The sequence below is a fragment of the Xenopus laevis genome, chromosome 1L (assembly GCF_017654675.1).
Source record: "Xenopus laevis strain J_2021 chromosome 1L, Xenopus_laevis_v10.1, whole genome shotgun sequence".
Taxonomy (NCBI): Eukaryota; Metazoa; Chordata; class Amphibia; order Anura; family Pipidae; genus Xenopus; species Xenopus laevis.
In genome coordinates, this window is record NC_054371.1 from 4,157,698 (window position 1) to 4,229,786 (window position 72,089).

At 38.6% G+C, this 72,089-nt stretch overlaps 2 protein-coding genes across 2 annotated transcripts; one reads left to right on the forward strand and one right to left on the reverse strand.

The window, feature by feature from the left end:
• Window positions 1-20,382: 20,382 nt before the first annotated feature.
• Window positions 20,383-28,511, forward strand: LOC108704775 (vomeronasal type-2 receptor 26; the record flags this gene model as incomplete). Its single annotated transcript, XM_018241447.2, has 2 exons — window positions 20,383-20,635; window positions 27,817-28,511. Coding segments are annotated over exons 1-2 (948 nt in total), but the record flags the coding sequence as incomplete, so codon positions are not given.
• A 32,723-nt stretch (window positions 28,512-61,234) lies between these two features.
• On the reverse strand, window positions 61,235-61,870 carry LOC121401499 (vomeronasal type-2 receptor 26-like; the record flags this gene model as incomplete). Its single annotated transcript, XM_041586384.1, has 1 exon — window positions 61,235-61,870. A coding segment is annotated over exon 1 (636 nt), but the record flags the coding sequence as incomplete, so codon positions are not given.
• Between the last annotated feature and the right edge of the window lie 10,219 nt (window positions 61,871-72,089).

Here is a 72,089-nt window from a genome sequence, read left to right on the forward strand (position 1 = left end):
CATATAACTTGGTGGCTGATGAAATAATGTTACACCAAACAAATATTGTTTTATAAATTTTATTGCAATGGAAAACAATCCAGTTCATAATCCTCAGTTATTTTCTCTTACTGTTATGTACCTTGTTACATTTTGATCGTAACTATAATCACAACTATCAGTGTGGAGTTCATGTGATTTATGACAAGTCGGACTCCCCTGCATTGCGCTTTCTTCGTTTCAGCCTCAGGTGAGCGCATGAGTAAACGCACTCAATTATTTTCAATGGGGCTGTGCTCACATAGACGCACGTAAGCGCCGAACGCAGGTGGAATGCAACATACTGCGTCCTACCTGCGTTTGTCACTTACATGAGTCTTAGTAAGTACAGCCCCATTGAAAATAATTGACTGCGTATACTCCTGCGCTCCCTTGCGGCTGCACGGAAGAAAGCGCAATGCAGGGGAGTGGAGAAAAGAACGGCCATGTGTAAGAGCCCTAAAGATTTAAATGTGGGCAGTGGTGTAACTAGATATTACTGGCACCCACAGCAAATTATTTTTCAGGCCCCCAAAATGTCTAGAGATCTGTTTTACCAATATTCATTGAAGTTGTAAATGAACTAGGGCATTGTGGGGCCACTATACCTCTTGGGGATCTTTTAAGTGAAAGTGAGCTGGGCATTGCACCTGATTAAATATACAATCCCAGCATGTGGTTAGTGAGTAGGCAAACCTATATCCACATGGAAATGGAATATCGACGCTAAGGATTCACTTTTCTTAGCCCATAGGGAGAATATGGCAGTTTTACAGCTGGAGATTATCCCCAATTTAATAAGATGTTATTACCAGAGGTGCATTAATAGCTCAATACAAAACTATATTTGCAAAAATAAAACATGTACCGGTATGGTATCCATTATCCGGAAACCCGTTATACAGAAAGCTCAGAATAACGGAAAGGCCCATTTTATCCTTTTTCTCTGTATTGATACACATTTAGCTTGTACAGGTATGGGACCTATTATTCAGAATGCTTGGGACCTGAGGCTTTTCAAAAATCTCTGTAATTTTAAAAATGTAAAATTTGTATCTTTCAGACACACATACAAACATGCCTATTGTATTGTACGCGGTTGTCAATGTACAGGACAAAAAGATAAATTCCCAAATGTCACACTTCATACCTTTCCAAACCTTTCCAAATTAATGGAATATACAATTGGTTAAGACAAAAGGCACAGTATGGAGATTATTTGGATGCAGAGGCGGCCAAAATCTTTCAAGCATCGAAAACTGGACAATATAGAATGTGTTCCCTGCACTTCAGTGATGATTCTTTTATCATGCACGGATACGATTTTTGAACATCACTAACTCCAATTGAAGCAGCACCTTTCCAAAGCCAAAAAAGAAGGGTAGACGATGAAGTCCCTTCAAGCTCTCACACATTAGTCTGTGTTGTAAGAAATCTGATAACAATTGGAACCCAAACAGATAACAACATTTTGGTTGATGCAAATACTACTACAGGTGATACACTTTTTGGAATTGGGTTCTGATAACCCAATGGAAACTTTTGACATAGGATTACAAACAGGAGATGATTCAGTGCCTGCGGAACCTTGGCGAATAAAAGCAGACCATTCATATCCTGTTTCATTTTCTACACCTATAAAAGTAACACAACCTGTTGTTACTACTAGATCGATATCAGGTGAACAGAATCTCATTGATTGTACTGTTTGTGAAGATCCTAATTTATGTGTAGATCTTGATAGCTCCATCAGTACTATACAAGTCTTTGACACAAGTATTGAAGAAGAAAAGGAAACTTCAATTTATGAACCAGAGGAAAGTGTCACCTTTACAGAGGACGAAGCAACATTTTGAAGAATCTCTTGACCAGCTGTTTTATCTACTCAAATGTCAACATAGTGGTGATTTACAATGCCATGCTCCAATATATGGAAGTATGGTTGAGGTACAGTTAACCAGTCTTTCTGGACATCAATCTTTCGTTTGGAATTCACAACCTATGGCAGGTCAGATATCAATTGGGAATGTATCACTGGCATGTGCTATTTTACTCAGCGGTTCTTCGTTTACCAAAGTAAAAGAAATGTTTCAGCTTATGTCCATTCCATTTTTTTCACATACAACATACTATACCTATCAAAAATGATACGTTTTTCCTGCTATAGAGTTGTCGTGGATCAACGAACAGGAATCTTTGAAAGAAGACATGATAGATAACGCTGTTGTCTTGGCCGGTGGCGGACAATTTGACAGTCCGGGACATTGTGCAAAATACAATGACAAGAAAATTGCCGATTTCACTATAGAGCAAGTTGGACCAGGTAAAAATGCTGGAGAAATGGAAAAAATTGAAATTTGAAAAAAGTCTTGACAAACTGCAAAACAAAGGAGTAAACATAACAATTTTGGCAACAGATCATTATCCTAGCATTAGAAAATTTTGTGCTGACTAAAACAGACACCATTAATCACCGCTGCAAGCAAAAAAAAAAATGTAAAGATATAGATCAATGGATCGGACCAATAGCAAATCACTTGTGGTGGTGTTCACAAACATGTGATCAGAATGTGGAGAATTTGTTAGATAAACAGAAGTCATTGTTGTATCACATTGCAAATAAACACACATTCAAAAATTACAAAAAATGCACAAAAGATAAACTGCAGCACAAAAGAAAGAAAAAAAATGGATAACTCCCTCTCATCCGGCTTACAGCACTTTAGTTGTTATTCTGACCAACAAATTGCTCATCAAAGACATTTCCAAAACTGAGAAATTCTGCCACACGGGAGACCAAGAGAACTTCCACAGTAAGGTATTAAAGTACCGGCCAAAAAGAATTGCATTTAAAATGGACTCAATGCATGCGCGGACCATGTTCGCAGTGCTCTCACATAACAAAAATGTGAGTCGACAACAGGCTACTATTTGTTGTTCCAAAAAATCATAATTACCGGTTGGGGAAAAGAGATTTACAATAGTTTTTCCTAAACAAAAAAAGGAATGGGTTGCAAAACCTATAATTGATGAAGTCTCTGATTCACATCTAAGCGGCATACTTACCGATGCTGTAAAAATATTGAAAGGCGATATTGTTCATCGTTGGGATTACCAAAAAACATTGCTTCTAAAATAAGACCTGAGAAATCTGTTGCAATAGCCTAGCGTTACTCAAGATTTGGAAGATAAGACTATGCTTCTATAAAAACATTTTTTTCTAAAACATTTTTTGCTAAAACACTGAATATGTTCTTTTGAGTGGTTTTCTTGTAATTAAAAATATTAGATACAAAAGGTGAATTTTTTTACTCACCAAAAAATATATTCATTACTTATTTTTAAATTACTGGTTGGGGATCACTGCCCTAGACCATCACAGTGGTGGGGTTGGAATTCTTCTCTCCTCAAATGAAGGTTTCAAACTCTAACCACACCAACTTCTCATTCCTTCAATTCTTTTGAAGTCCACAGCATATACTTACAGTATTTTGGTCTATCTCGATTGATGTCTGTCCTGCCATGCTTTAAACCTCATTGACTCTGCCTATCCTCTATATGACTATCACTTACTTTCATTACAGATAGAAATCTTAACACATTTGACCTACAACACCTATCAACAGTAGCAGCACATTAGATCTCTCATATTAACAAACTCTCCTGTCAAAATATGGCAGCTGCTGTCTTCAGTGATTTGGTCTTCAGTGAAGTCTTTCATCAGCTTTGGACACATTTGATCCTTCCACCACCGACAGTTGTCCAACTAAACTCCAACCATGTCACATTAACTTAACTCAGTTCCTCAGAAGATATTGAAGATTAGCCGAACAGTCTAGAGATGAGCAAAAAAAATTGTTTTATCAAGTTTCATCACAAATATGGTGACCATAGACTCAAAATTTGTTGTGTGTCAAAAAAATATTAGTGTTGCTTAAAAAAATAGGCAAAACTATGGAGGAGGAGTCTATGAGAGGAAAGTATAGGCAGCAATGCAATGGGCACTTGAATATCCCTCATTCATTTTGATGAATGTCAGACTATCCATGCTGCCAGTGGATAGCCGTGTCTGCTTTTCAGTGTCCACCCCACATGTGGCACTGAAGACACACTCTGAAAGGACACTGGCAGGGGGGCAAGCCAGCACCTCCAGAGCGTACTGTGTCAGTTCTGGCCACTGATCAAGCCTCAACAACCAAAAAATGCATGAGGTCATCATCAGTGTGCATGGCATCCTGCATACTGACTGACTCCATGTAGTCAGCCACCATAAGCTCCAGCTGCTTTTGGTTACTTTGGGTGCTGCCTGGGCTTGCTGCTGCCTGATGGGGCTAGAAAAAGCTCTTCCACACATCCATGAGATCTCCACCTTTGCTGCTGCTGCTGCTGCTGCTAGGTCCCTGTCTCTGCTAGATGTGTTGAGTAGTGGAGGCCTGAGAAGTTTCAGCCTGGGGGAAGGCCTCCACCAGTTTTGAGCACAGAGCCCTCTTCAACTGACCCACCCTCCTCTCTCTATCTGGCTAGGTAAAAGGAACTCCCCCACCTTGCCCTTGTACCGTGGGTCAAGTAAAGTGACCATCCAATAATCATCCTGGTCTTTGATAGTACAGATCTGGGGATCACTCCAGAGGCATGTCTGCATATGTGCACACATGTAGAAGATGTGCCCCTAACCAACTTCTTCTGCACTGCCCTCAAGATGCTGCAGGTCATCTTCCTCCTCCACCTGCTCTGTGACCTCCCAGCAACGCACAATAGATGGAGTGGTTGGGTGGAGTGTGCCCTGCTCCCCATGTTGTGCAGGCACCCAGTCTTCCTGTCCCTCATCCTCCTCATTGGGCAAAACTTCCTCCTGCCTCCCATCCCCTTCTGCCTGCCTATGGGTTCTACTCTTCTCCTCCTCCTCCTCAGGCAGGTCGCCCTCCTCTAGCAGGATGCACCCTTAATACCCCCGGCACTGTTCTCCGGCAGGTAATTTTTGACCTCCCAGCAATTACTATATTGCCCAGACTGGGCATGGCACGTGGGCTGGGCTGTTGTGGGGTTGGATGCCCACAGCCATCACCATGGCCTCTTTCTCTCCCTAGCCCACCATTGCTCCCACCACCACCCAAACCTCCCACCCCTCCCTTCCTCCCTCTCCCACGGTCCGTTATACTGGGCACACCTAAACTAAAGAAAAATAAATAAGGGGGGCTTGGGATATTTGGAGGAAGGAAAGTAGAAAAAAAATAAAACCCTAAACTATAACCCCCTCAGCAGAAGTGTGAACCCACAAGGAATACACACACAAAGATAGTTAGCCCTAACAAGGGCTATTGGGTGGTGAGCAGGCAAGCAGAAGAGGGAAACCAGTAAACTGAAATCCACAACTTCCACTTACATTGACTCAGATAGAAAAAAAGCTCTCTACACAAACTCCACTAGCTAATAAAACACAAATTCTCTCTATCTCCTGCTCTCTCTAACCTCTACCAAAAACACACAACATGAGTAATGGCCATCTCTACACCTTCTTATATAGACAGTGGGAGGGCTTACATCTTATTGGCTGCTATGGCTGAGGTCCGGTTTGTAGTGCATCGTTTTTCTGGTGTAGTTGTGTACTTAGCAGACATCTTAATCTTCTCCAAAGATTTGGAAAGTCACCGAACCTGGGTGAAAGAAGTACTCTCTCATCTGAGGAAATACTCCCTTTTTCCAAAATTCCCTTTTTGGGTTATATTATTTCTCAAGGGGGATTCGAAATGGATCCATATAAAGCCATGGAAATCCAGGACTGGACTCTTCTCACAAGTACCAAGGCCATACAAAGATTTGTCTGCTGCACTAACTATTACTGACAATTCAACTAGGGGTTCTCTTCCTGTATCGCTCCTATCCTGACCCTCATCCGTAAGGGAGGAAAACCTAATGCTTGGTCCCCTCAGGCTGTGGAGGCCTTCCAGTCCCTGAAGGAATCATTTTCCTCTTCTCCTGTCCTCCAACATCCTGATCTTCTGCAACCCTTCTTCATTGAAGTATATGCTTCAGGGCTGGTGATATTCTCTCTCAGAGAAAAATCGTAAATTGGAAACTACACCCATGTGCATATTTTTCTAAGAAATTCTCTCCTGCCAAACAAAAATAGAATGTTTAGATTCATGAGCTTCTGGCAGTAAAACTTGCACTCCAGGAGTGGTCACATTTTTTAGAAGGCGCACCCCATCTCATTACCATTAATACGTATCACAAAAACATGAAATCCAGATTCTCAAAAGACTGAATCCTCATCAACTGCGATGAGCACTCTTCTTCTTACGATTCAATTTCATTATAACATTTTGCCCTGGCTCCAGAAATGGGAAGGCAGATGCCCTATCCAGAAGCATTATTCCTTAGAGTCACCTCAGTGAAGATCGAGAACCAATTGTTCCTCCCGCTGAAATCATTGCTTCTTTGTTTCCTCAATTGGCCAGCCAGATCGGTCCAGTCCTCTGCTCCTGCTAATACCCCCAGTGGAATGGTAAATGTGCCATCTGAGCTTCACCTTCCCATCCTCCAGAAAAGTTACTGTTCCAAGTAGGCTGGGCATCCCAGTACCAAGAAAACCTTAGAGCTTGTTAGTCGGCTCGTCTGGTGGTCAACTATTCGGAAGGATGTTAAAGACTTGGTGGTGTTATTTATGCCTCTTCTAAACCTAGTCATTCTCTTCCATGTGGTCTATTGCAATCTCTACCAATTCCTTCCTGTCCTTGGACTCACTAGCTATGGATGTTACTATTGAACTGCCACCTTTCAAGGGAAACACAGTTATATGGGTAGTTATTGCCCGCTTCAGTAAGATGGCACACTTTATCCCTCTTCAAAAACTTCCCTCTGCAGTAGAGCTCTCTCAGTTGTTTATTCAATATGTCTTCTGACTTCATGGCTTTCTGGTGGAGATTGTATCAGACAGAGGTTCTCAGTTTGAGTTCAAGTTCTGGCGGTCCTTGTGTAAAGATCTGGGTATTGCTCTCCAATTCTCCTCTGCCTATCACCCTCAAACCAATGGGGCAGCTAAGAGAGTAAACCAAGCACTGGAGAAGTTTCTGAGAAGTTATGCATCTCTCTGTCAGGACTATTGGTACAATCTACTCCCCTGTGTGGAATGTGCTCATAACACTTGTCATGCTTCCTCTGGTAGGTCACCCTTCCTGACAGTATATGAACAACATCTGCAAGCCTTCCCTCAAGACTTCCTCTTGCCGGCTGTCCCAACAGCCGATGATCATATGGCCTCCATTTGGCCTGCTACCAAAGCAAATTTGGAAAAGAGTGCTTTGTCACACAAGGATTATGCTGATTGTAGACAGAAATCTTCTGACATATATAAAGTAGGGACAAAGTGTGGCTTTCAACAAGAAACATCCATCTTAAAGTTCCCTCCCCCAAGGTGGGTCCAAAATGTGTTGGCCCTTTTTCCATTGTGGAGATTGTTAATCCTGTGGTTGTCAGACTCCATCTTCCCCCTGAGATACAAATCCCTATAGTCTTCCATGTGCCTCTGGTGAAACCAGCGACCGCTAATCAATTCTCATTTGAACAATCTCCTTCTTCTTCTGTCACCATGGATGGTCAACAGGAATACAAAGTGGAAAAAACTTTGGACTTGGAGATTGTCCAGAGGTTCCTTACAATTCCTGATCCATTGGAAAAGTTTTGGTCCAGAAGAGTTTTCCTGGGTAAAACATTCTGATGTCTACGCTCTTTGGTTGGTGCGAGACATAGTGGTACAGTGCCCCCCCCCTGTGGGAGGGGATACTGTCAGGAACACCCAATGGTGCTACCGTCCTATTTGGTGCATGTTCAAGATGGCGGAGCCCATAGCTACCACTTGGATAGCGGTGCCAGTGCTCTGATGCTGGTGTGCAGATGTATGATATCATGACACCACATTTGCCGCCAAAACAGAAAAGGATGCCAATGGCATTCTTGGGTGTTCATAATTCTATTAAATTGATTACTGGACTTTTTACCCTTGCTTGAACCTTTGACTATTGAAATACTGCCTGAATCCTGATTACACTTGTTCCTGCTCCCTTTGGTTACCGTGAACTTAACCCTAGAGCTTCATCCTTGGTCCGGACTTCTCCGGACTTGGAGACGCAATGCTCCTAACAGAAAGACCCTAAATTATTATTAGCACTATATTAAAACCCAACAGCTAAAATTTTTGTCAAAAGGAACTTTATCACTACTAGTTGCAATAAAAAAAATTGATAGGGTTTTTACCATTGATATTTAAATGGAGACTTTAGTGGAAAAAAGGGGATGCAAGTTTTTCTGACAGTTACTAGCAAAAACCTCTTGAGGTCTGAATGGCTAAAACACATCAAATAGGATCAGTGCAGCTCCCATTGACTTCCATAGGACCTTGATTGCATTTACTTGCCAAAGCTTAGTATATAGAGTTTTTCATTGTTTTTAAGCTTATCCTTGATTTTAAGAGTTTTACAGAAATAAAATAAAGTCACAAATTTTTAAAGAAAATTTTTGGAGACATTCGTAAAAAAAAAAAAAATAGAAATATTTGAAAGTTAGTAAACAGACCCCTAAGATTATACATAATTAAGAAGATAATTTTGCAGATGATTTGATTTTTTTGGTCATGCAAGTATTTTACATGAATGGGGCTTGATGCACAACTGGTTCTAAAATTATGCTTAATGCCTTTTTTATATGTGGGAGTTGAAGACTCTTGACTGAGTGGTTGCTTAGATTGTTCCCTTATTCCCTGAGTGGGCACTTTATAGGGGACAATGGATAGATCAATAGCATCATATCACACTGCTAAATAAGGTAGCAATAATAATGAATAGAAATGGGTTCTGAGCGGCAAATGGATGGAAGTAAAAGTCAAATCACTGATACATAAGTAAGACTTGCATGGACTTTATAGAGCAGATCCACATTATCTGTATCTTTCATTTTTTTGACAAAAAATATAATGCAATATATAAGATTTATTTTCCTATATCATGTATTATGTTAACATTATAAATTACTTAGCACTAGATGTGTTTATAAGTTAAGAATAAATTCATGTAATAAAAGACTATTTCAGACATTGATGTTTATGATAGCTAGAGAGTCAGGAAATAAAATTCAAGGAAAATAATTGTAATTATATTTTATAATAAGACAATTACAGAGTTTATTTGTAGGTAACAAAAAAGAAAATGGGGGGGGGGTAGGAATTGGTTCCTTGCAGGTTCCACATAGAGCAGACTAGAAATATCACCAGGCAGAGAATATAAAAAAAGCAACTGATACACAGATACATTTCCTGATACATCAGAAGAGCAAGAGGTGTCTCTGTACTTGAGAACAAATTTTCTGATTGTGTCTCTGTACAAAAGAAATGATAAGCGTTTCGCGGTCTCTAACTGGAGACCTTTCTTTGGATCAGCTGAGAGTAATACTCAGCCTGGCAGCCATATGGATATCAACCTGCAGTACTGAGTTCAGTGGGTCAGACTTACAGTGCAGTATTCACCTCACCAAGCCTAAGTATGAATACAAATACTTTCAGGATGGAGACATCATCATCGGAGGAATGTTTTCTGTACACACTGGGTTGTATTATATACCAGATATCACTAGAAAATATATTCCTCTCTGTATAAGGTAAGAGGTCAACTGTTTTCCACAAAATATATTCTATATATATATATATATATATATATATATATATATATATATATTTATATATATATACTGTATATGTTTATTAAATTAATATATTGCATTGTTTTATTTAGAGTAGTGTTAGTACATATCTCTGTCATTGAAAACTCCTTGAAAAGCACTGCAGGGCAAAATCAAGTACCCCTCAATCAATTACATGGATTTAGACTTTCCTTTTCCTTTAAAGATTTGGCATGGTCACCAAACAAGTTGATCTTTGCCCAATATGGACACCAATAGTCAAGGCTAAATACAGCTAGTCTGCTCATTGGCCCAGGTACCTACCAGGCAAGAACTGCTTTAACATGCCAATATCGTCCTCAACTCATTTTTTATACTAACATGAAGGCCTATTTATTTAGGGTCTAATTTTTAATGGTATTAGAGCTTTTTGAAACTACAAATAAACTCTATCCCCTATAAGTAATAAAAGGTACAACGTTTGCCTAGAAGCACTAGCCCATAGCAACCAATAAGATGTTTGTCTATTCACAGAATTCTACTAAATTTTACCTGTTGATTGGTTGCTATGGGTTACTGCTCCTGAGCATAAATATAGAAGAGCAGAGACAGGCACTCCCAGGTTAACTGCAAAAGTTTTAATCCCATAACATGTTTCGGGCAAAGCCCTTTTCACTACATAACTCCAAATTTCTCTAAATAACGAATGCCATGAAAGTTATTGAAATATCCATATGAATGAAAAAAAAAATTATGAACGATGAACTAAAAAATCTGAATGCCTCCAAAACCTCTACAAAGTTGAGCGTTTAGAAATAATTACTAGTGAAAAAACCTCTAAAAATTTGAATGGATATAAAAAGGTCCAATAGGATCCAATTGAGTTCTATGGGACCTCAACTGCATTAACGTAGCAAAGTTTTGTATTATTCTTCAAGCTTTTCACACTTAGGGGCAGATTTATTGAGATTTGAATAGTAAATTTGAATTCAAACTTTCAAATTATTTTTGCTGTCAAAATAATTCCATTTTAATCCCCAGTTCGAATGTAAATTTGAATTTATCACACCTTGACCATGGAACAGTTTTAATTAGAATATTCACCATCTTATTCATTTACAAGTCATTGGCAGAGGTCCGATGACCCATTTGAAGATGTTAATAGGCTTCCTGACATTGAATTTTTTTTGGAGGAAAATTCAATTTGAATTTCCTTCGTATTGGAACTGAACATGAATCAAATTTTAGACTATCATTTTTTTTCATAAATAACCTCCTAATCGAATTGTCAATTCATTAGGATTTAGTAAAAATAAATTCACATTCCTTCAAATTTCAACCATTGATAAATCTGCCCAGTAATAAATTTAGAGAAAAATACAATGTGTGGAGATAATATTAGTAAATCAGCACCTTAGATTTTTGTTAATTTTACGGAATAGAATAATGAAACAGAAAACTTCATTTTGTTTTGCCAGAAAAAATGTTGCCTGTACATGCTACCTGCCCAAATAATAGAAATGAATGATTTAGGCTTCCCATATACCTCTTCTTGAATTATTCAATAACCTTAATTTTACATTTTTAATACCTGTACCTTTTTCTATATGTATATTAATAGTATATTGAAATTGTATTAAAAATCAGCTTATCTATACATGCCTGAAGATCCGATAAAGGGCTTTTTTATATTTTTAATGAATCTTGGCAAAGATCTGCACTTGTTTTGTTCTGGTTGCAAAGACTTCCCACTGGCACCCCTTCATTTCAAGTAAAATTAACCACTAGTGATGGGCGAATTTATTCGCCAGGCGCGAATTTGCGGCGAATTTCCGCGATTCGCGCCGAGCGAATAAATTCGCGAAATGGCCGTGAAAATTCGCGGTAAAAATTTGCCGAATTTGCGCGATTCGCGCCGAGCGAATAAATTTGCGAAACGCCCGCGAAAATTCGCGGTAAAAATTCGCCGGCGTCAAATTTTTTTCGAAAAACGGGCGCCGGCGTCGAAAAAAACGGGCGCCGGCGTCAAAAACGAGACGCCGGCGCCGCTTCGAAATTCGCGAATTTTTCGGCGAAGCGAAACGGCGCAAATTCGCCCATCACTATTAATCACCTATAGAAAGTATAAGTGTAAAACTCAGGAGCTCTGTTACAAAAGCTGCATGTTTATTTAATTTAAACCCATGAGTGTTACTGGCATCATTTACAGATTTTTAAGAACATTTATGTAAGAAGGAAATATAATTCTTTCACTTCTAAATAAACCAGATATGCACATTGATCCACACTTAGCCAGTCTCCGTGTCCTGTGTACTTAACATATGGGTCACCAATTTTCTACTTTTTTCTTCCATAGAGCATTTGAATTTGTTTTTGGAGGTACTCGGTTACAGAATATTTGTAGAATCCCCCTTTAATTTAAATCATTTTTTATTTATTTTATATATTTATAAAATAGTTTAATAAGCAATGCAAATTAATCAACAAATGAGTTCCATGAGGAATTCTAAATGTACAAACTGATTTTTATTATTAAGCTTGTGGGTGTCTTCAATAGATTAAATGACATTACTAGTCACTAGTTTCTAGGTCAGTGTTGGGTATTTCAGTTAATCAGTAGATCATTTGTCACAATTTGGAAATTCTTTCTACATAATTCCACATTAACAAACACAATATTTTTCCAGTCCCAGTTCTAATTACTACCAGGACATCATTTCCTTGTTGTTGGCCATTGATGATATCAACAAGAACCCTGATCTGCTGCCCAACATCACTGTGGGATATCAAGTATATGATTCATGTATGGAGCCAAGTCTTGCTATAGGTAATATACTGCAGATATTATCAGGTCCAGGGGAAATGGTTCCTAATTACTCCTGTGGAGACTATGGAAAAGTTGCTGCTTTTATTGCAGATCGGTCACTTGTTACAACCTTGCCTATAGCACAATTTCTGAGCTCATATGGATACTCACAGGTAAGTTAATATTTATAATTACATGTACTCCAGTATTTTCCCTATAAGGCTTATGTCTTAGGGGGTTATAATTTTAGAGTGTTGTGAGCTTTTTTAGACCTCCCAAATGAACTCACAATTCGAATGGTTCAAGAAAAAACTTGAATATAAAAAACTCAAATCAGTGTAGCTGGTGTAACAAACTTTAATACTCAAATTGATTGAATTTTTGGTGAAAAAAACCCTCAAATCATTCTAATTGATCGAGTTTTTGAGTGAAACCCAAAGAAAAATACTTGAACATCATGACTTCACTTCACTTCAAAGTTCAGTATGGATTATATAAAGTATGGGTTGAATTTAATGACATTTGTTAAGGCCTTTTAACTACAACAAAATGAGTGTTGCTTTCAGAAAGACTAGTTATTATTGTTTTAAGTTGTTTAAGGGCTGCCTGACATGTAAGGAAACTAGTGTAACCCACACAGATTCGGGGTTGCTACCCACCAAGGCACCATACTGGCCCATCATTATCCACAATAGATTAAGGGCATTAGGTTTTTTTTTTTCCTTTGTTTTACAATTATGTACTTATTTTATTTCTGTAACATTTAAAAGCCATGTTCCTATGTTTCAGATCAGTTATGGGGCCACAGACCCAGTGCTGAATGACAGAACACTATATCCATACCATTTTAGTACAGGACTAAATGATGATGTTCAGCACATTGCTATAGCAGAACTGGTGGAACGTCTGGGTTGGACCTGGGTGATCATTCTGGCACCTGGTGATGACCATGGAGAGAGTGAGAGTAAGAACCTCAGGAATGAGATCAATAAACATGGAGTATGTGTTGACTTCATTGGGACTCTAACAGAAGATACAAACACAAATAGAAGAACATTAGAAAAGATACAAAAATCTACTGCAGAGGTTGTTGTCTTGTGTGGGGGGCTTTTTCATACTCTATCTTTAATTTCCCTTGTAGAGACAATGATAAAAGACAAGACCTTGGTCATTCCACAAACGTGGCTTCATTTGTATTCCAACATGTTATTTAATGGCAGTCTCCTTTTCTATAATAAAAACATCCTGTGTTATAAGAGAAGTAAACACAAACCATCTGAATTGGCTCTTAAAGAAGACATTTTATATAAAGACCTTACATTTTATATGCACAAATGTTTGACACTTGATAAAGAGAAGGATCATTTATTTCAACAGGTGTATGGAATCGTTTTTTATAATTGTTCCAGCTTAGAAATATCAGCTTTGCCACTAACTCCTAATTACCAAGTGTACAGAGCAGCAACTGGATTGGCACATGCAGAACATCTCATGCTCTCCTCATCTGGAAAATCCCATCATAAAGATATCCACAAATACATTCACAGAAAACAGGTAACAAATATGATTCATCAAAAGCAGAAACATATTTCTATTACATTTTCTAGAAATAGTGGTAACAAGGTAAATCTATAGCAGTGATTATTTCGCATGTGTGATTTTTTTTTTTGGTAGATTTACTATATCTAGGATTCAATTTTAGATTTGCTAAGACACCAGAATTTTTCCTCTTCCACTTCCACCAATTGAAATATACATATTAAGACATCTTCCATTTTGAAAATGAGAACTATGGTACCAGTTTCATTTGATTTGATTTGAATTTGGGTTTCATATTAGCCAACTTTTTTACAGGACATTGGTACTCATGCCTGGGGCTCATGGGGTGTTTTGACCACCACTGTGTTTTAGCCAATAACAACCTTTTCCAGAGAAAACAACCCCAACCTTGTCAGTCTCACCTCATAATTTAACTCTTCCCTCCCTCTAACCAGTTTAGCTGCACTTAGTCTCTGCACTCTCTCCAGCTCATTTATATCCCTCTTAAGGACTCTTAAGTCCAAAACTGCCCCCATACTCCAGATGAGGCCTCACCAGGGACCTATAAAGAGACACAATTATGTTTCATCCCTTGAGTTAATGCCCTTTTTTATACAAGAACTTTATTTGCTTTAGTAGCCACAGAATGACACTGCCCAGAATTAGACAATGTGTTATCTACAAAAACCCCTATGGGCAGATTCATTAACCAGCGACAATTTGTCAGTGTTCACTTCGTACTCATCGCAACATTTCTCTAGGTGTAAATGCACTCAGACAATTCCAATTTCGTCCTGGGCTCCAAATGTTGGCGACTTTTCGCTAGCAGTATTTCGGTAATGCAAGCATTTCAAAGCATAGATGCGCTATCTCTCATTATTGCCTAAAAACTGCAAAATTTGCTAGTGCTCTTGCACTCAGGTTAATTTGCATATGGCAGGAAATTAAGAGCTGTATGGACATCTTTATTGTCAATGTTGGTTCATATACTTAACATTTCCACTGTTAAACCACACGTCCAGGGAACCTTAATAAAACAATACAGTTGTTATAATGCCCTAGACATGAGCCCATTGTAAAATGAATGCTCCATATGTCGGAAAATGTATGTGAAAACTGGTTACAAAAGAAATATTTTGAGGACTTTTGCAGCCTATCACTCTGAAAAAAGGAAAAGTCAACAGTGTTTTTTGAACTTTGAAGCATTTTCAGCTCACAGAATATGTAAGTAACAGAAGATTGTGGAAGATCTAGCTGCTCTATTGCATTTTGACTGGTCTGAGCTGGCGAAAGGCAACTCTGGAGAAAGAACCATCACTAGTTCTGATTTCTAAAAACACACTATTTCAGATGTTCAAAACAAAATGGCATTGAAAGAGTGTCCATGGCTTTGAATAGCAGGAATGAGTTAAACACTACAAAGAATGTTGGTTAATGATTGACCAAGTTATAAAACCCCACACCAGAACCAGTTAAAGTTTTGCTAACATGGAATATCCAGGGCATAATCCTAATTGTCAGTTTCCCCTGTGCCTTTTTTGTTGGCTGTATTTTACAGCATCAATTTCAGTGGGAAGAGGAGCAGGGACAGGAGAAGCAGCAGGAACCAACTGTTCCACCTGTGCCTCCATTGACCCCTTCTAGGATCAGACAAACTTGTTGATTGTGGAGAGCTGTAACCTCCCTTCATGATCTGTCTAATGATGAGGTTGTAAGGGTGTACCGCCTTAGCTGTGACTCCATCCTCCAGGTCTATGGTCTGGTTAGTAAGGACTTGGAGGATGTGAAAAGAGAAAATTATTACATAATTACCGTGATTTTCTGTTCCTGGCCACTAACCATGTTAGCTACACCTGGGTAAGCTCCTCCCCATGCTCCATACAGAAGGATCCACCCCAATAGACTTTAAATAGCCCCACAGCCCAGTACCTGGTGTCAAGGAGCAAGCTGTCCTATTACATAGTAACATAGTAAGTAAGGTTGAAAAAAAGACACATGTCCATCAAGTTCAACCTTTTTTTTTTTTAACTACCTATCTGCCAGTTGATCCAGAGGAAGGCAAAAAACCCATCTGAAGACTCACAAATTTGCCTCAGAGGGGGAAAAATTCCTTCCTGACTCCAAAATGGCAATCGGACTAGTCCCTGGATCAACTTGGACTATGAGCTATTTCCCATAACTCTGTATTCCCTCACTTGCTAAAAAGCTATCCAACCCCTTCTTAAAGCTATCTAATGTATCAGCCTGTACAACTGATTCAGGGAGAGAATTCCACATCTTCACAGCTCTCACTGTAACAAACCCCTTCCCAATATTTAGGTGGAACCTCTTTTCTTCTAATCGGAATGGGTGACCTTGTGTCAGCTGGAAAGACCTACTGGTAAATAAAGCATTAGAGAGATTATTATATGATCCCCTTATATATTTATATATAGTCATCATATCACCCCTTAAGCGCCTCTTCTCCAGCGTGAACATCCCCAATTTGGCCAGTCTTTCCTCATAGCTAAGATTTTCAATACCTTTTACCAGCTTAGTTGCCCTTCTCTGTACCCTCTCTAATTCAATAGTGTCCTGTTTGAGTGATGGAGACCAAAACTGTACAGCATATTCTAGATGGGGCCTTACAAGTGCTCTATACAGTGGAAGAATGACCCCCCTCCTCCTGTGACTCTATGCCCCTTTTAATACAACTCAAGAGCTTATTTGCCCTTGATGCTGCTGACTGGCATTGCTTGCTACAGACAAGTTTATTATCTACAAGGACTCCAAGCTCCGTCTCCATTATGGATTTGCCTAGTGCAGTCCCATTAAGGGTATAAGTGGATATTTTTACATCCCAGGTGCATGACTTTACATTTATCAACATTGAATCTCATTTGCCACTTAGCTGCCATATTGCCAGTTTGTCAAGATCATGTTGCAAGTGCCACATCCTGGATGGAATTAATTAACCACTAAGGGATGGGGTGAGCAAACTTGCTGACATGATTAGTGGTCAGGAAAGGAAAATCACGGTAAGTATTTAGTCATTTTGCCTTTTACCCTTGCCACACCATGTCAGCTACACCTGGGAAGAACAACAGTGATTGCATTGATTTATTTCTGGATAGAAAAAGATTGCAGAACATTTCTTCCAAATTGGTATCTTTATCACCTTGTAGTGGGATATGAATGTATGTGGAGACCAAGAAGCTGCCCTACAGAACACCTCCATTGTGTGCCCATCTTTACTGCCCATGAAGTCGAGATGCCTCTTCTAGAGTGAGCCCTTATTTTTTGAGATTCTGGTTTGTTCCTAAGGGAGTAGGTCTTCTTGATGATGATTGTTATCCATTTGGATAAAGTACTTTTGGATGCTGCTAATCCCTTCCTTTTCCCTCCTGGGATCATGAATAATCTATCCGATCTTTTGTCCTTGAGACATATTCCTTTAGACACCTAACCCCATCCAGATTGTTAAGCCTGGAGTCGTCATTGTCAAGTCAGAAAGATTCAATTCATAAAATTCTCATGAAATGTGGAAATAACTTTTGGTTTGAAGTCTGGTAAGAATCTGATGACCTCTCTATCCTTGCATTTCCTGGGCACAGGCTCTTTCCAACAGGTCTCCTCATGCCTTCTCACATTTAGAATACCAAACCAAGTGCTGATGCTGATCTACTGCACTTACAAAGGCTCATTTTCTTTCCCTCAACCAAGAAGAGTAAAACAAGATATTTACTCAAGTTTTTACTCAACTGGCCAAAATGCCTGGGTGCCATTGACTGCATATTCCGCTCATACGAACAGAAAGCACTCCCATTCCATCAACGTCCAGAAGGTATGCGATTCCCACCTGCAGATTATGCAGCTGCTTTCTCAACACTTCACTGAAAGGGAAATACCAGAGGGCTGGCTGGTGGGTAATTACATTATCCATTTCTTAACATCAACTTAACATCAACTTTAAATCTTCTTTAAATTAGAATTTCTTAATAATAACCCTATTCACATTCTTCCCCAGCCTAGTTTCCCTTGTTTTTATTTGAAAACATTACTGACGATTTTCTATATGAGTATGATTTGTCAAACCTCTCATTGCCAAACTGACTGTGGCCTAATTGACTACTCATACCTGATCTTGTTAATAAGGCCTGACTTGGTTGAATGGGAGGGGTTGCTGCCTAGGAATCTCTCACTGCATGTATATCACTGACTTGCTCATTAACGTGAGGAGCTGCTCCCCCTTTTGTCTAGGAGACACAGGATATGGGGTCCTGCTGATAACGCCTGTTCATTTTCCCTAGACATCTGCCAAGCATAGGTACAACACCTCCCATTGGAAGATGCACAATGTCATCAAGTGCCTCTTTGGGGTGCTCAAGTCACTCTTCCAATGCTTTTCAATCACTGGGAGAGCTGTACTTTATACCCCTTTTAGATTTCAGAGATAATCATCAGCATACTGCCATGCTGCATAATGTGGCAATTGGATTACCAGCAGACATTGATGATGATCTGGAACCTGAGGTTGAGGGGTGCATTGGCAAGCGGTGGAATAACAAAGTACAGGGGAGTGAGTGCCTGATTGGCTCATCGTTTCACACTTTAGTTGTAAATTGAACATATCAATGGCTTGATCCTTAACCTCATTACTGGGTTGAACTTCCGCTTGAAAGTCAATGAAACAGAAGCCAAGAAATGTTTCTAAGACAAAGATATTTGTTCAGCTACTTTGTGTTTTGGGATTAAATCCTGGCACTGTATGAAAATAACACTAACTTGTCCAAGTGCACTAAGAACTCTCATAGCTGCTCGGCCTTCATATGTAGTAATGTCAGAGGACTTACTGTATAGGAATTTTGTAGGAAAGATGTTTGTGACACACAATCAGAAAGGCCGTTACTGTGTTTAAATGATTTTATTTCTGCCAGCCATCTTTTAACCCTTTGCAAGCCTTATGTAACCCGCCCCGCCGGTTGCTCGTCCCTGCTTACCTCTAGACATGCTGACTGGTGGGTTTAGGCTGTGGCGCGTTCCTCCAAGCGCAGAGGTGCTCAATGATTACGTGCTGTGAGAGGGTGTCTTTGGCGCATGCTTGCCCAGTGAATTCTTGCTCAGTGCATCCTCATTTGACGGATGCGCGTCATTAAACAGGCGCCTGCATCCAAATTGGATGCTGATTGTTAAAGTATCCCCACCATTGGTCCTCCTTGCTGTCTATCATTTTCCCTCTGCTCCCACTAGTCCTTCTAACTTTAAATAGTTGCTTCCTGCTCTCTCTTTTGCCAAAGCTGGCTTCTGTTTACGCAGTTCCTACTCAAGCTTATACGTATTGTAATCCTGGTTTTCGACTCCTACCTGCCTTTGACTCCGATTCTGATCTATCCTTCTCATGTTCGCTAATTCCGGTTTTGACTCCTTCCTATCGACGTTGATCCTTGCCTCCTGTCCCGAACCTTGCCTGGCCTGACTTTGCTTTAAGCTTCTTCTCTGTCTGTACTATTGGTACCGCTGACGTGTTCAAATTCCATGACTGATTCTGCAGCAAAAAGTCTAGGACCCCAAAAGGGCATCGGTGAATACCAGTGTCATCAGGGGTGACCTTGCTCACTGAAAGGTACTAACCAGTGGTCTCCTTGGGTTCCTTATTAACTGATGTTACACCATATCAGTGCTAATCCTTAAAACTGACTCAATTTTCTCATGCTTTTGACTGACAGTGCTGTTCTAAGAGGGAGGGACAAGACATATGACCTGGGTGGGATTTCTGGGTAGGTGTCTATGCTCACTTCTTTACTTGTTTATGAGGTGTTAGAAACATTTATTTTTATGTGAGTCTTTATGTTTTAGGAGGTATCCCTTATTGGCATGGCCCAGAGTGGAAGAGGACTACACACGGCTGAGACTGGGGTTTATTGATGATACACAGAAAGATGTGATTCTTGCCCATCGTGTGTGAAATCCCATTGGCTCATTTCCCTCCAATCAATGGCAACTTACTGACTGAAGCAAGCACTTTTAACAATATCTCTTGTGCTTCTTGACTTTTACAATTTTTTTAAATACCACCTTTACCCAAAATAAAGAAAACTTAAAGCATTTTGAATTGTAATGATTTTTTACTAAACATATGTACAAATATGAATCAATACTTTAAACATCCAACAAGATGTATTGATTACAAAGGTATAATTTTAATAAAAGATTTAAATAACATTTCCACACGAAATAGAAACAGTTACCATAGGCCTAGGGCACATCATAGACCCAGTATGACCATAAAATACAGCACTTTAGAAAGGGTTAAGTGGTTCCCCCCAAACACTTCTACTCTGCCCCTTCCACACCCCCACACCCCCTTGCCCATGGATGTTGGGAAGCAAGTGGGGGTGGTGGTGGTTGAGGTTCAGGAGATGGTCCAGGAACTGACCCTTCAGCAGACCCAGCAGAGGCAGCTGCATGCAGAATATGCCCCAGGAGTGCCAGCAGAGCATTTGTGCATGAGTTCTCACTTGCCAGCCACTGTGCTTCAGCAGCCATATGCTCCTGGTGCTGGTCCTCTCTATTCAGCCTACTTTGCTCAAAAGAATTCCTCAACACAACTACTTTGCACCTCAGGTCAGTTAGATGGCCATCAGTACATGCCATCCAGTGCCTTTGGTGGAGACTGTCATTGCGTTGAGAGGACAAAGTTGTTTAGAACAAAATTAAAACAAGAGCTTTATTCATTTATTTATTGCTAAGCCAGTACAGATGTTGGGACTGATTGGTCCTCTCCTGTGAAAAAGGGGTTGGGCTTGGAGTGAGCTCTCTGTGACCAGGAAGTGTGTGCAAGTTGGTGCAGCTTAGAAAACAGAGGAGAAACATGAAAAGATAATGAGTGGGGCATTTTACTTTAATGGATTGAGTTGACCCAATAGAGGCAGGTCATTTACAAATGCATCACCATGTGCAAAGTGCATATTTTGGATAAAAATTGTCTTGTTTTTTACCTATAATGCATAATTTTTTATCCTCACAATTCTAGTGTTTCTGCTGCCTTATGCTGAATGTTTGCCTGCCGTAATTGTGCCTTCTGCTTCATAATGAATGCAATTTCTTCTGGGTTTTCTTTTTGCATAGTTGTGCATTTTAACATAAACTTTTATGGAAATCCTTGAATTAATTCCACGCGTAGGGTTGTGACCAGTGTTCCCTGGTATCAATATGCTCACATGCATGTCATCAGAGAAGACTTATTGGCACATTAACACTAAGCAAAACTACACAGAAGTGCAAGAAGCACATTTTAGACAAAAGTACCTTTAATGAATGGCATCAATCTGCACAGCATGTGCATCCATTTTAGCATGATCCCACTTGTGACTGTCTTTATAAATGGCCCCTCAGGTTTCCTTGATATTCAGATTGCTGGTGAATAGGGATGGGCAAATTTGACCTGTTTAGTTTCGCCAAAAATTTGGTGCTGGCAAAATGTCGCTGACGCCCATTAAAGTCTAAGGGCGTCGAACCCAAAGATTAAAGTATTTTAATTTGTGTTGACACAATCTCAGACTCGAATGCACAGAGCTTTATTTATGAGCATTGTAGTAGTGTTCTATCCAGGAAAGCCCTGGAGCTATAAGTGCAAGGGCTGTATAACAAAGAGTCCAAATGTGCAACAGTGGTGGTGGATATAACGACTGATCTCAAGTCTTCACTGAAGATCAGCAGAGCATTGTAGCAATCTCTTATGGAATTCTGGTTTTAAATATTGACTTGGGGTGAGGCTGACAAGGTCTTATTTAGTTGATAAAATGTGAATAATTGCTGTAGCCATTTTACATCATTTCTAGCTCCTGCGTTTCATTAAGGTATGTAACAATGGGGTTCAGTGGGATGGCTGAAAGTGAATCAAGTCATTTGAGTAGTCCCCTTGTCCCCATATATATATATATATATATATATATATATATATATATATATATATATATATAGTGAATAAAGTACCCACTCTTGTAAAATATAAGGATATTATAAGTTACCGAGGAGTTTCATGACCATATAAAAACACGAGGCCGAAGGCCAAGTGTTTTTATACAGGTCATTGAACTCAAAGGTAACTTCTAATATCCTCATATTTTACAATTGGGGGGTAAATTATTTATTATAATACACAAGTTTCAGTGAGTCATGTGACAGAAATGACATCAGAACTCACCGTTTATAAGGATATAATTTACAAGATATTCATGGCTTTTGTGTATTATATATATATCAGTATAGTTTATTAACTGTAAGCTCTAATGAGCTGTACCCACTTCAATGTATTTGTATGTTTGTTCTATAACATCTTTGTAAGAAACTGTGGATTATGTTGGTGGTTCATAAATAGCTGTTAACAGTAATAATCTTATTGTACAGTTACACCGATATCTAAGAAATGTGCGCTTCACTGAACCTTGTGGAACAGAAATTAATTTCAATGAGCTCAACAAATCTCCTGTGAAGTACGGAATTTTAACTTGGCCTATTTATTTTGACTCAAACAAACAAATACCAGTCGGTGAATATTTTTGGTCAGGTTCTGGAAGTTCTCTTGAAATTGATATCCAAAACATATTTTGGAAGAAAAACACCAATAACCAGGTAAGAATAATTTCATATGCTGTTTGTAGAAGAACAAATGCATTATTGTTTTATGTTAAAAAGAAAAACAGAAACTAGGGGGTCCCATCCACTAAAATTTTCTGATGCCATTTTTATGCAAAATTAATGGAAAATGACATCATCAGCATTATAGAGGATGTTATAAAATTACTAATTGGCAGAATCACATTTCCTCCCCAGTGATATTGGATTGGAACTGCATGAGCACCCAATGATAACACATTACAGATTGTAAATAAATCAAGGAATTTACAAATTAAGATTTGCTATCAGGCATTCATGTTGGCATAGAATAGATCTTAGCATCTATTTATATTGAATTTCAAGGTTCTCTGTTTTCACGTGCTCACTTCATGATGTTCATTGTGATGTAATGATGCCACAACCAAGAGTGTCACCATTTTCAATCTGGCAGTGACAAAGTGCTGAACAGTGTTCCTGACACAATGGGGCTCATTTATCAACACTGGGCAAATTTGCACATGGGCAGTTACCTCTAGCAACTAATCAGTGATTAGCTTTTTAAAGTCAGCTGCAAGTAGAACAATATAAGCAGCAATCTCATTGGTGGCCATGAGTTACTGCCCATGGGCAAATTTGACACATTACCTGCTATAAATTTTTAATTCTAGGCTCTGGAATGACACTTTGTCCACAGTTGACCTCCACATCAAATCAGCCAGTCTTTTACACTTTTGTACATTTTCTGTATAGGTGCCATTGTATGAAAGAGCACTTTCTGATGATTTATGGAGACAAAAAGGAACACCAAGAGCCCCAATAGTGTAATATGTTTTTACAAGGAGTAATGGTAGAGTAAACAAGTTAATACTCACAAACCAGGGTTACCGATAGGCAACCACTGTTTGGCAGGTGGGGAGATTATCCTGACCCCACTCAGGAATAAAACGTCGCTCTCTGTAGAAGAAAAAAAAGGGGATGATACCCCTCCACTCGGGGTGGACTCGATATAGTAGTAAGACAAAACAGAGGCGCCAAAAGGATAAAAATAGCTAAAAGCACTTAAAAACCCAATGGGTAATTCAGAGGAGGTAGTAATGAACTTACCTCCTCCAAGCAGACACCAACGAAAGTGGTAATTTTCAATAATAGTTTATTCACAAAATTACCACTTCCTCTGAATTACCCATTGGGTTTTTAAGTGCTTTTAGCCATTTGTATCCTTTTGGCGCCTCTGTTTTGATGATTTATGACTTTTTGAAACTCTAAAAAAAAGGCAAAAGTATGATTTTAAATCTCATAATTATGACTTTTAATCTCATATCTGTGACTTTAAAACATTTAAATTATGATTTTTAACCTCATAATTCTGACTTTTAAATTTATAATTTTGACTTTAAAATGTCAAATGATTTTAAATCTCCTAATTATGATTTTAAAATGTCAAAATTATGACTTTTAATCTCATAATTATGACTTTAAAAAGTCAAAATTATGGTTTTTAATCTAATAATTATGACTTTAATCTAATAATTATGACTTTTACATTTATAATGTTAAAAGTCATAATTTTGACTTTTAAAAGTCATAATTATGGAATTAAAATCATAATTTTGACTTTTTAAAGTCATAATTAAGATCATAATTAGGGATCAGTGATTTGACCCATTTCAGTCGCCAAATATTTGCCATTGGTTGAAAAATCGCTGAAAAGTATTAAAGTATATGGGCGGCAAATTTTTTTGATGCGTATGCAAAAAGTTTTTTGATGTGCAACATTGTTTGACGTCTATAGACGTCATTTCTAAGGCAAAACTCGTCGAAAGATTTGCTCATCCTAAGTCATAATTTTGACTTTCTAAAGTCAATTATTATATTAAAAGTCATAATTTCAACTTCTTAAATTCATAATTATGAGATTAAAAATCATAATTCTAAGTGTTAAAAGTCATAGATCATCAAGTTTTTTTTGTTGGCCCCAGTGCTCTCTGTCATGCTTCTTCAGCTCATGCTCCTGTCCCTATAAGTGCTGGGGAGCCCTGGAGCTACTGTCACCTTTAACATGGAAATAATTTCAGAGTTTGTACGTTTGGTTGTGCCAATCAGAGCACCAGACCTGTAGCAAATAATTGTAATGTATTGTAAGTAAGGAAACAACAGCTCAATAGAAATTAAGGACAAATGGCCACATAGATATGGACACTATTTACTGTGCATTTAACTAAAAGATAATCTGATTACATATTTTACATCTGTTTTACAACTTTTTTGTTGGCTAAATAATAAGCAAATTCCTTATGAATCTCTTGCATATGTCAACACTTCTTTTTCGTTTCATTACAAGTACAGAAGAATGAAGGTTTTTTGGAAAAAGGGTTCTGGAAAATATATATTTTAAAAGAAGCAGCTGCTTTTCAGCCTGACAAGTCTTTTACCACCCCTCTTACCCCCTTAACCTGCCAGCTAGTCCAAATGAATTGTATTAGATATAATACACTGTGCTACCATGTATGCAAAATATAGGGAAGCCGGGACATCTCTTTAAAAGAAAAAACATATTAAATTGACATGCCACATGGTTGGTCAGTAATTCTTGTGCTATATGATGCATACATTCTCATAAAAGCAGAATGAGTAAATATGTATTACTACATCAAATGAGTAAACTACAAATCATTAGTAAAAGTAGATTTTAAAGTAAAAAGAAATGTATTAAAGTTGACTAAAAACTATTACCTGAAAACATCTTATCCCCCACATGTTCTCAGACCTGTGCCTGTCATCCAGTCATAATGGTACCATGAATCTCATTGTATCAGGTTAAGGATTCAAGTTTCATAACTGAAAGTCTCGGGAAAAAAGAAGGTGAATATGCTGAGGAACATTGTATGTTGCTTACAAGAGGTGTGGTAGGCCCCTTTTTCTGTTTAGGGATGGCTCTTGTTGATTGCCCTGAGGAATTAGCCCTTGCTTACTGAAAGGTCGCTTATTCACCCAATCTGGGCCACCATCTTTAACCCAGCAATATAACAACAGTTCCAATCTAGGGATTGGTGAATTTGACCTGTTTTGCTTCACCAAAAATTTGCCATCTGCAAATATTCACCAAAAGGCATTAACGTTTATAGGTGACATTTTTGTCTGAAGTGCGCCAATTTTTTTTGACACACTTCTTTTTTTGACGCTTGTCATTTTTTAATCATTGAAGTCTATGGGCGTCATTTCCATGGCGTAACTTGGTGAAAAAATGTGCTCATCCCTATTCCAATCTTGTGACATAAAATTAACCACCTGCAGAGATGTGATCCATGGGTACCATTGTGACTTGATCATATTTTCACACCAGAATGAGTTTTAGCTAACACCTACAGTACCTAAAGAAGTTCAAACCATTGTTATTGGATATTGGTGGTTATATAAACCTTAAAGGTTTAAAATACATGTTTTCAACATAACTTGTAATGAACCCCCTGAACCTACTTTTTGCATGATTAAATACAGTATAAAGAGCTAAATAGTCAATAATATAGGTAACACAATTTGTATTCTGATTTGTAGATTCTAAAGTCCCAGTGTTCTCCAAACTGCCCTCCCGGCTACAGAAAAGTCACAAGGGAAAGAGCGCCGCCCTGCTGCTATGACTGTGCCAGATGCTCAGAGGGGGAGATCTCCAACTTAACTGGTAACTAGTCATATTGAAAATTGAAAACAATAAACAGTTGAAATATGGATATGCTGCAAAGTAGGGAAATGTCTCTGTGTTTACTGTGGCTCTTCCTCACTTTGCAGCATACAGTATTCTTGTGTTGGCAATTTATTGTTTTCTAGATAACTGTGGGGTGCTGTACCCCTTATAAATCTGGAGCACCAATAATCTAAGGAGAGGCCAGATGTGCCTGTGAGCTTTGTATCTAATGTTGTAAATACCTATGGTTACAATACTTAGGATTGCAATGAAAGTTACATAGTTTATAGTTTGTTGGTCCATGGTTCAAATGTGGCAAAAAAAATTAGCCAAGATCTATCCAGATAATTACAAATCAGATTTGGATTCAGTCGTTGCATGAGTTGCTAATTGAGCCCTATAAATTGATCTTGTTCAAGTTTAGAACTTATTTCATAAAGAATAAGCATCATAATACTGCTTCATGATACCAGGTAGTTTCTAAGCAAAACAAAACAGAAATGAGCCATGGTTAGTGATGAGCACATCTGCCCTGTTTGCGACAAATTCCTGTAACTGCTAAAAATGTGTGAAACAGCAAAAATTGTGCCAAATGTATTAAATGCATTATATGTATTTTTTGTAGCAAAATAGTCAATGGGCGATTGAAATTGCATTACATTCAATGGCCAATTTTTCTCACTCGAAATGCATTGAAGTGAATGGGTGGGTTTTCTTATATTTTTTTCTCTAGTAATTTTTTTTTTTCGCAGTGAATTTTTGTCAATCTCAATGTCAAAATGTTGAATTTCGCCATGAATCAATGGATGGCAACAAAAAATGTGCTCATCACTAGCCAAAAACATTTTGAGACTGGTCTTACTCCCTTTACTGAAATATTTTTCTTTGTTTACATTAATATGTAGTGGATGTTAAAATACAAATGTTTGTTCTTTTTTCAGTTTGTTTTTGGACACAAACAAATGTTTTGTTCTTGAATAGGTATGATCGAATTTTTTCGCTAAGCTTCAGCGCAGAAATGACTCCCATAGACTTCATTGGGAGAAAAAATTTGACAGCCATAGACTTTTATTTGGTGAATTTTTACCGGCAGCAAATTTTTGGCAACGTGAAATGAGTCAAATTCACCCATCCCTATTCTTGACTTGTTTCCGAATAATCTGCAGCAAATTTTGTAACTGTACTAAATCTGCTATATCCAGTTACTTATTTCAACTTGTTATTCATTTTAAATTAGAAGACAATACAATGTGCCAATTGGGTGAGGCCATGGGTCAGCTTAAGTATTGGACATCATTCTGTAACTGAGACCTCATATTGATCCTTAAGATCTATATGTGATGACTGTATCAAACATGTTAATGCTTTATATTTTCTTTGATAAAAAATAAAAAGTTTAAGTTACAAAAAAAAAAGTGGTTCAGTTATAATCTTAATCTAACTTTGTAACAGGTCATGTTACAATATTCCTAACTCTGACAACAGATTTATTCTTTGTTTGCAGATAAAGAAAATTGTCTAAAATGTCCCATCTATGAATGGTCAAATAATGAGAAAACCATGTGTATTGAGAAGCAAACTGAGTTCCTCTCATATGAAGGTGATTCCCTAACTCTGGTCTTTATTGTCCTCTCTGTGGTGTCTATTTTATTAGTGACAGTTATAACAGGAATTTTTATTTCATTCCGAGACACTCCATTAGTGAAGGCCAACAATCGCAATCTGAGCTTTATTTTCCTTTTCTCCATCAAGCTGAGCTTCCTCTCTGTGTTTTTGTTCCTTGGTCGCCCATCTGATATAACCTGCATCCTCCGACAAACCTCTTTTGGGATCAGTTTCTCCATAGCTATGTCTTCTGTCCTGGCAAAAACAATTATGGTTTGTATTGCTTTCAAAGCCTCCAAGCCTAATAGTCCTTGGAGAAAATGGTTGGGAGTCAAAGTCACATATTTTATAGTCATTATTTGTTCATTCATTCAGTTTCTAATTAGTACTATCTGGCTGACCATTTCTCCCCCATTCGTGGAGCTCAACATTCTGTCTGAACCTGGAAAAATCATCATTCAGTGCAATGAGGGCTCTGTCATTGCCTTCTATATTGTCCTCTCCTACATGGGATTGTTGGCATCTGTGAGTTTCATTGTAGCTTTCTTGGCTCGGACATTACCGGACAGTTTTAATGAGGCCAAGTACATCACTTTCAGCATGCTGCTCTTCTGCAGTGTTTGGATCACAATGATCCCGGCCTATCTGAGCACCAAAGGCAAATACATGGTGGCAGTGGAAATATTTGCCATAATCTCTTCAAGCTGTGGCCTTCTCTTCTGTATATTTCTACCCAAATGTTACATTATTATATTTAAGCCAAATAGGAATACAAAGCAATATTTACTGGGGAATAATAAATAGAGAACTTTATCAGCAAACATGACTTATTTGGTATGATTTTATATGCAATAATCTATAATCTTTGAGTTCTATATTTGGCTAATATATTTCAATGCAAAGTAGGATAGTCTCACATTCTCTTTGATACATAAAAAAATGGATACAGAAAATAATATCTATACACAATAAATGTTTTAGATAACAACTGTATCTTACATGGCTAATTGCCATCAAGTTCATTACCCATTAATGCAGCCTCCTAAGGGAACTCTGAAATTATCACCATATTATGATGGTCAAAGATAGGAGGAAGAGGAGGATGGGTCAAGCAGGCAGAAGGAATGCTCATGGATGGAATCTAATGAAGGCTTATGAGGCTAAGCCTCCTGTGTCTGGTTGCTATGCTAACAAAGGAGTAAAGGTACAGAGTAGCACTGCACAGAGCCTGTATTATGTATTCCACTTTGCACATACTACTAGGACATTTTCTAGTAAAAAAAAAAAAAAAGCCTGTAAAGGTCTACTCTATACCGAAACTCTAAAGGTAACTGGTAATCATGTAATTTTGAAATAGAAAATACTGAAAGCTTGCGCTTTGCATCATTTTATTTCACACAAGTCTCACCAGGGGAATTCTAAACAGTTTGTCACTGATATTGGGATTCCCCAACTATACGAAAGGTCAAGACCCTTAAATTAACCTTGTGCATTCAAAATCTTCATGGTTAATACTGGTACTGCAACCATAACACAGTTTGGAAGGTCTATATTCTGAGAATTTTTAATGGGAAAACGTATGTTTTACTCCACTTACTAAAATGTGTAGTTTTTAATACATTTCTGTAAATAAACAAAATAATTGCATTTACAGCATCTCACCGGAAATTTTTTAGGGTGCAAAGGTGAAACAGACAAAATAAGAATACTGGTATGGGATCCGTTATCGGGAAACCGGTTATCTAGAAAGCTCTGAATTATGGAAAGACTGTCTCCTATAGACTCCATTATAATCAAATAATTCAAGTTTTTAAAAAAAAAAAAAAATTCTGTAATGATAAAACAGTATTTTGCACTTGATCCAAACTAAGATATAATTAATCCTTTTTGAAAGCTTATTGCTTTTATTTAATGTTTACATGATCTTCTAGTAGTCTTAAGATGTGAAGATCCAAATTATGGAAAGGCCCATTATCCAGAAAACCCCAAGTCCCGAGCATTCTCGATCTTGAGACTTTATATATTACGGGATTCTTTACTAAAACTAGATAAATCTATTTATTTTTATTAAAACATATTTGACCAAACTCCCTTACATGAATTGAACTCATTTCTCAATTATTTTTCTCGAAAAAATCGGAACAAAAAAATCACAGTGCAGATCACAATGCCCCTAAATGTCAAATATTCATAGAATAATTAAATCATGTGGCATGTATCGCCGATATATTACATGGAGGAAAAACCCAAATAAATTAATTTCTACTAGGATTGTGACATCTAACACTTACACAAAGGTAAGTATATTACACATTATTGCCCAGATTTATCAAAGGTCAAGTTTTAGAAGTTTGTGAAGTTTTTTATACCTCAAATGAACTCACAACTCCAATGATTTCTGATTGAAGAAAAAACTCAACAGGGAAAAACTTGAATCAGTGATCTCGGTGAACAATATGAAAACTTGAATTAATCAAAAAAAAAGCCAGCACCCTCTCTGCCTTTCTCATGTGCCTTCTGGAATGCACAATCTATTTGCGATAAACTCATTGCAGTTCATTATCACTTTATATCCAAATATATTAACCTTCTCACTGTAACTGAAACACGGCTCACTCCTACTGACACTGCTTGACCTGCTGCCCTGTAGACTTGTCATTTTGTCAATCGCTGCCTAGACCATCACAGTGGTGGGGTTGGAATTCTTCTCTCCCCAAATGTAGGTTTCAAACTCTAACCACGCCAACTTCTCATTCCTTCAATTCTTTTGAAGTCCACAGCATATACTTACAGTATTTTGGTCTATCTCGGTTGATGTCTGTCCTGCCATGCTTTAAACCTCATTGACTCTGCCTATACTCTATATCACTTACTTTCATTAAAGATAGACTTTGGGTGCTGCCTGGGCTTGCTGCTGCCAGATGGGACTGCTACTGCTAGATCCCTGTCTCTGCTAGATGTGTGGAGTAGTGGGGACCTGAGAAGTTTCAGCATGGGGGAAGACCTCTAACAGTTTTGAGCACAGAGCCCTCTTCAACTGACCCACCCTCCTCTCTCTTTCTGGCTAGGTAAAAGGAACTCCCCCACCTTTCCCTTGTAATGTGGGTCAAGTAAAGTGACCATCCAATAATCATCCTGGTCTTTGATAGTACAGATCTGGGCATCACTCCGGAGGCATGTCTGCATATGTGCAGACATGTAGATGATGTGCCCCCAACCAACTTCTTCTGCACTGCCCTCAAGATGCAGCAGGTCATCTTCCTCCTCCACCTGCTCTGTGACCTCCCAGCAACGCACAATAGATGGAGTGGCTGGGTGGCGTGTGCCCTGCTCCCCATGTTGTGCAGGCACGTAGTCTTCCTCTCTCTCATCCTCCTCATTGTGCAAAACTTCCTCCTGCCTCCCAGCCTCTTCTGACTGCCTATGGGGCCTACTCTTCTCCTCCTCCTCAGGCAGATCACCCTCCTCTAGCAGGATGTCCAACGTACGCTTGAGGAGGAAAACCAGGTATATTACATCACTCACACACGCATTGTCCCTGCTAACAAAGCGTGTGGCCTGTTCAAAGGGGGCAAGTACTCAGCAGAGCTGTCTCATCTGCTGCCACTGTTTGTCACTAAAATACAATAAATCTGCCCCTTAATACCCCCGGCACTGTGCTCCGGCAGGTAATTGTTGACCACCCAGCAATTACTATATTGCCTAGACTGGGCATGGCACGTGGACTGGGCTGTTGTGGGGGTTGGATGCCCACAGCCATCACCATGGCCTCTTTCTCTCCCTAGCCCACCGTTGCTCCCACCGCTACCCATAGCTCCCACCCCGCCCTTCATCCCTCTCCCACGGCCCATTATACTGGGCTCACCTAAACTAAAAATTAATAAATAAGGGGGGCTTTGGATATTTGGAGGAAGGAAAGGAGAAAAAAAATAAAACCCTAAACTATAACCCCTCAGCAGAAGTGTGTACCCACAAGGAATACACACACAGACAAAGATAGTTAGCCCTAACAAGGGCTATTGGGTGGTGAGCAGGCAAGCAGAAGAGGGAAACCATTAAACTGAAATCCACAACATCCACTTACATTGACTCAGAAAGAAAAAACTCCTCTAGCTAATAAAACACAAATTCTCTCTATCTCCTGCTCTCTCTAACCTCTACCAAAAACGCACAAAATGGAAACTACATTAATTGTTCCTCCCACTAAAATCATTGCTTCTTTGTTTCCTCAATTGGCCAGCCAGATCGTTCCAGTCCGAATGAATCCCTAAGGTGTTCCATGTGCCTCTGGTGAAACCAACGACCGCTAATCAATTCTCATTTGAACAGTCTCCTTCTTCTTCTGTCACCATGGATGGTCAACAGGAATACAAAGTGGAAAAAACTTTGGACTTGGAGATTGTCCAGAGGTTCCTTACAATTCCTGATCCATTGGAAAAGTTTTGGTCCAGAAGAGTTTTCCTGGGTAAAACATTCTGATGTCTACGCTCTTTGGTTGGTGCGAGACATAGTGGTACAGTGCCCCCCCCTGTGGGAGGGGATACTGTCAGGAACACCCAATGGTGCTACCGTCCTATTTGGTGCATGTTCAAGATGGCGGAGCCCATAGCTACCACTTGGATAGCGGTGCCAGTGCTCTGATGCTGGTGTGCAGATGTATGATATCATGACACCACATTTGCCGCCAAAACAGAAAAGGATGCCAATGGCATTCTTGGGTGTTCATAATTCTATTAAATTGATTACTGGACTTTTTACCCTTGCTTGAACCTTTGACTATTGAAATACTGCCTGAATCCTGATTACACTTGTTCCTGCTCCCTTTGGTTACCGTGAACTTAACCCTAGAGCTTCATCCTTGGTCCGGACTTCTCCGGACTTGGAGACGCAATGCTCCTAACAGAAAGACCCTAAATTATTATTAGCACTATATTAAAACCCAACAGCTAAAATTTTTGTCAAAAGGAACTTTATCACTACTAGTTGCAATAAAAAAAATTGATAGGGTTTTTACCATTGATATTTAAATGGAGACTTTAGTGGAAAAAAGGGGATGCAAGTTTTTCTGACAGTTACTAGCAAAAACCTCTTGAGGTCTGAATGGCTAAAACACATCAAATAGGATCAGTGCAGCTCCCATTGACTTCCATAGGACCTTGATTGCATTTACTTGCCAAAGCTTAGTATATAGAGTTTTTCATTGTTTTTAAGCTTATCCTTGATTTTAAGAGTTTTACAGAAATAAAATAAAGTCACAAATTTTTAAAGAAAATTTTTGGAGACATTCGTAAAAAAAAAAAAATAGAAATATTTGAAAGTTAGTAAACAGACCCCTAAGATTATACATAATTAAGAAGATAATTTTGCAGATGATTTGATTTTTTTGGTCATGCAAGTATTTTACATGAATGGGGCTTGATGCACAACTGGTTCTAAAATTATGCTTAATGCCTTTTTTATATGTGGGAGTTGAAGACTCTTGACTGAGTGGTTGCTTAGATTGTTCCCTTATTCCCTGAGTGGGCACTTTATAGGGGACAATGGATAGATCAATAGCATCATATCACACTGCTAAATAAGGTAGCAATAATAATGAATAGAAATGGGTTCTGAGCGGCAAATGGATGGAAGTAAAAGTCAAATCACTGATACATAAGTAAGACTTGCATGGACTTTATAGAGCAGATCCACATTATCTGTATCTTTCATTTTTTTGACAAAAAATATAATGCAATATATAAGATTTATTTTCCTATATCATGTATTATGTTAACATTATAAATTACTTAGCACTAGATGTGTTTATAAGTTAAGAATAAATTCATGTAATAAAAGACTATTTCAGACATTGATGTTTATGATAGCTAGAGAGTCAGGAAATAAAATTCAAGGAAAATAATTGTAATTATATTTTATAATAAGACAATTACAGAGTTTATTTGTAGGTAACAAAAAAGAAAATGGGGGGGGGTAGGAATTGGTTCCTTGCAGGTTCCACATAGAGCAGACTAGAAATATCACCAGGCAGAGAATATAAAAAAAGCAACTGATACACAGATACATTTCCTGATACATCAGAAGAGCAAGAGGTGTCTCTGTACTTGAGAACAAATTTTCTGATTGTGTCTCTGTACAAAAGAAATGATAAGCGTTTCGCGGTCTCTAACTGGAGACCTTTCTTTGGATCAGCTGAGAGTAATACTCAGCCTGGCAGCCATATGGATATCAACCTGCAGTACTGAGTTCAGTGGGTCAGACTTACAGTGCAGTATTCACCTCACCAAGCCTAAGTATGAATACAAATACTTTCAGGATGGAGACATCATCATCGGAGGAATGTTTTCTGTACACACTGGGTTGTATTATATACCAGATATCACTAGAAAATATATTCCTCTCTGTATAAGGTAAGAGGTCAACTGTTTTCCACAAAATATATTCTATATATATATATATATATATATATATATATATATATATATTTATATATATATACTGTATATGTTTATTAAATTAATATATTGCATTGTTTTATTTAGAGTAGTGTTAGTACATATCTCTGTCATTGAAAACTCCTTGAAAAGCACTGCAGGGCAAAATCAAGTACCCCTCAATCAATTACATGGATTTAGACTTTCCTTTTCCTTTAAAGATTTGGCATGGTCACCAAACAAGTTGATCTTTGCCCAATATGGACACCAATAGTCAAGGCTAAATACAGCTAGTCTGCTCATTGGCCCAGGTACCTACCAGGCAAGAACTGCTTTAACATGCCAATATCGTCCTCAACTCATTTTTTATACTAACATGAAGGCCTATTTATTTAGGGTCTAATTTTTAATGGTATTAGAGCTTTTTGAAACTACAAATAAACTCTATCCCCTATAAGTAATAAAAGGTACAACGTTTGCCTAGAAGCACTAGCCCATAGCAACCAATAAGATGTTTGTCTATTCACAGAATTCTACTAAATTTTACCTGTTGATTGGTTGCTATGGGTTACTGCTCCTGAGCATAAATATAGAAGAGCAGAGACAGGCACTCCCAGGTTAACTGCAAAAGTTTTAATCCCATAACATGTTTCGGGCAAAGCCCTTTTCACTACATAACTCCAAATTTCTCTAAATAACGAATGCCATGAAAGTTATTGAAATATCCATATGAATGAAAAAAAAAATTATGAACGATGAACTAAAAAATCTGAATGCCTCCAAAACCTCTACAAAGTTGAGCGTTTAGAAATAATTACTAGTGAAAAAACCTCTAAAAATTTGAATGGATATAAAAAGGTCCAATAGGATCCAATTGAGTTCTATGGGACCTCAACTGCATTAACGTAGCAAAGTTTTGTATTATTCTTCAAGCTTTCACACTTAGGGGCAGATTTATTGAGATTTGAATAGTAAATTTGAATTCAAACTTTCAAATTATTTTTGCTGTCAAAATAATTCCATTTTAATCCCCAGTTCGAATGTAAATTTGAATTTATCACACCTTGACCATGGAACAGTTTTAATTAGAATATTCACCATCTTATTCATTTACAAGTCATTGGCAGAGGTCCGATGACCCATTTGAAGATGTTAATAGGCTTCCTGACATTGAATTTTTTTTGGAGGAAAATTCAATTTGAATTTCCTTCGTATTGGAACTGAACATGAATCAAATTTTAGACTATCATTTTTTTTCATAAATAACCTCCTAATCGAATTGTCAATTCATTAGGATTTAGTAAAAATAAATTCACATTCCTTCAAATTTCAACCATTGATAAATCTGCCCAGTAATAAATTTAGAGAAAAATACAATGTGTGGAGATAATATTAGTAAATCAGCACCTTAGATTTTTGTTAATTTTACGGAATAGAATAATGAAACAGAAAACTTCATTTTGTTTTGCCAGAAAAAATGTTGCCTGTACATGCTACCTGCCCAAATAATAGAAATGAATGATTTAGGCTTCCCATATACCTCTTCTTGAATTATTCAATAACCTTAATTTTACATTTTTAATACCTGTACCTTTTTCTATATGTATATTAATAGTATATTGAAATTGTATTAAAAATCAGCTTATCTATACATGCCTGAAGATCCGATAAAGGGCTTTTTTATATTTTTAATGAATCTTGGCAAAGATCTGCACTTGTTTTGTTCTGGTTGCAAAGACTTCCCACTGGCACCCCTTCATTTCAAGTAAAATTAACCACTAGTGATGGGCGAATTTATTCGCCAGGCGCGAATTTGCGGCGAATTTCCGCGATTCGCGCCGAGCGAATAAATTCGCGAAATGGCCGTGAAAATTCGCGGTAAAAATTTGCCGAATTTGCGCGATTCGCGCCGAGCGAATAAATTTGCGAAACGCCCGCGAAAATTCGCGGTAAAAATTCGCCGGCGTCAAATTTTTTTCGAAAACGGGCGCCGGCGTCGAAAAAAACGGGCGCCGGCGTCAAAAACGAGACGCCGGCGCCGCTTCGAAATTCGCGAATTTTTCGGCGAAGCGAAACGGCGCAAATTCGCCCATCACTATTAATCACCTATAGAAAGTATAAGTGTAAAACTCAGGAGCTCTGTTACAAAAGCTGCATGTTTATTTAATTTAAACCCATGAGTGTTACTGGCATCATTTACAGATTTTTAAGAACATTTATGTAAGAAGGAAATATAATTCTTTCACTTCTAAATAAACCAGATATGCACATTGATCCACACTTAGCCAGTCTCCGTGTCCTGTGTACTTAACATATGGGTCACCAATTTTCTACTTTTTTCTTCCATAGAGCATTTGAATTTGTTTTTGGAGGTACTCGGTTACAGAATATTTGTAGAATCCCCTTTAATTTAAATCATTTTTTATTTATTTTATATATTTATAAAATAGTTTAATAAGCAATGCAAATTAATCAACAAATGAGTTCCATGAGGAATTCTAAATGTACAAACTGATTTTTATTATTAAGCTTGTGGGTGTCTTCAATAGATTAAATGACATTACTAGTCACTAGTTTCTAGGTCAGTGTTGGGTATTTCAGTTAATCAGTAGATCATTTGTCACAATTTGGAAATTCTTTCTACATAATTCCACATTAACAAACACAATATTTTTCCAGTCCCAGTTCTAATTACTACCAGGACATCATTTCCTTGTTGTTGGCCATTGATGATATCAACAAGAACCCTGATCTGCTGCCCAACATCACTGTGGGATATCAAGTATATGATTCATGTATGGAGCCAAGTCTTGCTATAGGTAATATACTGCAGATATTATCAGGTCCAGGGGAAATGGTTCCTAATTACTCCTGTGGAGACTATGGAAAAGTTGCTGCTTTTATTGCAGATCGGTCACTTGTTACAACCTTGCCTATAGCACAATTTCTGAGCTCATATGGATACTCACAGGTAAGTTAATATTTATAATTACATGTACTCCAGTATTTTCCCTATAAGGCTTATGTCTTAGGGGGTTATAATTTTAGAGTGTTGTGAGCTTTTTTAGACCTCCCAAATGAACTCACAATTCGAATGGTTCAAGAAAAAACTTGAATATAAAAAACTCAAATCAGTGTAGCTGGTGTAACAAACTTTAATACTCAAATTGATTGAATTTTTGGTGAAAAAAACCCTCAAATCATTCTAATTGATCGAGTTTTTGAGTGAAACCCAAAGAAAAATACTTGAACATCATGACTTCACTTCACTTCAAAGTTCAGTATGGATTATATAAAGTATGGGTTGAATTTAATGACATTTGTTAAGGCCTTTTAACTACAACAAAATGAGTGTTGCTTTCAGAAAGACTAGTTATTATTGTTTTAAGTTGTTTAAGGGCTGCCTGACATGTAAGGAAACTAGTGTAACCCACACAGATTCGGGGTTGCTACCCACCAAGGCACCATACTGGCCCATCATTATCCACAATAGATTAAGGGCATTAGGTTTTTTTTTTCCTTTGTTTTACAATTATGTACTTATTTTATTTCTGTAACATTTAAAAGCCATGTTCCTATGTTTCAGATCAGTTATGGGGCCACAGACCCAGTGCTGAATGACAGAACACTATATCCATACCATTTTAGTACAGGACTAAATGATGATGTTCAGCACATTGCTATAGCAGAACTGGTGGAACGTCTGGGTTGGACCTGGGTGATCATTCTGGCACCTGGTGATGACCATGGAGAGAGTGAGAGTAAGAACCTCAGGAATGAGATCAATAAACATGGAGTATGTGTTGACTTCATTGGGACTCTAACAGAAGATACAAACACAAATAGAAGAACATTAGAAAAGATACAAAAATCTACTGCAGAGGTTGTTGTCTTGTGTGGGGGGCTTTTTCATACTCTATCTTTAATTTCCCTTGTAGAGACAATGATAAAAGACAAGACCTTGGTCATTCCACAAACGTGGCTTCATTTGTATTCCAACATGTTATTTAATGGCAGTCTCCTTTTCTATAATAAAAACATCCTGTGTTATAAGAGAAGTAAACACAAACCATCTGAATTGGCTCTTAAAGAAGACATTTTATATAAAGACCTTACATTTTATATGCACAAATGTTTGACACTTGATAAAGAGAAGGATCATTTATTTCAACAGGTGTATGGAATCGTTTTTTATAATTGTTCCAGCTTAGAAATATCAGCTTTGCCACTAACTCCTAATTACCAAGTGTACAGAGCAGCAACTGGATTGGCACATGCAGAACATCTCATGCTCTCCTCATCTGGAAAATCCCATCATAAAGATATCCACAAATACATTCACAGAAAACAGGTAACAAATATGATTCATCAAAAGCAGAAACATATTTCTATTACATTTTCTAGAAATAGTGGTAACAAGGTAAATCTATAGCAGTGATTATTTCGCATGTGTGATTTTTTTTTTGGTAGATTTACTATATCTAGGATTCAATTTTAGATTTGCTAAGACACCAGAATTTTTCCTCTTCCACTTCCACCAATTGAAATATACATATTAAGACATCTTCCATTTTGAAAATGAGAACTATGGTACCAGTTTCATTTGATTTGATTTGAATTTGGGTTTCATATTAGCCAACTTTTTTACAGGACATTGGTACTCATGCCTGGGGCTCATGGGGTGTTTTGACCACCACTGTGTTTTAGCCAATAACAACCTTTTCCAGAGAAAACAACCCCAACCTTGTCAGTCTCACCTCATAATTTAACTCTTCCCTCCCTCTAACCAGTTTAGCTGCACTTAGTCTCTGCACTCTCTCCAGCTCATTTATATCCCTCTTAAGGACTCTTAAGTCCAAAACTGCCCCCATACTCCAGATGAGGCCTCACCAGGGACCTATAAAGAGACACAATTATGTTTCATCCCTTGAGTTAATGCCCTTTTTAATACACGACAGAACTTGTGAGGGGACATGATTAGACTTTACAAGTACATTAGAGGACATTATAGACAAATAGCAGGGGACCTTTTTACCCATAAAGAGAATCACGTACCAGAGGCCTCCCCTTCAGACTAGAGGAAAAGAAGTTTCATTTAAAGGAACAGAGTAGGGGGTTCATCACAGTGAGGACAGTGAGGTTGGGGAATGCACTGCCGGGTGATGATTCAGTTAATGACTATAAGAGGGACTTGGATGATTTCTTGGACAGACATAATACAAAGGCTATTGTGATACTAAGCTCAATAGTTAGTATAGATATGGGTTTATAGAATTTAATTATAAGTAGGGAGGGGTGTATGTATGGATGCTGGGTTTTCATTTGGAGGGGTTGAACATTTTTCAACCCAATTTAATGTAACTATGTAACTGGTGAACCAGTCTGTTCTGGTATTAGTAGGTTGGTCTTTTTAATCATTTTTGTTTGCATATTGTATTGACTTAAACAATTGTCCTATCTTATTTAAAACCCTGTAGTAAACAAAACACAGGCACATACCTGCTTGAAGTTACACTGAGTTACTGTTTCTTCCTTTGAAAAAAGTATTTCCACTTCTGTCATTTGAGAAAATCAAATACACATGTATACACGTATTTTTTTGCCAAGTTTTTTATCAAGAAAAATATATGGTTTTATTTATTCCATAAGTTAAACAGACCAAAAAAGGAAAACTGGAGCTAGTCTATGTTTGGTCCTGTGAGGATGAGAACTATTCGGCAATAAATGGACATCATTAGAGATCTGTAAATTCCCCTGATAGTAAAAGGTTCAGAGAACCCAAAGATTAAAGTATTTTAATTTGTGTTCACACAATCTCAGACTCGATTGCAAAAAGCTTTATTTATGAGCATTGTAGTAGTGTTCTATCCAGGAAAGCCCTGGTGGATATAATGAAAGTGCTGATCTCAAGTCTTCACTGAAGAACAGCAGAGCATTGTAGCAATCTCTTATGGAATTCTGGTTTTGAATATTGACTTGGGGTGAGGCTAACAAGGTCCTATTTAGTTGATAAAATGTGAATAATTGCTGTAGCCATATTACATCATTTCTAGCTCTTGCGTTTCATTAAGGTACGTAACAATGGGGTTCAGTGGGATGGCTAAAAGTGAAGAGTCAATTGAGGAGTCCCCTTGTCATCTCAGACTCCATTGCAGAGATTGTATTAATTCACATCATATATATATATATATATCTCTCAGTATAGTTTATTAACTGTAAGCTCTAATGAGCTGTACCCACTTCAATGTATTTGTATGTTTGTTCTATAACATCTTCGTAAGAAACTGTGGATTATGTTGGTGGATCATAAATAGCTGTTAACAGTAATAATCTTATTGTACAGTTACACAGATATCTAAGAAATGTGCGCTTCACTGAACCTTGTGGAACAGAAATTAATTTCAATGAGCTCAACAAATCTCCCGTGAAGTACGGAATTTTAACTTGGCCTATTTATTTTGACTCAGAAAACAAACAAATACCAGTCGGTGAATATTTTTGGTCAGGTTCTGGAAGTTCTCTTGAAATTGATATCCAAAACATATTTTGGAAGAAAAACACCAATAACCAGGTAGGAACAATTTCATATGCTGTTTCCAATTAAAAAAAAAAAAAACTGTATTATGCGAAAAAGAAAAACAGAAACTAAACCCACTAGGGGTCCCATCCACTAAAATTTTCTAATGCCATTTTTCATGCAAAATTAATGGAAAATGACATCATCAGCATTATAGAGGATGTTACAAAATTACTAATTGGCAGAATCACATTTCCTCCCCAGTGATATTGGATTGGAACTGCATGAGCACCCATTGATAACACATTACAGATTGTAAATAAATCAAGGAATTTACAAATTAAGATTTGCTATAAGGCATTCATGTTGGCATAGAATAGATCTTAGCATATATTTATATTGAATTTCAAGGTTCTCTGTTTTCATGTGCTCACTTCATGATGTTCATTGTGATGTAATAATGCCACAACCATGTGTGTCACCATTTTCAATCTGGCAGTGACAAAGTGCTGAACAGTGTTCCTGACACAATGGGGCTCATTTATCAACACTGGGCAAAAGTTACCTCTAGCAACTAATCAGTGATTAGCTTTTTAAAGTCAGCTGCAAGTAGAACAATAAAAACAGCAATTGGTTGGTTGCCATGCGTTACTGCTCATGGGCAAATTTGACACATTACCTGCTATAAATTTTTAATTCTAGGCTCTGGAATGACAATTTGTCCACAGTTGGCCTCCTCATCAAATTAGCCAAATCATCTTTTACACTTTTGTACATTTTCTGTATAGGTGCCATTGTATGAAAGAGCACTTGGGCCAGTAAAAAAAAATTCTGATGATTTATGACTTTTTGAAACTCTAAAAAAAAAGTCAAAAGTATGACTTTTAATCTCATATTTGTGACTTTAAAACATTTAAATTATGATTTTTAATCTCAGAATTCTGACTTTTAAATTTATAATTTTGACTTTAAAATGTCAAATTATGACTTTTACTCTCATAATTATGATTTTAAAAATTCAAAATTATGACTTTTAATCTCCTAATTATGACTTTAAAAAGTCGAAATTATGATTTTTAATCTCATAATAATGATTTTTAAACTCATAATGTTATAATTTTGAATTTTAAAAATCATAATTATGAGATTTAAGCCATAATTTTGACTTTTTAAAGTCATAATTAAAATCCTAATTAGGGATGGGTGAATTGACCTATTTCAGTCGGCAAATATTTGCCATTGGTGAAAAAATCGCTGCAATCTAGTAAATTATATGGGAGGAAAATTTTTTTGATGCGTAGCAAATTGTTTTTGGACATGCAACATTTTTTGATGTGCAACATTGTTTGAAGTCTATAGATGTCATTTCCAATGCAAAATTTGTCTAAAAGATTCGCTCACCCTAAGTCATAATTTTGACTTTATAAAGTCAATTATTATATTAAAAGTCATAATTTCAACTTCTTTTAGTCATAATTATGAGATTCAAAAATCATAATTATAGGTGTTAAAAGTCATAGATCATCAATTTTTGTTTTTTGCTGGCCCCAGTGCTCTTCTGTACATTGCCTCTGTCATGCCTCTTCAGCTCATGCTCCTGTCCCTATAAGTGCTGGGGAGCCCTGGAGCTACTGTCACCTTTAACATGGAAATAATTTTAGAGTTGGCACAATTATTTGCTACAGGTCTGGTGCTCTGATTGGCACAATGAGAGCACCAGACCTGTAGCAAATAATTGTAATGTATTGTAAGTAAGGAAACAACAGCTCAATAGAAATTAAGGACAAATGGCCACATAGATATGGACACTATTTACTGTGCATTTAACTAAAAGATAATCTGATTAATTACATATTTCACATCTGTTTTACAACTTTTTTATTGGTTAAATAATAAGCAAATTCCTTATGAATTTCTTGCATATGTCAACACTTCTTTTTTGTTTCATTACAAGTACAGAAGAATGAAGGTTTTTTGGAAAAGGGTTCTGGAAAATATATATTTTAAAAGAAGCAGCTGCTTTTCAGCCTGACAAGTCTTTTTACCACCCCTCTTACCCCCTTTAACCTACCAGCTAGTCCAAATGAATTGTATTAGATATAATACACTGTGCTACCATGTATGCAAAATATAGGGAAGCCGGGACATCTCTTTAAAAGTAAAAAACATATTAAATTGACACACCACGTGGTTAGTCAGTAATTCTTGTGCTACATAATGCATACATTCTCATAAATGCAAAATGAGTAAATATGTATTAACGTAAATACTCGAGTATAAGCCAACCCGAGTATAATCCGAGGTACCTAATATTACCTAAGAAAACTGGGAAAATGTATTGACTCGAGTATAAGCCTAGGGATGACAAATACATTTTAGGACATGTTCAGCAGAACACATGCTCTTGAGTGCGCTCTGCTAGGGAAGAACTGGCACTTAAATAAAAGAAGTTTAGTGAAGATCAGATGAGTGTCTTTGGTGTTGCTCAGCATCTTCGTTGACAATAATAATCCCATAATGTTTTACACTGTATTGTACAGGTTTTTTTTACAATGCAAATCACCAAGCAGTCTAATAGTCTTCTAAAAAGTATACCGGTATGCATGGGTGTCCGCAGAAAATTTTCCGGGGCGGGGGCAAGGAAGACAACATATCACTCAATTCATTAGTACCCATATTTTGGTTTCCTAAATGGTTAACATGCCTGTCTTGCAGCACTTGGATCCTGACTCCTAAATATAATTTCTGGCCAAGTGCTTGCCTGTCTGCTGTGGAGCTTGCAACTCTCTTATATATACATAGTGTGCCTGTCTGCTCTCCTGCCTTTATCTCACCCGCACCTCCCCCTCCTGCTGCTCTTTTTTAATCTCCCTCTCCCTGTCATATTTCAACTCACCCCCTGTTTTATTCTTTCTGTGTCTTTCCTATGCCCCCTCCTTATCTCTCAGCACTTTCTTCTCTTTCGCGCCAGTAATCTCAGGCAGACAAGTCTCTGGCCGAGCCTACCGGGACACACCACATGCTGCGCATACCATTATCAAAGGAATCCCTAGAACGACCAGAGGTATAGAGCAAAAAGCCGTTAAGGGTTTTGCACAGACTTATGAGTATGTGTACCGGACACTTCATAAAATAGCTTGAACTGTAGGGCAGCTAAAGAAGGGGTCAAATTCCTTGCCATATTATGCAGACATGCCCCCCCTTGCCATATTATGCGGACACCCATGGCAGTATGTTAAAGTTGCTGCTTACTCACTGATCCGAAGACAGCAGTGACTCCTCCGTTCTGCCAATACTTCTCCCCCCTCGTGGCTTGATTTTGCTTCCTTAGCCCTCGGCCCCTCCCCTCCATGCTCAAAGCTGAAATTAAAATGCTAGCTCACAAATGCAGAGCACGGAGGGTTAAGAGGGGAAGGGCTGAGGAGGGAGGACTGAGTTACGAGAGCTGAGAGGGGAGGGGCTGAGGGCTAAGGAAGCACGGAGGAGTCACTGCTGTCTTCGGATCAGTGAGTAAGCAGCAACTTTAATATATCAGTATACGTTTTAGTTCTTCCCTAGCAGCTGACTCGAGTATAAGCCGAGGTAGACTTTTTCAGCACATTTTGGGTGCTGAAAAACTCGGCTTATACTCGAGTATATACGGTACTAAACCAAACGAGTAAACTCCAAACCATTAGTAAAAGTAGATTTTAAAGTAAAAATAAATGCATTCAAGTCGACTAAAAACTATTACCTGAAAACATCTTATCCCCCATATGTTCTCAGACCTGTGCCTGTCATCCAGTCATAATGGTACCATGAATCTCATTGTTTCAGATTAAGGATTCAAGTTAGAGTACATAACTGAAAGTCTTGGGAAAAGAATATGATTGAATATGCTGAGGAACATTGTATGTTGCTTACAAGAGGTGTGGTAGGCCCCCTCTTCTGTTTAGGGATGGTTCTTGTTGATTGCCCTGCAGAATTAGCCCTTGCTTACTGAAAGGTCGCTTATTCACCCAATCTGGGCCACCATCTTTAACCCAGCAATATAACAACAGTTCCAATCTAGGGATTGGTGAATTTGACCTGTTTTGCGACATCAAAAATTTGCCATCTGCAAATATTCACCAAAATGCATTAATGTCTATAGGTTACAATTTTGTCTGACGTGCGCCAATTTTTTTTTTGACACACATCTTTTTTTGACGCTTGTCATTTTTTAATCATTGAAGTCTATGGGCATCATTTCCATGGTGTAACTTTGCGAAAAAATGCGATCATCCCTATACCAATCTTGTGACATAAAATTAACCACCTGCAGAGATGTGATCCATGGGTACCATTGTGACTTGATCATATTTTCACACCAAAATGAGTTTTATCTAACACCTACCCAAATAAGTTCAACAAAACCATTTTGATTGGATATAGCTGGTTAAATAAACCTTAAAGGTTTAAAATACATGTTTTCAACATAACTTGTAATGAACCCCCTGAACCTACTTTTTGCATGATTAAATACAGTATAAAGAGCTAAATAGTCAATAATATAGGTAACACAATTTGTATTCTGATTTGTAGATTCTGAAGTCCCAGTGTTCTCCAAACTGCCCTCCCGGCTACAGAAAAGTCCCAAGGGAAAGAGCGCCGCCCTGCTGCTATGACTGTGCCAGATGCTCAGAGGGGGAGATCTCCAACTTAACTGGTAACTAGTCATGTTGTAAAGAAAAAACAACAGCCATTGATCTTGCTCAAGTTTAGAACTTATTTCATAAAGAATAAGAACTCAAAATGCATTGAAATAAATGGGTGGGTTTCCTTGTATTTTTTTCTCTGGGAATTTTTTTTTTCACAGTGAATTCTTGTCAATGCCAATGTCAAAATGTTGAATTTTGCCATGAATCAATGGATGGCAATAAAAAATGTGCTCATCACTAGCTAAAAACATTTTGAGACTGGTCTTACCCCCTTACCTGAAATATTTTTCTTTGTTTACATTAATATGTAGTCAATGTTAAAATACAAATGTTTGTTCTTTTTTTCAGTTTATTTTTGGGTACAAACAAATGTTTTGTTCTTGAATAGGGATGATCTAATTTTTTCACTAAGCTTCGCTGCAGAAGTGACTCCCAAAGACTTCAATGGGAGAAAAAATTTGACAGCCATAGACTTTTATTCAGTGAATTTTTACGGGCAGCAAATTTTTGGCAAAGTGAAATGAGTCAAATTCATCCATCCCTATTCTTAACTTGTTTCCGAATAATCTGCAGCAAATTTTTTAACTGCACTAAATCTGCCATATGCAGTTACTTATTTCAACTTGTTATTTATCTTAAATTAGAAGACAATACAATGTGCCAATTGGGTGAGGCCATGGGTCAAGTTACTTAAAAGGAGTGTGGTGTTTGTAGAGGAGTATATGCGGGACATGCTTAGCACCTCTAAATAAAAGTCTTGAGAGAACCTGTCATTTTTTTAATATGACTCAGATGTTAAAAAGTGGTTCAGTTATAAATCAGGTTACCCAACAAACTCTAGATAATTGCATTCTGCGCGTAATTCTGGGGAAACCATATAAGCAACTTCCACAGCACATGCAAACACTAACTAATCAGATACTTTCGGCTGCCCGCATCTCAATCACGGCCAAGTGGAAGACCCCCTCTATTCCCTCCCTACAAGAAGTGAAACAAAGGGTTAATAGTATCAAACAATATGAATACAATTTGGCAAGAATGCAAAATGAAATCCCCCTGTATCTGGAGATCTGGTCTCCATGGGAACTACTCTCCAACTGAGCCTAGCCGTGAAGTCTGATCACTAACGAATAACTAATAATAGTTACCGTATATACTCGAGTATAAGCCGAGTTTTTCAGCATCCAAAATGTGCTGAAAAAGTCTACCTCGGCTTATACTCGAGTCAGTGGGCAGTAGCTGAGATTGCAGTCACTTTTAATCATTCCTATACCAACAGTTCGCTTGGGGAGAGACTGCAATATCCCACAATGCCCTCTGTTGGTTATATGAAAGAATAACAGTGACTGCAATATCACACAGCACCCTCTGTTGGTTATATGAAAGAATAACAGTGACTGCAATATCACACAGCGCCCTCTGTTGGTTATATGAAAGAATAACAGTGACTGCAACATCACACAGCGCCCTCTGTTGGTTATATGAAAGAATAACAGTGACTGCAATATCACACAGCTCCCTCTGTTGGTTATATGAAAGAATAACAGTGTGCCCTCTGTTGGTTATATGAAAGAATAACAGTGACTGCAACATCACACAGCGCCCTCTGTTGGTTATATGAAAGAATAACAGTGCTCCCTCTGTTGGTTATTTGAAATAATAACAGTGACTGCAATATCACACAGCGCCCTCTGTTAGTTATATGAAAGAATAACAGTGACTGCAACATCACACAGCGCCCTTTGTTGGTTATACAAAAGATTAACAGTGATGGCAATATCACACAGCACCCTCTGCACATGGTAGTGGGACAGTGGGACAATGCACACAGTAATCCGTTTGGCAATTCTCTGTCACCATCCACTTTGCAAAGATCGCTGGGGGGGTCGCTTTGGTGGAATGTGCACTAATGGGAGACAGGGCTGTAGTTGTGTCTAGGCTTATACTCGAGTCAATAAGTTTTCCCAGTTTTCTTAGGTAAAATTAGGTACCTCGGCTTATACTCGGGTCGGCTTATACTCGAGAATATACTGTATATCCAGCAAACTAGGACCCCCTCCCTCTCTTTTCCCAATCCCACTTCGTTTTAGTTGGTTTCTCTCTGGCCTTCTTTCTCTTTTTTCACTTAATGTTTGATTTTATATAAATGTTTTCATGCCAACTGTTAAATATACAGTCTAACATGTATAACATGGAATATGAGCTTAAGCATTGGACATCAATCTGTAACTGAGAACTCATATTGCTCCTTAAGATCTATATGTGATGCCTGTATCAAACATGTTAATGCTTTATATTTTCTTTGATGAAAAATAAAAAGTATAAATAACAAAAAAAAGTAGTTCAGTTATAATCTTAATCTAACTTTGTAACATGTCATGTTACAATATTCCTAATTCTGACAACAGATTTATTCTTTGTTTGCAGATATGGAAAATTGTCTAAAATGTCCCATCTATGAATGGTCAAATAATGAGAAAACCATGTGTATTGAGAAGCATATTGAGTTCCTCTCTTATGAAGGTGATTCCCTAACTCTGGTCTTTATTGTCTTCTCTGCAGTATCTATTTTATTAGTGACAGTTATAATAGGAATTTTTATTTCATTCCGAGACACTCCATTAGTGAAGGCCAACAATCGCAATCTGAGCTTTATTCTCCTTTTCTCCATCAAGCTGAGCTTCCTCTCTGTGTTTTTGTTCCTTGGTCGCCCATCTGATATAACCTGCATCCTCCGACAAACCTCTTTTGGGACCAATTTCTCCATAGCTATGTCTTCTGTCCTGGCAAAAACAATTATGGTTTGTATTGCTTTCAAAGCCTCCAAGCCTGACAGTCAATGGAGAAAATGGTTGGGAGTCAAAATCACATATTTTATAGTCATTATTTGTTCATTCAATCAGTTTCTAATTAGTGCTATCTGGCTGATCATTTCTCCTCCATTCATGGAGCTCAACATTCTGTCTGAACCTGGAAAAATCATCATTCAGTGCAATGAGGGCTCTGTCATTGCCTTCTATATTGTCCTCTCCTACATGGGATTGTTGGCATCTGTGAGTTTCATTGTAGCTTTCTTGGCTCGGACATTACCGGACAGTTTTAATGAGGCCAAGTACATCACTTTCAGCATGTTGCTCTTCTGCAGTGTTTGGATCACAATGATCCCGGCCTATCTGAGCACCAAAGGCAAATACATGGTGGCAGTGGAAATATTTGCCATTATCTCTTCAAGCTGTGGCCTTCTCTTCTGTATATTTCTACCCAAATGTTACATTATTATATGTAAACCAAATAGGAATACAAAGCAATATTTATTGGGGAATAATAAATAGAGGACTGTATCAACAAACATGACTTATTGGATGCCATTTTATATGTAATAATCTATAATCTTTAGGCTCCATTTGCTGATTTAATTCAAAGCAAAGTAGGATAGTCTCACATACTCTTGAATATAGTTAAAAAATTATTTATAAACAACAAATGTTTTTAGGTAACAACTGTATGTTACATGGCTAATTACCATTAAGTTCATTGTGTCATTATCACCATTAGTGAGTGATTCTTTGGGTACAGTGTATGTACCTATTAATACAGCTTGCTAAGGGAAGTCTGGAATTATCACCATATTAGGATGGTCAAAGATAGGAGGAAGAGGAGGATGGGTCAAGCAGACAGAAGGAATGCTCATGGATGGATTCTAATGAAGGCTTGTGGAGGTTAAGCCTCCTGTGTCTGGTTGCTATGCTAGCAAAGATGTAAAAGAACAGAGTAGCACTGCACAGATCCTGTTCTATGTCTTCCACTTTAAACATACTGCTATGACACTTTCTAGTAAAAAAGACCTTTAAAGTATGACTCTATACTAAAGCTCTAAAGCTTTAGTATTGAACAAGAAAAAGCTGAAAGCTTGCACTTTGCATCATTTTATTTTACACAAGTCTTGCCAGGGGTATTTTGAACAGTTTGGCACTAATATTATATTCGATTGCCCAACTATACGAAAGGTAGAGACCCTTAAAGGAGAAGAAATTGGTAAAACTAAGTAAGTTTTATCAGGTCTATATAAATACACTAGTAAACCCTCAAAGTAATGCTGCTCTGAGTCCTCTGTCAAAAGAAACACCACATTTCTTTTCAGCTTAAACCTCCTGGGCTAGAGCTTGAGCATGCTCAGTTTGCTCTTCTCTCCCTCTCCCCCTCCCTTTTTCTCCCTCCTGTAATCTGAGCCAAGATCTTTGAGTGAGCAGGGAGAGACTCAGGCAGGAAGTGATGTCACAAGCTAATTGTCACGGTCGGCACCCTACACCAGAACAGATGCCAAGCACCTTGGTCTCGACTCGACTTCACCAGTTAAGTGACCGCCTTTGACCTCGGGAGGAGCCCTCGGCGTACTCAGATGCCACCTGGACTTAACGAGAGATGCAGATGCCAAATATGGCAGTGATGCTCTTTCATCAGCTTTGGACACATTTGCTCCTTTCACCACCCATCACAATTGTCCGGTTAATCTCCAACTCTGGCACATTAGCTTAACTCAGTTTCTCAGAAGATGTAGTAGATGTCTAGTCATGAGCAAACCTTTTTATAAAGTTTTGCCACAAATATGATGCCCATAGTCTCCAATGGGCTAAAACAATTGTTAACATTCTGCACTCAACTGTCATCTGTGACATGATATGAGATGCTTAGAAGCACAGTAATCAAATGGTGAACTCCCTAAAATTCCCATAGAAATTAATATAAAGTGGGTGAGTTTTTTCTGTGGTAAAATCTAATCTCACAATTTGCTAAATCTGCCACATAAAACACTTGTCACCTCCTTGTGTAAACACCTATAAACATTGCTTATAGTGGAACCTACAGATGAAAATTAATTTTCACAAGTGCCATAATAGTGAGTCTAACTACTTACCAGAAGTACATGTAGTCCTCTCCAATTATATAAATTGTGTTGAAAAACCACATAATGTCCATTTTTATGACCTGTGACCACTGTTCCCTATATATATATATCTATATATATATATATATATCTATATATATATATATATATAGATATATATATATATATATATATATATAGATATAGATATAGATATATATATATATATATAATATATATATATATATATAGATATATATATATAGATATATCTTTAATGGATGGGGTTTTATGTGCTACTGATTAGTGGTCCTAAAATTACCCTTAATGCCTTTTATTATATGCATATGGGAGTTGGAGACTCTTGACTTACAGGTTGCACAGTCAGTTCCATTATTTCCTGAATATCCAGGAGTGTGCAATTTATAGGGACAGGCATCATATTTTCTTGCAAAGTTTCTGTATTAAAATAATAAATATAAAAGGAAGTTTTAGAAAAACTTCATATTGACTATGAAGATTTTCATTCATGGTATATCGAATCGCTCCAACCACTAACTTTGAATTGCAGTCCACCACTCTGCAAAGTGTGGTGATCCTGCCATTAATGCTGTGAGAAAGGCAGCAGCTTAAATATAAACCAGTGAAATGTAATGGGTGAAATCTGATTGGCTGTTGGTGGTTCTGCCCACTTTTCTAACCTTTATCCCCCAGTGACCAAATGTGAAAAGTGGAATGAGAAAAAGAATGAGAAAGAGAATGGTAGAAGTTTCAATGTTCCCATTAAAATCAATGAGATCAATTTGATTGGCTGTTGGTGGCTCCACCCACTTCTTTGAGCCCTTGAAGTATTGTCACCCAGTGAACAACTGGAATGTTTGAGGACTGTGGTGTAAATAGTATGATAATGGTAGCACTTTAAATTTAAACCAATAAAACTCAAGAGGTAAAATCTAATTGGCTGTTGGTGGCTCCACCTACATTTTCAAACCTAAAACCGCAGCTCCCTTGTGACCAACTGTGAAGAGTTTGGGGACCCTAGCATTAATATTGTGAGAATAGCAGCAGGTTTAATTTCCCCATTGAAAGTCTATAGGTAAAATGTGATTGGCTATTGGTGGCCACTTTTTTTAAGTTTGAACACTGTTACCCAGTGACAAACTCTGAAAAGGTTGGACGCCCAGGTATTAAAATTGAACTTATGAAAGTCTATGGGTGAAACCTGATTGGCTGCTATTGGCTCCACCCACTTTGAACCTGTGAGAATGGCAGCAGTTAAAATTTCTTCACTGAAATCAATGAAAGAAATGGGATTGGCTGTTGGTGGCTCTGCCCACTTGATCTAACCTTTAACTGAATTTACCTGGTGGTCAACTCTTCAAAATTTGGGAACCCTGGTATTAATATTTGAATGGCAGCATTCTAAATTTAAACCAATGAAAGTCTATAGGCAAAATTGGATTTGCAGTTGGTGGCCCCGCCCACTTTTTATAACCTTAACTTGCAGTTCACCAGTGGCCAACGATGAAGAGTTTGAGGACCTTGGCATTAATACTTTTAGATAATACTTATTGGCTGTGCACAGCTCCATCCACTTTTGGGCATCCAATAAAAAATCATCTTTTCATTCAGGTTGATGCCATGACTATTCAGTTTAGTGAATGTGGCAGCAGTTTAAATTTCCCCATTAGTTAATGGGTGAAATTTGATTGGCTGTTATTGACCACTCCCACTCTGGGCTGTCCAACAAATGTTGCTGTTTCATTTGGGAGTGACCCCATGTTTATGTTATTTTTGTTTGTAGTGTGGCTTCAAAGCTTTAAGAGTGACAGCAGTTTGAAAATCTTCCCTACCAAAGTCAATTGAACAAATGGGGTGTTGGGAGTGGTGCCAGAAAAACACAGAGGGTGGGATCACTTATAAAAGCACAAGCAACCTGCTCTGCTATTGGACAAAGACGTGTGGAGAGTTTGGTTGTTGTAGCCAAAAAACTGTAGGAAGAGAAGCATTTAGAAAACGGGGAGCTAAAAATAAGAAGAATTAGCAGGTCAAAGTAGGGTATGTTGGTTTTTCAAATCAATATAATAATAATAATAATAATGGAAATGAAAATGGATACTGAGAGGCAGTAACAAAGAGGAAAGTAAATGTAAAGTCACAGGGGGTGTGGCCAGAAGCTTTGTATGAGCGATCCTCTATATCTGGGCTGCAATAATCCTGATTACTGGCCACTCTAAACGTTTGAAAATGGACTCAGAAGATCTGACATGGCAGCCACTACCACAGAGGAGACTTATGGGACACAATGAAGTTTAAAAAGGCCTCACTGGCCACTACCAAATGAGAGAAATTTGCCAGCGAGGACAAGAAGATGGTGCCCAATCCTCAGCCAGTATTCCTCCCTCGGAGCAGAGATTGCTGCATTTAAAAAACAAGGCTATGTGCAGCAAAGCAGGTTAGAATGTGAGGTATAAGCTGCAGAGCATTTGTCATCATTTACCCAAATTAGGAAAATCTCTTAGGTCTGAAAAGTAAGCAACAAAAATATAATCAGCTTATGACCCTTATGACCTGTACTCGTGTCAGAGCTTGATGCCTGCCTAGTTAATTTAGTTCCCCTAGGTTATCCCTTAGTATACAGAAGTTTTAGATGATAACTTATCAAATGAATAAATTACCTTGGCAATTAAGTCTTTCACAGATGGTGAAGCTCCAGGAGCTGATGGGATACCAATTGAAATATACAAGAGGCATGCCAAAATGTTATCTCCATATACTGTAGGTTCTTTGATTATTTTCTTTGATTATTTCTTCCTTACATCGACCAGTCCATGGGTCCCACACCTTCGCAACCTTGTCTAGTGCAAATGAGCTTATAACGGGGGAATACCTGGTTAACTTATTGTTGCCAGAAGGTTAGGGTTGGTGGTCTGGCGGCTTTCCAGTGCAAAGTTGCACTTTTTTGCTAGTGTGAGAATAATTGCTGGTAGTGTTCTATTTGTTCTTGTGGGGGTCAGCTCTAGGCATCAGTGATTTTTCCCCAAGTTTTGCCACTGAAATGACACCCACAGACTTCAATGGGAGAAAACAAATGTTTCACTTCAAAAAAAAAAACTTGCCCATAGAATTTAGAAATTTCGCAGACCGCAAATTTTTGACAAAGTGAAATGGGTCACATTCACCCATCCCTAGTCAGCTCCTCCACTTGGTTAAGGAGAATAACTCTGGCACTGGGTTTCCTATGACGTGTGTGTGAAATTTATGAGCCAGCATGATGATATTCAAAAGTATAAAAAGGGGCTTCGGGCTGAAATCATTGTCCGTTGTTAGGTGCGATTTGTCTGTGTTTTGATCCCTGCCTGTCTGATAATCCTGAACTCTGCCAATTCTGCCCCTTGCCTGCCTGACTATTCATCCTAAAACCTTGGTAACACATGTGCCCTGTGCTTGTTCAGAACATCTGCTTTGCTCCTTTCAAGTTAAGACCTGGTAGCATCTGAGTAGCTGAGGGCTCCTCCAGATCCCAAAGGCAGAAGATTGAGCTGTGACCAGGGAGCTTAGCACTTGTTCTGAATTTAGGGAGCCATACATGACACTCTGGATCAACTTGTACTATGAGCTATTTATTATACCCCGACCCTGGAAATACTGTAGCTCATATATGAAAATACACCATCTAAATCCTATCAAGGTCATGTAAAAGTCAATGGCAGAGGTCCCTTGAACCTTTCGAAAATGTTAAAAGCCTGCATGATGTTCGATGTTTGGAAACTCATGAGCGATTCAAGTTTTTTCCCGTATTTTTTAGTATTTTTAAAAGGCCGCATTGGTTGGGTTGCATAATGAGGTGTCCAGAGTCCAATAATATTTGTGATATAGTTGTAGTTTGGGATGGGTCTTTTTTTAATTGGGCCAGAAGTCTACCAGTTTTGTTGCCCAGCTCTAGCAAGTTGGTCATGTGGTATAGCATGTTCTTTTGGACCCTAGCTGTTTGTGCAGTCAGTAATTTTGTTTGGGAGGTATTCATGTTACACTTGTGACCTCATTGGGGTGTTTTATGTATTCAGTTTAATTGTGGGCCGCCATCTGCATTAGGGTCTATACTAGAGATGAGCCGAGTTTCACTACGGAAATGATGCCCATAGACCTTGATGGGGGAAAAAAATGTTGCATGTCAAAAAATAAAAGTTGTCAATGATTAATTTTTGGCAAAGCGAAACAGGTCAAATTTGCTCATCCCTAGTCTGTACTTCTGCTTTGTATTTTGCATGAAGACATTTGATGTGGGATATATATTGGCCTCTGATAGGCTTTAAGTGCATCCCAGACTATTGGGTATTCAGCTGTTGGTTCATTGATTTGGAGAAACTGGTTCAAGCACCAAATTTTGTCATGTATGCTGTTGCCCAATTGTATTCTTAGCAGGATAGGCAAGTGGTCAGAGATGCCTCTGGTTAATATTTGGATTTCAGTGATCCCTTTATTCATATCGGGTAACCCCATTGCCATATCAATCGGTGAGGGTTGAATGTGCCTGGTTGTAGCAGGTGTAGCTAGAAGGAGTAGGGTTATGGTAGTGCCATAGGTCGACTAGATCAAAGGCTTCAGCCCACCTGGAAAAGTTATAGTCATGGAGGCTAGCAGGGGGCATGCTGTCCATAGCGCCATCTGGGATGTTATTGAAGTCTCCCATAAGGAGGGTTGGAGCAGTAGGTAGAGAGTGAATCTTGTTCATGGTAGTATAAAGGACAGAGTCTGAAAATGGAGGGGGTACATAGACATTACCAAAAGTTAACAGCACACCCATCACTCGGGCTTGAATGATAAGATATCTCCCATCTAGGTCAGAGATTAAATTTTCCAAAGCAAAGGAGCAAAATCTATTAACCAAAATTGACACTACCCTTGAGTAAAATACAAATGAAGCGTCCCAAATGTCCATCCTATCCATCACTAACCTAAAAACAAAACTAAGTGTGACTTTCACCCTTAACAAAAACAGAAAGAATATTCAAGGTTTGAAGTCCACTGTCGCAGTCTGTCTAGGAGACACTGATGATATACAGGTGCTCTCTTTCAAGTGTCCCGTTTCTGATGGTTGTTGATGATTTGTTGCTGATTAAGCTGTTGTCTTAAAGGACAAGGCAACCACAGCCCTTTAGCAGTAAAGATCTGTGTCTCCAGAGATGCCCCAGTAGCTCCCCATCTTCTTTTCTGCTGATTCACTGCACATGCTCTGTGCTGCTGTCACTTACTGAGCTTAGGGACCCACTCACAATATACAGTACACATAGAATAGAAATGTCACAATATAAGGCTGATTAGTAATAAATACACATAATTACTACATGGCAGCACAGAAACCAGTGCAATTAGCATCAGAATTGAATAATCAGCAAACCTGTAGCATCAGCTTATATTACAGCCAGGGAAGCTCATTTTCTGCTGCTGGATAATTAGTGACGAGCCCTAAGCTTAGCTTCTCAACAGCCAATCAGAGCCCACTGAGCATGTGAGTGTCACAGACACTTTCCAAGATGGTGACCCCCTGTGACAAGTTTGAAGTCCTGGATCATTGCTGCTATTGACAAGCTCAAACTTTAGCCTTGTGCAATAAGTTTACTATATAAAATATGCCATTGTTAGCCTCATTCAATTTAAGGGCTTAGTTGTCCTTTAAGTGGGTTGTCCTTTGATGTTAGTGTGGGGCCGATCTCCTGGTCCTTGTCTCAAGCCACTTCCTCCAGTTTTTCAAAGAAGTGAGCTTGGCCTCCATCTTGAACTCTTAATTTAGCAGGAAATAGCAAGGCATAAGGAATATTATATTGTCGCAGCTCCTTGGCTTCTGTGAATTTTGAGTGTAGGTTCCGTATTTTCATGGAGAAATCTGGAGAAGTCTTTTGTTTTTGCAGGCTTCTGATTATATCATGACCTGGTCCTTGTATTTGAGGAGCCTTGCAATAATAAGGTCTTGTGGGGCCCCTGGCAGTGGGGGATGATTTGGGATGCGGTGGGCTCTCTCCACAACAAATGAAGGAGCAAATATGTCATTGCCTACTTGGTTTCGGAGCCACACTTCAAGACAGAGTTCTGGGTTGCTACCCATCCTCTCTGAGAGGCCAAGAGGATTGCAGAGGAGGGAGCTGTTGTGCTCTGTCTGTGGCTTGGGGCTCAGTTGTTCCCCATATTAAAACCACGGTGGAAGCACCAATGTATGCTGATGTTGCTGAGATGCGGTGTTGATGTCTGCAGCTGTCGAAATCAAGGTACTGACACGGTATTTTCAGTAGCGTTCCTAGAGGGGTGCGGGCCCTGGTGCGTAACGCGCAGCCGGGCCCCGCCCCCCTCTGTACGGCCGAATTTTAGTGGGGATTTCAGTGGCATGCGGCGATGCAGGGGGGCCCTGAGGGGGTGCGGGCCCTGGCCCGATCGCACTCCCTGCTCCCCCGGTAGTTCCGCCACTGGGTATTTTGAGACACGGCCACGGAGGAAGGCTAAGGTGTGTCGGTCTCTTTCAGCTTATGGCCACGCCCCCAAATGTTAAAATTCTAGCCAAAATACTGCCCAAATGAAGGTTGTCACTATGCTTATTAACCCTGATCAAAGAGATTTTATTCCAAGGAAACCAGTAGCACTTAATTTCAGGTGGTTGTTTTTAAACCTAACAGCAAAAAAACCCAAGTCAGAGGGCTATAGCATTGCCAAAGCTGTCAACTGTTGAATGGCCCCACTTATGGAAAACTCTCACACACTTTGGTATTAGCCCTGTACTGTGCTTAACTGTTCAAAAAATATATCAATAAAATCTTGTGCAAAAGAAAAAGTGAAGTCAGTGATACATAAGTAAGTTTCGCTTGGACCTTATAGAGAAGATGCACATTATCTGTATCTTTCCTTTTCTTGAGTTTAAAAATACAAGTTAAAGAAAATAACTTTAATAATATGTCATACTGAGACAATTATAGAGTTTATTTGTAGGAAACAGAAATGGACATGGGAGAGAAGGAATAGTTTAATTGCAGGTTCTACATAGAGCACAAGAGAAATATCACCATTCAAAGAATATATATAAGGAGACTGATGTACACATATATTTCCTCAGAAGAGCAAGTACTTGAGAACAGTACCTGATTGTGTCTCTATACAAAAGAAATGATAAGTGTTTCATGGTCTTTAACCAGAGATATTTCATTGGTTCAACTGAGAGTGATATTCTGCCTGGCAGTGATATGGGTAATACCCTGCAATACTGGGCAGAGTGGGTCAGACTTACAGTGCTGTATTCACCTCACTAAGCCTAAGTATGAATACAAATACTTTCAGGATGGAGAAATCATCATTGGAGGAGTACAAACTGTACACACTGGGGTGTATTATATACCAGATTTTCCTGGAAAATATATTCCTCTCTGTATACGGTAAAGTTTAAGCTTCATTCTGTAGTTATACTATAAATCAACATTGATAAAACTTACACCAGGAAAAAATCAGGTTACCCCTCCCCCATCAATTATAAGCATTTAGACTTTCCATGGTCACCAAACAAGTGGATCTCTGCCCAATACAGCCACCCATAGGCAGGGCCAAATTAGGCTAGTCTGATCATTTGGTTTAAGGGCAGATAATTAGATAAAATGTCACCCTATGGGACCCACCAGTCAAGGAGAGATCTGATGTGCTACTACTGTTGATTGGTATTGTAGGTCAAATGTGGTAAGATTTCTGTCTGAAAGTAAGTGATAGTCATATAGCGGAAAGGGAGAGCTAAAGAGGTTAACAGGACGGCATGAGAGACATCCACCATTTCACGTCAAAATAATTGAAGGAATGAAAGTTGGTTATTTTTAGAATTTGAAACCTATATTTAGGGAGAGAAGAATTCCAACCTCATGGTCTAGGCCTTTGACAAAATAAGAAGTCTCCATAGGAGAGGGCAGCAGGTCAAGCAGTGTCAGTAGGTGTGAGCCGTGTTTCAGAGACAGCCAGAAGGTTAAGAGATTTGGATATAAAGTGGTAATGAGCTGCAATGAGTTTGTTGCAAATAGATCACGTAGAAGTCAATGACAGAGGTCTCTTGAACCATTTGAAGATGTTAATAGCCTTTAGGATGTTCAGGGTGGGTTTCGCTTGAAAACTCGATTAATTTGAGCAATTCAGTTTGCGGTATATATAAAAAAAAACTCTAAAACCTGACCTTTAATAAATCTGCCCCATAATGTGTAATATACTTACCTTTGTAATCCTAGCAGAAATTCACATATTCGGGTTATTCCTCCATGATCTGTATCAGTGAAACATGCCATATGGTTTAATTATCCAATTAATATTCGACATTTAGGGGCCCATTTATTAAACTTCACATTTTTCTGGTCAAGTTTGTAAAGAGGAAAACTCAAATTTTAGAGTTTTATTATACTCCAAAGCTGCTAAAAATCCAAACCAAAAATACTCCAACTCAAGCCTGTTGAGTTTATATAGAAGTCAATGGCAGATGTCCCTGAAGATGTTTCTTGACATAGTGATCCAGGCTGATTGTTGTCTGATAAATACATGTTTTTGAGACAACAATTTGATAAATTCGAGATTTTTTTGATCCAAGTTTTTCGATAAAAATTCTTGATAAATGAGTTCATTTTGTGTAAGGGAGTTTGGTTGACTATGTTTTCATAAAAAATTACATTAATTTGAGTTTTAGTAAAGGACCCCCTAAATGAATCTCAAGATTCCCTATAGAGGTATGGGACCTATTATACAGAATGCTCGGGACCTGGGGTTTTCTGGTCTATCCGTAATTTGGATCTTCACACCTTAAGACTACTAGAAAATCATTGAAACATTAAATAAAACCAATAAGATGGTTTTGATTTCAATAAGGATTAATTATATCACAGTTGGGATCAAGTACAAAGTACTGTTTCATAGAGATGTGCGAATTTGACCAGTTTTGCTTTAACAAAAATTCTCCGTCTGTACAAATTCGCCTAAATACATTAAAGTCTAGGGGCGATAATTTTTTTTGTCATGCTGCAAATGTTTTTTGAAGCGCAACATTTTCTTCTCCGATTGAAGTCTATGGGTGTCATTTTTGCAGCGAAGCTCGGTGCAGAAATTTGCTCATCCCTACTGTTATCATAGAAAAAAAGGAAAAATGTTATTACAATTTTGCATTATTTGATTATAATTGAGTATATGGGAGATGGTCTTTCCTTAATTCAGAGCTTTCTGGATAACGGGTCTATGGATAACGAATCCCACACCTGTATTCCTATTCATGTGTTTATTGCAATTATTTTATTTACAGAAATGTCTTAAAAACTACAAAGTTTAGTATGGAATTGCAATTTGGTAGATTGGAGTAAAAAAGACATGTTTTCCCATTTTAAATTCTCAGATTATACACATTTCAAACTGTGTTGTGGTTGCAGTACCAGTATTAACCATTTTGAATTCACAAGGTTCATTTAAGGGTCTCTACCTATCGTATAGTTGGACAATCCCAATATCATTGCCAAACTGTTCAGAATACTCCTGGCAAGACTTGTGTGAAATAAAATGATGCAAAGTGTTAGCTTTCAGTTTCTTTTTCAAAATTACATGACAACTATTTAGCTTTAGAGCTTCAGTATAAAGTAGTCCCTTTTTTTACTATAAAATGCCCTAGTGGTATGTGTAACGTGTAAGACATAATACAGGCTCTTGGCAGAATTACTCTGTTCCTTTACATCTTTGCTAGCATAACAACCAGCCACAGCCAAGCCTTAAGTAGAATCCATCCATAAGCATTTTTTTTAGGGATGCATCAAATCCAGGATTCGGCCTTTTTCAGCAGGATTCAGATTCAGCCGAATTCCTCTGCCTGGCAAAACCGAATCTGAATCCTAATTTGCATATGCAAATTAGGGGTGGGGAGGGAAATCACGTGACCTTTTGTCACAAAACAAGGAAGTAAAAAATGTTTTATCCTTCCCACCACTAATTTGCATATCTTTCGCAAAGGAATCGGGGGTTTGGCCGAATCCAAAATAGTGGATTCGGTGCATCCCTAATTCCTTCTGCCTGCTTGACCCAACCTCCTCTTCCTCCTATCATTGGCCATCCTAATATGGAGATAATTCCAGAGTTCCTTTAGCAGGCTGCATACATAGGTACATACACTTGTACCCAACGGATCACTCATGGGCGAATAAATTCACCAGGTGCATTTTTGTGGCGAATTTCCACATTTCTCCATCACATTTTCACATCAAAAATTTTTGGACGTGCAGCGGAAAAGTCCCTGCGTGTCACGCATCAACATTATTGGACACCCATTGACTTTAACACTGGCGTGAAAATTGACACTAGCGTCAGAATTGATGCGGGCATCAGCTTTCGTGTTTCGAAATGGGACAAATTTTACCCATTATAAATAATTATATAAATCGAATTTTAATAATTTATAGAGATCGAATTATAAATAATTTTGTTATCTATATTCAAGAGTATGTGAGACTACTTTGCATTGAAATAGATCAGCAAATGGAGAGCCTAAAGATTATAGATTATTACATATAAAATAGTATCAAATAAGTCATGTTTGCTGATACAGTCGTCTATTTATTATTCCCCAGTAAATATTGCTTTGTATTCCTCTTTGGCTTAAATATAATAATGTAACATTTGGGTAGAAATATACAGAAGAGAAGTCCACAGCTTGAAGAGATAATGGCAAATATTTCCACTGCCACCATGTATTTGCCTTTGGTGCTCAGATAGGCCGGGATCATTGTGATCCAAACACTGCAGAAGAGCAACATGCTGAAAGTGATGAACTTGGCCTCATTAAAACTGTCTGGTAATGTCCGAGCCAAGAAAGCTACAATGAAACTCACAGATGCCAACAATCCCATGTAGGAGAGGACAATATAGAAGGCAATGACAGAGCCCTCATTGCACTGAATGATGATTTTTCCAGGTTCAGACAGAATGTTGAGCTCCATGAATGGGGGAGAAATGATCAGCCAGATAGCACTAATTAGAAACTGAATGAATGAACAAATAATGACTATAAAATATGTGATTTTGACTCCCAACCATTTTCTCCAAGGACTATTAGGCTTGGAGGCTTTGAAAGCAATACAAACCATAATTGTTTTTGCCAGGACAGAAGATATAGCTATGGAGAAACTGATCCCAAAAGAGGTTTGTCGGAGGATGCAGGTTATATCAGATGGGCGACCAAGGAACAAAAACACAGAGAGGAAGCTCAGCTTGATGGAGAAAAGGAGAATAAAGCTCAGATTGCGATTGTTGGCCTTCACTAATGGAGTGTCTCGGAATGAAATAAAGATTCCCAAAATAACTGCCACTAATAAAATAGACACCACAGAGAGGACAATAAAGACCAGAGTTAGGGAATCAGCTTCATATGAGAGGAACTCAGTTTGCTTCTCAATACACATGGTTTTCTCATTATTTGGCCATTCATAGATGGGACATTTTAAACAATTTTCCATATCTGTAAATAAAGAATAAATCTGTTGTCAAAGTTAGGAATATTGTGGCATTAACATGACCTGTTACAAGGTTAGCTTAAGATACTATTATATTAAAATTAATCCTATTAAAAAATTAAAACAATTTCTCTCTTGACTTTTATTCAGAGTATCTTTAGCTAAGAATGTCCCACATATATTCATCTACAGACACAACACCCCTTTTCAGTAACCCAACCTAATTATCACTTCCAAAACATTCCACACACATATGATAGTTTTAGCTTCTAATTTCAAGATGATAACAAGTTGAACCCAGGGGTTGAGCCTTCGCAACAGTGCAGAGGCAGGGTGTTGCACAACTGCAAATGTGTGCAGGGCACAATGCTAGTGGTTCTTGCAACTTAAACAGGAAACATATTCATTAAATAAAAACATCCACAAAGGAATTCAGTCAAAATGAGCAGGAACATGGAACACAATTGATAGACACATACTCACAGTATACAGTAAATCGTCAGTATAAGTCCCCACAGGAACAATAGCATGCACAGCATTTCTGAAGGTATACCCAGTGTCACGGTCGGCACCCAACACCAGAACAAACACCAGGCACCCTGGTCTCGGCTCGTGCTTCACCAGTAGTGTGACTGCCTTTGGGCCTCGGGAGGAGCCCTCGGCTTATTTGGATGCCACCTGGACTTAAACGAGAGGTGCAAGATGAGGGTTCTGGATAGGCAGAGGGGCACGACTGTAAAGCAAAGTCTTTGGACAGAAGATCATAGTACAAGGCATTAGGCAAAAGAGTAGTCAGATCAGGCTGGGTCGAGGCAGGCAGAGAATTAATGTAGTCAGGCAGGCAAGGGTCAAACCAGGAAGTCAATCAGAGGGTTAATCAGAAGAGGTAGTCGGTAATCAGGCAGGGATCAGGATCCATAAGTCAGAATAGTCAAAATAGCCAGGCAGGGGTCAAAACAGGAATCAAACAGGTTCAGGATATAGCACGGGCAATGATGTCTAGTAGAAATGTCCCTTTATACCTTTAAATTTCGCACCATTGCACGTACAAAACCCAGAAGTGCGCGCGTGGCGCACACTAGGAAGGAACTGGCACCAGGGAAGAGGAGTGGCGCGGCGGGCGTCCCCGTCACACCACTAGACCACCAGGGTGAGTCTCTGTTACACCCAGCTTTTCAGCCTTTATCCTAAGTGGAGCTCACACTAATACATAGTCCTTACTTCTGGGCAATTGGTACGTGGGATCATAACCCCACTCAATACTTCTTGGTGGAGCCTCAGCAACTTGGCTACATAGTCCAACTATTTGTCAGTCCTAGAGTGACCTATGAAAGTGAGTCAGCGTATCCTTACTAGACCTGACCTTGTTTAGGTTCCACTTCACCCTTCCTGCCTGCTCAGGTAAGGGGATTAACAAAGTGGACACTGAGCACAATGTGTGCTCAGCTTTGATAGTATAACACAGTGCCATCTTGTGGCTAAGCCTGGGATAGCTAAGGGTTGAGCTTTAACCCAGGAAATGGGGAATTACTCCTTTCCTTAGACTAAGGGACCCCGTTGGGTAAAATCTTTGGGCAATGCAAAGTAAATGGGGATACATTTATCAGTCCACTACATTCCCCCCCCCGGGTGAAGTACTTCCTTCCTGGCAAGAAACATATTCCAATATTAAATTGCATAATTAAACAATATAAAGTATTCATTTAGTAAATATCTTCTTCCTTAGCCTCTCCGGAGGACTACCAGGGAACAATGGTTAACTTGAAAATTAAGCCAAGTCAAGGCACATCTTGCATAGAAACCCCTTAAAAACCACAATGGAGTCCCATCTCCATTCAAAATAGTATGGGTCTAAATGTTATCATTTTATTACCTCTTGGAGCAACCCTTTTGAGTGTACCCAGGTACAATGGAATGAGTGAATATAGAGCAGCAGCATGAAACGGTTTCATTTGTGATAAACATAAATTTCACCTCAATAAGGCTTTACTTTTCATCTTTTGAAGTATTTGTTTTTGATTGATAATATGTGTATATCCCTTTTTCCAATCAATATTCACATCCTTTTAATCAACTCTATACGGTAACCAATTAGATTTAGGGTTTGTTGCCATATCCTCCACTCAAAAAAGAGGATTTCAAATAAGAAATGTACCAGTTAAAAGGAATATATGGTCAAAAATTTAAATTCCCCTTTGGCTTTATGGAGTGAATATAAGGATTTTTTCAAATTGCAAATAATTATTTTTTATTAGCCGTTTTAGTTGGTCGCAGAACAATCATATCCCTCGCATACCCGCTCATGCTTCAGCTTTACAACCCATGGCCATCTCTTCGTTTTGGTCCGCTTGCCTCTTTTGCCAGTCCCACCAGCCTACAATGAAAAGCAAGTAGTCATTCTTGTTTGCAGACGCCTACTTGATGTGCCTCACCATCAACCCCACCATTGCTTGACTGCCTACTCGTTTTTCATTGGTAGGCTGGCGGGACTAGCAGAAGAGGCAGGCGGACCAAGAAGAAGAGACGACCATGGGCCGTTAAGGTTTTGTGCTCTGCTGGAGTATGAGCAGGTACAGTATGTGGAGGATATGCTTGTGTTGAGAGCAACTAAAAAATGGCTAATAAAAAATAATTATTTGCAATTTGAAAAATCACTATATTCACTCCCCAAGGCCAAAGGGGATTAACATTTTTGACTATACATCTCCTTTAAACCATTTATCAATAAATAACATTTGAGGGTATCTTAAGGTGCAGTCAGGAGCCTGGTATCTCACCAGCCTGTAAATACAACACAACTGACCACTCTTATAGATTCTCCACACCAAATCCTCAGCCTCAAGCTTTGTTTAAGGCACTCCTCCAAACACTCAAAGATAATTTTTAATACATTATATGAGATAGACAAGTTATTTGATACCAATGATTTGATTGATTATAATATAATTTGTTCTGGCCAGCCTACAATAAAACCATAAAATATTCCCTAGATTCCATTTGCTTTAAAAAAAGATGATATTGTTGTTTCTGCTTAAATCCATAGGAGTACTGAGGATTTCTTTCTGGAGTTGGAAATATTTAGACAGATCTTGGCTCATTTTTTGCCACATTTGAACAATGGACCAACACAACACATTATGTAACTTTCATTGTAACCCTAAATATTGTAACCGTAAGTTACAGTGCCACACAGAAGGTTACTGGTTAAATGAAGGAATGTTGGCCTGGAACATAGTATTTGTACCTGGATAGAGAACTGGCTAAAAGATAGACTACAAAGAGTGGTGGTAAATGGAACATTTTCTAATTGGACCAGTGTTGTTAGTGGAGTACCGCAGGGCTCTGTACTAGGTCCCTTGCTTTTCAACTTGTTTATTAATGACCTGGAGGTGGCCATTGAAAGTACTGTTTCTATTTTTGCAGATGAGACTAAATTGTGCAGAACTATAGGTTCCATGCAGGATGCTGCCACTTTGCACAGTGATTTGTCTAAACTGGAAAACTGGGCAGCAAACTGGAAAATGATGTTCAATGTTGATAAATGCAGGTTATGCACTTTGGCAAAAATAATATAAATGCAAGTTATACACTAAATGGCAATGTGTTGGGAGTTTCCTTAAATGAGAAGGATCTTGGGGTCTTTGTAGATAACAAGTTGTCTAATTCTGGGCAGTGTCATTCTGTGGCTACTAAAGCAAATAAAGTTCTTGTATAAAAAAGGGCATTAACTCAAGGGATGAAACATAATTATGTCTCTTTATAGGTCCCTGGTGAGGCCTCATCTGGAGTATGGGGGCAGTTTTGGACTCCAGTCCTTAAGAGGGATATAAATGAGCTGGAGAGAGTGCAGAGACTAAGTGCAACTAAACTGGTTAGAGGGAGGGAAGAGTTAAATTATGAGGGGAGACTGACAAGGTTGGGGTTGTTTTCTCTGGAAAAAAGGCGCTTGTGAGGGGACAGGATTCGACTTTACAAGTACATTAGAGGACATTATAGACAAATAGCAGGGGACCTTTTTACCCATAAAGAGAATCACGTACCAGAGGCCTCCCCTTCAGACTAGAGGAAAAGAAGTTTCATTTAAAGGAACAGAGTAGGGGGTTCATCACAGTGAGGACAGTGAGGTTGGGGAATGCACTGCCGGGTGATGATTCAGTTAATGACTATAAGAGGGACTTGGATGATTTCTTGGACAGACATAATACAAAGGCTATTGTGATACTAAACTCTATAGTTAGTATAGATATGGGTATATATCATTTATGTGACAGTAGGGAGGGGTGTGTGTATGGGGCTGGGTTTTCATTTGGAGGGGTTGGACTTGATGGACTTTGTCTTTTTTAAACCAATTTAACTAAGTAACTATGTAACTAACTATGTAAGTATTTACAACATTCAAAACAAAGATTATAGGCACATCTGGCCTCTCCTTAGATTACTGGTTCTGCAGCTGTATAAGGGGACAGCGCCCCTATAGGTATCCAGAAAACAATATATGCAGTGACTTGCCCCCACTTTGCAGCATATTCATGTTTTGGCTGTTTATTGTTTTCTCTTTACAACATGACTAGTTACCAGTTAAGTTGGAGATCTCCCCCTCTGAGCATCTGGCACAGTCATAGCAGCAGGGCGGCGCTCTTTCCCTTGTGACTTTTCTGTAGCCGGGAGGGCAGTTTGGAGAACACTGGGACTTCAGAATCTACAAATCAGAATAAAAATAGTGATAACTGTATTATTGAGTTTTCAGCTCTTTATATTTAAACATTCATGTTCATTACAATTTATGCTGAAATCTATTTATTATTCAGCAAGATTACATTTTCAGACATTTTACTGCTGTAGTATAATTTAGAATTACATGCTTAGAAATTGCTTAGCTGGTCTCTTTCCTTCTGTGGAAACTTGGGTTGATCAATGTAGGAAAATCATCAAATTCAGCTCTTAATCTTTCCTGAACCTTGTTAGACAAACTCATGCTGCATGTTTTATCAAGGTTTTCATGTATTTAGGGCATGATATACAGTGTCTTGTAATGGAAAGTTTAAAACAACTTGACTTGCTGAGTAATCACAAAACCTTTATTATTTCAACTCAACTGAGTGGCTTCTTCACAACTGAGTGGAAGGGATTTCCCTGGCATTTTAAACCTTTAACCCTTTAACCGCCAAGCGCGGCGGTTCAGGGCTCAGGCTGCCAAGAACGTACCTCGTACGTTCTATTGCAGCTGAGCCCTTCTCTCTGCATCGGCGGCTTTTGCCGCCTCTGCAGAGAGTCAGGAGGGTAGACAGCCCCCTGGGCAACGTGGCTGGGGGGCTGTCAAGTCGGATCTGCGACGCGATTGTCGCAGATCCGACTTCAAACTAGCAGAAGCGCAATGTAAGCGCTGCTGCTGCTGGCTTACCTCCTCCTCCTCGCTCCACGCGCCCACTCACTTCCTGCTGCGCAGTAACTCTGCAGACACGCTGCCAGGAGTCCTCCTTCGGTTCCAGCGATCCTCCTGCTACAAAAACGGTAAGTTCATGTTTTTTTACACACTTACCTGCACTTACACATACCTACAGTACATTTATACACTTACATAAACATTTTAGTAAAAATTTGTATTTTTTATTTTTTATTTTTTTATTTTAGCACACTTGGTCGATTTTGTACACTTATTTACACTTAATTACATGTATTTGCACACTCAGACAACTTTTATTAGTGCACAAATATGTATACACAAAAACTCACAAACAGGTGTTTTTTTTTTTTTTTTTTTTACTTATTCATTGTACTGTTTGTTTTGCCTAAAAGCATGTTAGTTTGACAGCGTGACTATTGGATAATCGATTTCGGCCACTAATTACGCTGTCGGATCAATTATTTTGTTATTTCATTGATTTACGCTATTTTTGTGGTTTTATTGAAATTTTATCCATGCATTATTGTTCCTTATGTATCTTTAGTATAGTTTTGCTGTTTGGTGCTTTGGTATAGAAAGATTTATTTTACTTAGTTTGATTCGCCAGAATATATGCTTTCCAAAAATATATGGGTTTTTGGGGGTCTTTTTACAGTTTTGGGGTCTTATGGCACATAACGCACAGTTGGGGTTCTCTTTTCTGCAGCTTAGTTGGCTAGCGTGAAAATTCATAGGCATGTTTTTCATTTGGGGTCCGTACACGCCACATACTTTGGTAAATCTATGCATATTGGGCATCAAACTATTTAGTAGACCTCTGACGTCCATATTTAGGGTGATTTTTCTTTATACGTAAAACATTGTGTGCGATAAATGCGGCAAACTGCAACAATTTTAGGCGATTTTTCAGAAATGTAAAAACCTCTGCGTTTAGAAAAGCTTTGCAGTTTGGTGTAGAAAGACGTCTTTATCTTTTTTGGATTCGTCAGAATGTGTACTTTCCAAAAATATATGGTTTTGGGGGGTCTGCTGCTAGGAGGGTCTTGAGGCACATAATATGAAGTCAAGGGTCTATGTTCACAGAAGGCGAATCGGCAGCGGAGAAAAATCATATGCACTATTTTCATTTGGGGTCCGCACATGCCAGCTGCCTTGGTATATCAATGCATATTGGGCATCAAACGGTTCAGTTGACCCTTGGCATCAGTATTTATGGTGTTTTACAATTGTATGTAAGAAATTGGGTGAGATAAATGCGGCCAATTGCAATATTTTTAGGCAATTTTCAAAAATGTAAAAACTGTTGCTTTTATCGCCAAATTTAGGAAAGGCTTGCGGCTTGGTACTTTGGAGTACAAGGACATGCATACCCAATTTGGATTCGCAGGAATGTGTACTTTCCGAAAATATATGGTTTTCTGGGGTGAATGTACTTTTTTCTACCTTTGCTCCCCCCAAAACTATGTATATGTGTTGATTTTGCAGTACCTGAAATGACAGACCATATGGGGGTCTTCCTTTTGGGGCCCCTATATGCCACGTGCTTGGGTACACCTATACATATTGGGCATCAAACTGTTCAGAGGACCCTAGGCTTTCATATTTGGGGTGATTTCTCTTGATACCTAAAAGTATGTGGGTAATACGATGCTGCAGGGTAGAAATTTTGAAGTCATTTTTGGAAATGTCCCCAAAATCACCAAATTTAGGAATGATTTGCGGCTTGGTACTTTGTAGTACAAAGACATGCATACCCAATTTAGATTCGTGGCAATGTGTACTTATCGAAAATATATGGTTTTCTGGGGTGAACTTACTTTTTCTACCTTTGCCCCCCCAAAACGATGTAAATGTGTTGATTTTGCAGTACCTGAAATGACAGAACATACAAGGGGGGGGGGTCTTCATTTTAGGGCCCCTATATTCCACGTGCTTGGGTACACCTATACATATTGGGCATCAAACTGTTCAGAGGACCCTAGGCTTTCATATTTGGGGTGATTTCTCTTGATACCTAAAAGTATGTGGCTAATACGATGCTGCAGGGTAGATATTTTGAGGTGATTTTTGGAAATGTCACCAAAATCACCAAATTTAGGAATGATTTGCGGCTTGGTACTTTGGCGTAGAAAGACATGCATACCCAATTTGGATTTGTTGGAATGTGTACTTTCCGAAAATATATGGTTTTCTGGGGTGAACTTACTGTTTTCTACTTTTGCCCCCCCCCAAATGATGTAAATGTGTTGATTTTGCAGTACCTGAAATGACAGACTATATGGGGGTCTTCGTTTTGGGGCCCCTGTATGCCACGTGCTTGGGTACACCTATACATATTGGGCATCAAACTGTTCAGAGGACCCTAGGCTTTCATATTTGGGGTGATTTCTCTTGATACCTAAAAGTATGTGGGTAATACGATGCTGCAGGGTTGATATTTTGAGGTGATTTTTGGAAATGTCACCAAAATCACCAAATTTAGGAATGGTTTGCCGCTTCGTACTTTGGTGTAGAAAGACATGCATACCCAATTTGGATTCAGGGGAATGTTTACTTTCCGAAAATATATGGTTTTCTGGGGTGAACGTACTTTTTTCTACCTTTGCCGTCCCCCAAAACTATGTAAATGTGTTGATTTTGCAGTATCTGAAATGACTTTGCAGTATCTTCCTTTTGGGGCCCCCTATGCCACGTGCTTGGGTACATCTATTCATATTGGGCATCAAACTGTTCAGTGGACCCAGGATTTTATATTTGGGGTGTTTTACATTGATACCTAATGATGTGTGGGAGATATGTTGCTGTAGAGTGGAAGCTTTGAGGTCATTTTTCGAAAAATTCACCAATTTCTATAAAACATTATAACTTTAGGAAACAACTGCAACTTGGTAGTTTGGAGTACAAAGATATTTCTACCCATTTTTGATTCACCAGAATCTGTTCTTTCTAGTAATGGGTAGTTTTCTAGGGTAAACCTACTGTTAGCGGAATGTTTGGCCTTGAAATCAAAAGTATGCCGTTTGGGGAGCGTTGCTTTGAAAATTTGGTTGTGTACTGCTTGTAGATTTTGAGCTATACAAGTGAGAAATCTCCATAAAACTATATATATTTGGTATTGTCGCGTTCAGGAGACATAGACCTTTCTAAATCGGCTGTGTTCTCGTACATAAAATGAATGATGTTTCTGATATATGTGATTGTTCTTCGTGAAACATGATTTTTTTCATTTTATTTGACACTTAGAATCCAATATTTTTTTACAGAAGTAGAATTACACCAAAATTCTTGCATATTGTGAAAGTTCAGGTTGTCCTGAAAAAAACAATATATTGTTTTCCTGGGTTAACTAAAAGACCACCCCAGGAAAGGCTCTTAAAGTGAAAGAGTGCAAAATATCTAAAAACTGCTTGGCAGTAGATGTTCACATCTAGGACAAAACGGCTGGCAGGGAAAGGGTTAAAATTTATATAACCAATAAATAATCACAACAGTTCCATTAAACTTATTTAGATAGGTGTTAGCTAAAAATCATTCTGGTGTGAAAATATGAAAATATTACCCCAAGTGTTGGGGTAATGATAGCAGCAGTCCAGTGTAGATTGGGGTGACTAAGCAACCACTTGGTAAACAAGAGCTAACTGCTCAGGGCCAGGACTCTCCAGTCATCCTCTCCTGTTGTAATGGAAATGGAAGGTTTTCAAGATGGCGACGGCGTCCAAGACGGCGACGGCGTCCAAAATGACGACTCCTAGCCTCACCATGTGGATCCTGCTGGTCGCTGTACTATGACGCCTGCATCCTCCCGTCTGCCAATTGGTCGCCGGCGACGGAATGGTCGCCGGCGTCAGAACGTGTGTCGGCGTCAAAACATCAACGTCAGGACGCCGGAGCCAACGTCATGACGCCATTGCGTCCAATTGGCGCCAAAACCCGGCCTATATTAAGCCTCTGGACATTGCTGTCATTGCCCAAATATAGGTCTTACTTTGAGTATTCCTGGGTGTGATTATTGCTACTGACTTCTTGTGTACCGACTTCTGCCTGTCTTTTCGGATTGATTCTTCACTGCCTGAACTGAACTTTTGCCTGGACTTCGACTATTCTCTCGTCTCATCCCTTTGTACCTCGATATCGGCTTGCTACCTGCCTCCTCCTTGGTCCACACTCCAACTGCGCCTTCGGGCCCTTACAGTATATTTGGGCCATGGACCCGTCTGAGGAGGCCTCTGCTCAGCCTGACTTCGGGAGAGCTTTCCGAGGAATTGCCTCTCGCATGGAGGCCTACGAAGCCCAGCAGATCCACTTTGGTCAAGCTCTTGAAGCTATTTTGGACAAATTGTCGGCTCTCTCACCCACGATCCAGGCTCCTGCTGACGCCTCGGCTATGATTCCTGTGGCACCGATTCATGTCTCCGAACCTTGCATTCCGGCCCCGCCACTCTTCAGCGGTGACTGAGGCCTGTAGAAGATTCATAAACCAGTGCGAGATTCAGTTTACATTGCTTCCCCATCAATATGTCTCTGAACGTGCAAAGGTGGGGTACATCATTACTCGCCTGACTGGTAAAGCGTTGGAATGGGCATCACCACTATGGGAGAAGGAGGATCTCTTAATCGATGACTCCAAGGCCTTTATCCGAGAACTACGCACTGTGTTTGATGCTCCTGGCCGAGCAGTGTCTGCTTCTTCACGCCTATTCCAGATTCGTCAGGGAACACGTTCTGTACCTGAGTATGCGATTGAATTTCGCACATTGGTCACTG